The following is a 72,089-nucleotide window of genomic DNA, read 5'->3' as shown; positions in this document are numbered from 1 at the left end:
TGTTAATTTCCTGATGATGCCTAGTTGAAAAGCACTGGCACCGTTTTCTGAAAACATTAATTTATAAAAATAATTGTGTCTACCAATTTTTATCTGATTATCTGTGTCTTGAAACATCATGTTATCTTTAGTGAGGTATTTTATACACTTTGGTGCATGGAAAGCTGTTTTATCGTTATACAGCATGACATATGTATTGTTTTTCTCAACTCCAGCCTAGAATTGTTTTTCTCTTTGTTGCTCTTTCATAAGGCATTTTGGAGAGTGTGATGTAATTCGTCTGTGATGTATTACATGGAATGCTCACATGATGGGATGTTTTTCTTCCCATCTGAGCTTAGACGGGAGAAGCATGACTCAGTTTAACCCAGACACGCTTTTGTCTTATTATCGAGTTTTAGGGAGGTTGTGTGCCAAAGAGGGCATAAACATGCCCTTAGAGAATATTTTCATGTTAGAACCTCTAGCAATTAATTTTGCAGACAAGAAAATAATTTCATTTGAGATGAAATTTGTCTGCCCATTATATTGTCTGGCTTTGGGGTCAAAGTTATCCAATAAGACTTAAAGCCTGTGCAGAAGTCAGAAAAGGGTATATTCAAAGGATTACATGTATGCAGCAAGCTAAAAACTGCGGCAAAGGCAAATGCTATGCCAATGTTAAATGGAAACGTGCTACAGTATCCCATAGCACTCAACAATAAGGCTAACTCATGTTTACCCAATAAGTTAATTGTGAAATAAATTAATATGTGTTACAATCATAATGGTTCACATGGACTTGAATTCATCACTGGGGCTAGACGAATGTTCCATGAGGCCCTGGGGCACATGTATTTTGGAAACCCACTTCCCAATGTCAACATCGGCATTATCTATTTATGTAGAGCAAATAATAAATAGTTAATTTCCTTAATCTGTAAATATGAATCAGGTCTTTATACAGTATGTCTATGGAGAAAATAGACATATTTGACATAGATTTGAAATATTTTCATATTTTCTTCTATATTGTTTTAATAACGCTATTGTTTTTCAAAGCCAGTGATCTTCACAATGAATATTAATGAAGCAGGTGTCAGCACACCTGCTGGAGTCCCCCTCCCCACTGTCAAAGCCACTGAGCATTTGTTCGAAACATTCTTGGCAATAATCATGGAATTACATGGATGAACTGAGCCTATAGCCGACTGTTCAATACAAATGATACTGAAACAGCAACTTCCCAAAAGCCATGTAATGTCACATTCACATGACATTGGACATATCATTATAGCAATGTTGTCACTGTGTCCTAGTGCTTAATCCAGCATTCATCTCAAGTGAGAAAGGAAGGGGGTAAATGATTCCTTCAGTGCACGGTAATTGAATAATGTTTCATCCTATCAGAACACTAAGAAGCTCAAATAATTAGTCTGGAAGCTCATTACAAATGCAAATTATTTGAAGCAAGTTGTTAGGGGGGAATATAATTGTTGGTTAGTGTTTGACATTTCCTGTGTCTTCATGATGAAATGCTGAGAAAACAAATGTCCAACCCCTCCCAGAATAACCAAAACAAACTAAATCAGGATCAGTACAGATCTTCTTTCAGTAATGTGTACATGTTCTGTAGAAGGCTAGCCTATAAATGTAGACGCACCCTAGCGGCAGCAAATTTAATTTGCTGCCCGGGCTAGTAGACGGCCTTAAACAGAACTAAAATGGAGAATTTTTGGCATGAATCTAGTTCATTCATAAATTTAAATACATATTTGTATTGCTATACAAAAAAACTATTCATGTGTATTCATTTGCAAACACAGCACTGCATTGTTGTTGATTGGGCAACACTGACGTTTTGTTTTTGCTTGGTCTAAAATCTAATCCTGACACCAGTTTAACATTTGATTTGAAGATTATTGCATGCTCTTAATCCACAGAAAATTTTAAGACTTCTTAGGTTCCGGTGCTTTTTTGGTTCAAGGTAACAAACTGTCAAAAAAGAGAGAAAAAAAGTATGTTATTAAGGAGTATAGTATATATACTCTTTTGATCCCGTGAGGGAAATTTGGTCTCTGCATTTATCCCAATACGTGAATTAGTGAAACACACTCAGCACACAGTAAACATACAGTGAGGTGAAGCACACACTAATCCCGACGCAGTGAGCTGCCTGCTACAGCGGCGCTCGGGGAGCAGTGAGGGGTTCCTTGCTCAAGGGCACTTCAGCCGTTCCTACTGGTTGGGGTTCGAACCGGCAACCCTCCGGTTACAAGTCCGAAGCGCTAACCAGTATGCCACTGGTTTTTTTTCTCTCTCTTTTTTTACCAGTTTAACATTATTGACATGTCTCAGACATGAATATCATCCTTTTGCAAAGCACACCAGTGTTGAGTACTTGGCCAGTGGATTGTGTGGTAGACCAAAGGGTTATTACCTTGTATGAATAAAAATAACAATGCACTGAATAAGAATGCAGAATGAAAATTGAGAGCATTAATTTTTTACAGAATATCTCAGATCATCCAGACTTCTAGGGGAGATTATGTGAAAAAATGTTACGCTGTGGATAGGAGTATGACTCCAAGAATCTCAAACGGGAAGACCAGCAGATGACATGGCACCCCAAACCATCACTGACTGTGGAAACTTTACACTGGACTTCAAGCAACGTGGATTCTGTGCCTCTCCTCTCTTCCTCCAGACTCTGGGACCTTGATTTCCAAAGGAAATGCAAAATTGACTTTCATCAGAGAACAGAGAACTTTGGACCACTCAGCAGCAGTCCAGTCCTATTTGTCTTTAGCCCAGGTGAGATGCTTCTGACGCTGTCTCTTGTTCAAGAGTGGCCTGACACAAGGAATGTGACAGCTGAAACCCATGTCTTGCATACGTCTGTGCGTGGTGGTTCTTAAAGCACTGACTCCAATCCACTCTCCCCCACATTTTTGAATGGGCTTTGTTTCACAATCCTCTCCAGGGTGCGGTTATCCCTATTACTTGTACACTTTTTTCTACCATATCTTTTCCTTCCCTTCACCTCTCTATTAATGTGCTTACACAGAGCTCTGTGAACAGCCAGCCTCTTTAGCAATGACCTTTTGTGTCTTGCCTTCCTCGTGCAAGGTGTCAATGGTCAAGGTCAAGTCAACAGTCTTCCCCATGATTGTGTAGCCTACAGAACTAGACAGACCATTTAAAGCCCCATTTCTGTTGTAGATAGAGAAAAACTTAGAGTGTATGGGATTTTCACAATTTTGTCTTCTACTCAGTGAAAAAACAGAATCAATGTGTCACCTTTTGTTCAAAAGTTATGATATATTTATTAAACAATTACTTTTTGCATCTGATATCTGAGACCTTGCTGCACAGACTGTGACAGCACCTGTACTGAGTGTTTCCCAGCCCTTCTTTTAAAGATCACAGGACACTGCTGCATGTCTTGAGCCTTAAACGTTGTTGTTTTTGTACACTTTTTCTAAAAGTTAATTTTTAAAATGTCTTCCACTACAAGTTAGCTGTACACAATCCCAGGTAGCCCAAGAAAATTTGGAGCATTTCTATTTTCAAGCTATACTAGAAAAAAACGGTAAACCAGAGCTGTCCAATGTGGGTGCGGGACTGCGTGTCAACCGCTGGGAATTTCTATCCTAACTGCTGCAGTTCATTATCTGCTGTGGATCTCCTGTCAGCAGAAATCAACAGATCCATGACACTAGTGAGTGACAACAGGCCCATGACACCATGGAGCGCTGTCTGAGGCAGTGGCATACTGACAAAAATATGATACATTTCAATTTAATGCAAAGTGACATAACATGAATGCTTATTTTTGGCCCATGGCCCTCCACTAAGATTAATTTTTGGCTCTTTATATGAAAGAATGTGTATATCCCCATATATTTCAAAACAGCAATGTGACCACTGACTGGTTCAGACAGTAACAAATGCACAATTCATAGTTAAAGAAGTTGTTAACAATGCTTGCCATCTGGGAAATCATGAGATCAAGCACCTCATAGAGGATGTGGAGCAAACTGACAAGAAGAACCCATTCACTAGTTTGCCCGTCTGCATGATTGCTATACTGAGTGTATAAGCTAAGCGCGTGTTTGGCATGGTAGCTAGCCGGGATCATGGAATGCCTGAAGCGGAGATCGCGATAGAGCGATGGCCGCTTGCACCCCAAAAGAGCAGAAAGTAAGGCCACTACCGAAATTACATTAGCGCTTGCTTAGCAAGTCATAGATCCACTAGATGGAGTGGACTGATAGGCATCTGTGGACCAACGGCTCAGTATTTGATTGCTGCTCTGATAGGCCAATGCATGCAGCTGTAGTAGCAGCTCCTATCCTGAATGCACAGAGTAGCGGTCTGCGGGAACCAGATTTGACAAGGATATATATTAGAAGAGTCTGGAACCTGTGACGAGTGATGGGTACCCTTCGTCTGAGATGAAGAGCGGGCTAGTAGGCGATGCTTGAGCTGACCGATATGAGATGTAGTGTAATGGGTATGAAAAGCTGAGGATCTGAGGCAGAGTTGGATATGAATATGGAGTGTCCTTTTCGGAACTGATCGGTTTACTCTGTTTGGTAGTAAACGTAATTGTGTCCTGGTCTAACTCTCAAGATCTGCCATCGGGAATGAAATGAGACGAGGGGCATGTAAACTCACTACATCTCAGCAGCCCAAAGGAGGCCGGTAAACATGATGGAGAGGGTGAAATCAGAGTGCTATAACATGAATCCACTTGCGAAGTATAGCGAGGCAAGCGGTAAGTACACAAGAGTGGATCTTCGTTGCACTTGCTCAGCGTAGCGGCGGACATTTGTGTATTGCATAACCGTGGGAATGATGGCTGTCAGGGTTCAGCAGAGCTGTTGCCGCGAGGGTCTCGGGGTTCAGCTGAGACGTTGCTGCATGGTCTTGGGTTCAGCGGAGCCGTCATTAGATGGGTCCTGAACCTTGGCGGAGCTGTTCCTAAATGGTCCTATGGGCTCGGCGGAGCAGTTGTTGCCTGGGTCCTGGGACTCAGTGGAGCTGCTCCTGGGGCTCGGTGGAGCCGTCGTTGCCTGGATCCTGGGGCTCGGTGGAGCGGTTGTTGCATGGGTCTTGGGGCTCAGCGGAGCCGTCATTGCATGGGTCCTGGGACTCAGTGGAGCTGTTGCTGAATGGGGCTTTGGGCTCGGCAGAGCCGTCATTGCACAGATCTTGGGGCTCAGCGTAGCTGCTGCTGTATGGGTCCTGGAGCTTGGCGTAGTTGCTGCATGGTTCTGGGGCTCAGCGAAGCAGTCATTTCATGGGTCTTGGGGCTCAGTGTAGCTGCTGTTGCATGGGTCTTGGGGCTTGGTGGAGCTGACGTTGCATGGGTCCTGGGGCTCGGCGTAGTTGTTGCTGCATGGTTCTCAGGGCTTGGTGGAGCCGACGTTGCATGGGTCCTGGAGCTCGGCGTAGTTGTTGCTGCATGGGTCTTGGGGTTAGGCGTAGCTGCTGTTGCATGGGTCCTGGAGCTCGACGTAGTTGTTGCTGCGTGGTTCTTGGGGCTTCAGCGAAGCAGTCGCTGCATGGGTCTTGGGGCTCGGCGTAGCTGCTGTTGCATGGGTCCTGGAGCTCGACGTAGTTGTTGCTGCGTGGTTCTTGGGGCTTCAGCGAAGCAGTCGCTGCATGGGTCTTGGGGCTCGGCGTAGTTGTTGCTGCATGGTTCTTGGGGCTCAGCAAAGCGTATGGATAAGGAGGCCGGCTTAAATACCCTGCCGGCGGAAGACAGGTGAGTTAATTGCTGTCAATCATCCCTAAGGGCTCCTCCCGAACTTTGTTTGGAAAACATCATTAATGGTAGTGACCCAAAGCAAACAGGAGGAAGATGAGTTATTGAACACTTTTACATACATATTGAAGTTGTGTTTTTTACATGGATCTTGCATTGGTTATGTCATTTGCAATATTTTTGCTGTATAACTGGGACAATGGGGAAGTCATTATCCCATGGACTTTGGTGACCAGTTTTGTCAGTATTATGAGCTTCACAACAGCATGTTCCACATCTATTATTATGACCACCGTGTTAGCGAAGCAGTGGTTATATAGGTTTAGTCAGAGTTTTTTTTTCCTTCTTGATTTATTTATTTTTTCTTCAGTAATTTTGTGTCAACGATTCCCGGGACACTGAAAGACTGGGCTGCACGAAACTTGGTGGGCATGTAGCCCCACAAGGAATCACACAGACACACACACACGCACACACACACACACATGCACACACACACACACACACTCACACACACACACACACACACACACACACACACACACTCACTATGCATACACTCATTTACATACGGAAAAGTAGAGGGTGGAGTAAGAGATAGAGACAAATTGACAAGCGTTATTTATTTTTGGGGAGAGAATGTGCAGGGCTGGGCGGCAGTCATATTTTGTACCACTCTGCAGTACATCTAGTTAATGGGTTATGTTCTGTAAAAAAAAAAAAATGAATTCTTTGCACCAGAATATCTCTTCTCAAGCTAAAATCTTTGGCTTCTTTATTCAGGTAGAGAAGGCAATGAATATTTTAACTTGTTGCACTACTGTTGAGTAGAATGGCTGATTTTCTAGGCATCTATGAATTGCGGGCTGTAAAGATCCCCAGAATATTTTTTATTTACCACAGTGGTGCAAAGGGCTATGCGGCTATATAATGTTTGAGTTATCAGGTAGCCTAGCATTATGCACATCCATTCACGTTTAGCCTTTTGATTACCCTGCATGTTAGCCTGGCGAGCCAGACCCACATTAAAATGTAGGGTCTGGGCACTCACCATACGCAGTGCTCAGTCCGAGGGGCGGGATAATCAGTTGTCTTTCAAATTCCCTCTGCACGCAATAGGACACAATAGGATATTTGTTTTCAAGTAGCAGGGAATTCAAGCCAAACCGTTGCAACTCTGCCATCAATCATTATGTTAAGCCCACCAAACGACTCTATACACGATTTCAATGCCCTGATTAAGTTTCGATTTCTGGAGCTCACAAGCCAACGGAGAGTTGCTAGACTAGCCCTGGCAGCAAATGTTACGCACATCTGGAGAAGGATATTATATTCATGTCGTACAAAATAATTTCATCACCCGCCTATACCATCAGTATGTGACTGTGTAAAGCGCTTTGAGTGCTCAGAGCAGTGGAAACTTGGGAACTCTCCACAAAAGAGCAAGACCCTTAATATATAACATAAAGAGCTTTTATTACACAACAACACATTTTTTCAGTGGAAAACTACTATTGGCCTGTGATGCCTGTTGGTTTATGAGACAGAGCCTGTGGAGCTGAATTGCTCAGGACATACATTATGTATAATGCAGCTTGTTTTCTGAAACTCAGAGAGAGAAGGCCCTGGTCCAGATAAACACCGTGGGATTGCAAGCACCTGGGTGGTGGTGATGAAAGAGCAGCATGCTGACCACCTCACCTCTCATCAGCAGAATGTTTGGGGAATGGAATTAATACACACACACTCTAACTTCAACATATTATGTACACTGGGTTTTAGAGCATTAAAATGTTAATTTCCAATTACAATTACAGTCTGGGATGACTCACTGTTTATCGCTAACTGTTTGTTTTAGTCTGACATCCACGTGTGCCATATGAAATTAGCTATAAGCTGAGAGTGCATCTAATTATTATCTAATAGTATGCTAATATAGGGCAAGCTGAAGTTGGTGGCCTATGGTATGGGCCCTTGTGTACAGCATTGGTTTTCATTATACCTGTAATGACTTCATTGAAAATAATCACTTTATATTCAACATGCAAACAGTGTATCGATTTCATGAAGCATGAAGACGATTTCTAAAAGAAACAGGACTACTTTTTAAAACTCAAATGGAAGTTAAGCAAGCTGTGGCGGAACTGGAGTGGAGATGGAGACATGACCCACAAGTAAGACTGGCTGCAACAAATCCCCGGAGCAGAAACATCTTCCAAGCTTACCAAGATGGTCTAGGTGCCCTACACAACATGACAACATCAACATCAGTTGAGGGCTGCAACTTCACCTTTTAAATGACAATATCCTGGCCAGACTACTGTTTTAAGTGATATAAGTATTTGAAATTAACATTATTTCTTAATGTCTAGTGACCATTTTATGATTAATTGAAATACATTTCTTACATACGGTTCCTTTAACACCTATGAAGGGGGAGGGGAGGGTGGGTCATGGACATCTGAAATCACTCTATCTGCAGTGAGTAAAAATAGCATTAAAAGATTTGAGCAATTATGCTCTTAATCACATGCTGCCAGGATAATGGAGGACCGTTTTTTTTAACTTCTCCACGGATATATTTTAAAAAGCAATTATTCACAAATGATAGTGACGTGCAATGCATGTCTGAACTAGCCTGACGAGCCAGACCCACATTAAAATGTAGGGTCTGGGCACTCACCGTTCGCAGTGCTCAGTCCGAGGGGTGGGATAATCGGTTGTCTTTCAAATTCCCATGCACGCAATAGGACAGCGCTATGAGTCCCATGTGTTTCCCACCAGCGGAGCTAGTTCAAACTTTTGCCAACTTAATAAAAGCTTAACTCGTGTCACACTGTTCGCCAATAGCAACATTATCTTATTTGTTTTCAAGTAGCAGGGAATTCAAGCCAAACCGTTGCAACTCTGCCATCAATCATTATGTTAAGCCCGCCTAACGACTCTATACACGATTTGATTGGCCTGATAGAAGTTTAATTTTTTCGAGCTCACAAGCCAACGGAGAGTTGCTAGACTAGCCCTGGCAGCAAATGTAATTTGCTGCCGCTAGGGTGCGTCTAGATTTCTAGGCTATGTTTGACCTGCAGTATTGGGAACGTAACTTTTAAAAAGTAATTAGTTATAGTTACTCACTACTTGTTCCAAAAAGTAACTGAGTTAGTAACTGAATTACTCTATGATGAGAGTAACTCGTTACCAGGGAAAGTAACTATTTTCGTTACTGTTAAAAAAAAAGTTGCTATATGTCAAAGAATTTGGATTTTTTGAGCAGTTTTGAGCAGCCAGTTGAAATGAGTAGAACAGACAGGTGTTTGTAGGCTACATACCTTTTGATATTTATTAGATAGATAGATAGATAGATAGATAGATAGATACTTTATTGATCCCCAAGGGGAAAGATATTGCACATCGACAGACCTACGGTTGACTTCAGCCTGTGTCATAGGTTTTTGTTGTGAGGCAGAAAGATCTTAACCTGACCCTAGCCAGATGAATGTCGTTCCGCTTAGCTCCGCCTAGCTTCACTCACATCCATCTGGGACCTCTTCCATTGAGAGTGATTTCTCCAACTAACTTTATGGTTTAGCCCATCAGGACGCAGGGCGGGAGTTTCATAGATGTGACATAGCGTAGAAGCGACTGTGAGTCTGTTATAGCGTCACGGGTTGGCTTCGATGTGAGTGGTTGAAGTAGCACGTCAATAGATGACGGACAAGTGGCTTATTCAATCATATGCAAGCATTTTTTGATTAGGCCCAGCCTTCTGAAGCAACACTTCAATGGATCGCTTCCAGATGGATGAGTGGAGCTAGGCGGAGCGAAATTCATCTGGCTATTGCCAGGTTAGAAAGATCTAGCTTTTGCTGCTTGGAGGACTTTGCTCCGAGTCCTTCTTTGCTAGTTGATGGCAAGCTATCATCTGTGGTGGAGGTATCAGTGTTTTTGGCCACTAGCTTTAGATGTGTGTGTGAGATGCTTCATTAAATTAGAGTTGCTTACAACGGATGTCGACAAAGTCTTCGCTTCTGGACATAATGTACACATTACATGCACATTCTTGCCTTTGACCACAATGAATTTGAAGTAGTGTATATTTCCACCTTGAAAATGCCAACATTTCATCGGATTGCTTCAGAGCACTGCTCAGTGGCGCAAAAAGTGGGTATGCGCTATATGCGGCGCATAGGGGCACAGCACCGTGGGGGCGCCAAAGCGATGGTAAAAATAATAATAATAATATATTTGGTATATTCTATATGTAGTTACTGTTGTACGTTTCTAAATCATTTCTGCATTTCCTCAATGTTAAATAACATTTTAGAGGACTAACAGGCTAGAGTAGGCGCCCTAGCCTATCTCATAAGATTCCATCATAGAATTTTGACATAGAAAAGGGAGTGGGGGCGCCGTGAGCACTGAGTGAGCAGGTACGAGTAGTGAGTTTTCGTCTATGAAAGATGGATACAGCAAAAAAAGAAAGAGGGAACATAGAAACATAGAAAAAGAAAGAGGGAAAATGAGATGGCATGTCAAGGGATGCACAGTAGTTAAATAAGTGGATGGTGAAAAGCAACAGGTAAGATTTAAAGTATGACGTCTGTGCTTCATTCATGTTAACAGACTAGCGTTTGCTAAGCATACCGATTGAAACATTAACCTAGTCCATTAAGATAGCTAGGTGGCTACCATGCTCATACTGAACTTTTAATGGCAAACTGCAAACAGAAATGTCACGCTAGCAACAACTCATTACATGTTTCCATTTCCTAACAATCCTAATATTAATAGCTTAATATTGTGCTGATAATGTGGCAAACAAAGGCTAGAGTTGGATCAGCCTTATCCTTTGTGAGCAACAGCTGGCAAAAGGACGTTATGAGAACCGTTTAGACTCTCTTAAAAGTCAAAGTGACAATGCACCATTTGACAATACTTCAAATTGGCAGAATTTCTTAAAAAATAATAATTTACACTAATAAATTATGTAAATTATTGGCCTTTTGTTTTACTTTAGTTGTTTGTGTGTTTTTTTTTTTTTTTTTTGGGGGCAATTTGTTGTTGCATACCCCTCAAAAAACGAGTAGCTGGCCCCTGCCTCTGCTGTTTCGTCAAATCTTTATTTTAGCTGTTGCGTGTGTGGTGAGTGTGCTGGCAAGTGTGTAAAAACACTGGCTCTGATTGGCTACCATGAAACATGACTCTGCCTTAGCCAATCATAATCGCCTAGCCTACGTCGTTATTAACCCACCTCCTCACTAGCTGTGAGCCAGGGGTGCGTTCGGATTACACAGTTTATTCAATCAATGCATAGTAACGCACCACATTTAACGTCCAGTAACGTTAACGGCGTTGTAACGACGGGAAAAGTAATTGTTAGATTACCTTGTTACTGAAAAAATAATGTCGTTACCTAACGCCGTTCTTTTAAACGCCGTTATTCCAAACACTGCTGACCTGTGACAGGTGTACCTTTACCTGTTGTACATTACACAGAGGTGGGTTGTCTCATCCAGGGGTGTTACGGGCATAGGCAGTTAATGTAGGCGGTTGCTTAGGGCGCCACCTTCAGGAGGGTGCCAGAAAGGTCAGAAACACCACTGGTCTCCTAATTCCTTCAGTTTGTATTGGCCAAACCCATATTAGCATACAAGCTGACCCCATGCCTTTGGGATATGGACATTTGAGAATGGTTTGATGGTACTTCAGTTAGACATTGGGTGCACACAGTAATCACATTTTGTAGTGAGATGCACGAACGTGCCCAACTATGTTGGTATGGTTCCGGTGATGACGTAGCTGAGGGGCGACTAGAGAATGAGACAGAGACATATGTGTGCGTTATACTAGCTTGTGTGAATAATAAACTCCACGTTAACAAGAGCATGGTGTGTGTGTAACGTGACATGGTGTCAGAAGTCACGGACTGAACGCCAAAAACGAAGATGGCAAAGTTTGGACCGCCCGAACAGTTTAACATTACCCAGCCAGCGGAATGGCCAGTGTGGAAGCGCCGATTCGACAGGTTTCTAGTGGCTTCCAAGCTCAACAGAGAGAGCGGTGAGGTACAAGTTAACTCCCTTCTGTATTTGATGGGGAAGGACGCGGAGCCGATTTATGAATCTTTTGTGTATGCGGGAGAAGCAGAACATCCAGAATTAGACTACAAGACAGTTGTAGCAAAGTTTGATGAACACTTCGTGCCTAAATGCAACATAATGCATGACCGAGCCTGCTTCCACAAGCATGTCTACAGAAGCCGGGCGAAACTGTAGAATATTTTGTGAGAAGCCTATATGAGTTAGCCCAATATTGTGAATTTGGCATGACAAAAGTTGAGCAGATAAGAGACCGACTCGTCATTGGCATACAAGACGAAGATGTCTCGCAAAAGTTGCAGCTTGAGGCCGACCTTACACTGGAGAAAGCAATCCAGCTAGCTCGACAGAGTGAACAGGTCAAAAAGTAGAGTGTGGACATACGCGGCGAGTGCTTAGTGAATGCTGTGAGGCACAAGGATCCGAAACAGTCAGGCTGGATGCATGATAAGGGCAGGCGACAGGGACAAAGTGGCCCAAAACGAGAGGAGTACAGTAAACAAAATGGATGCTGGCGGTGTGGAAGAACACATGGAAAAGGTGAAACTTGCCCTGCACGCGATAAGCGATGTCGCAGGTGTGATAAGATGGGACATTTTGAAGTTTCATGCAAAACTAATATGCCTAAAGAATTAATGGCTTTGACACAAGAAGAAATATATGATGATGATCAAACTTTCTTCATTGGAGCAGTGACAAATTATGCCCGCACAGTAATTGAGCAGCCAGATCTCAATGATGACTGGCGTGTCACACTACCCGTAAATGGCAGTCTAGTTGAATTTAAGATAGACACGGGGGCGGACATTACTGTTATGACCGAGAGAACATACAATAAAGCTGCCACATAAGCCCCAATTAGCCAAGACTTCAGTCAGCGCCACTAGCCCAGGAGGTGAACTAGAGTGTATTGGCAAATTCTTTGCCTCCAGTCTGCACAGGGGACAAAAGTATGCCCTACGGTCATTAAAGGACAGTTTGCACAGAATCTACTGAGTAGCCAAAAGAATGGGCCTAGTTAAAAGACTAAATGCGGTCTGCACTGGGGGTTAATGACATATTTGGGGAAATAGGGCTCTTAAAGTGTGATCCTGTTCGGATAGAACTGAAGCCCGATGCTGAGCCCTACCGGCCCTAGTTAGCCGGAGCCAAAGTATTTTCCACATGGATCAACTGAGGAGGCACACGACAGACGGTTGAATGCAGTCCTAGAGACCATCAGGCAGTCCGGATTAAAACTAAACAAAGCAAAGTGTTGTTTCAGCAAGCCAGAGATTGGCTACTTCGGACACAATAATCAGTGCGGACGGCATGAAACCAGACAAAAGCAAGGTGAGAGCTATCACAGAGATGCCCAGCCCAAAATGTGGGAGAGCTGCGCCAAGTCTTGGGAATGATCAACTACTTGGGAAGGTTCCTGTCGGCCTCTCAACTGTGCTACACCCAGTTACTGACCTACTCAAGAAGGATAGTCAGTGGGCATGGGGTGACCTCCAAGAGCGAGCGCTACAGAAAGCCAAAGACATGCTCTCATCAGCTCCAGCACTGGTCTACTATGACTCTAACCACCGCAAAGTTGTCAGCGCGGACGCCATTAGTTATGGCCTGGGCGCCACACTACTACAAGGAGCACAGCGTAGAGCTGGAACCAGTTGATTTCTGCTCACGCACTCTAACCGAGTCTGAGAAACATTACTCCCAAATTGAAAAGGAGTGTTTGGCAGCGGTGTGGTCTTGTGAACGGTTTGTGCGCTATGTACAGGGGCTGGACAGTTTTTGCCTCCAAACAGACCACAAGCCGCAAGTCCCATTAATTAATGCATGTGACCTGGACAAAGCACCAGTGCGGTGCCAGAGACTGTTAATGCGCCTGATGCGTTTTAATGCGACTGCTGTACATGTTCCAGGTAAACAGGTGATAGTGGCTGATGCATTGTCCTGGAGTCCTCTGAGCTACGACACAGAGTCAGAGACGGACCGCCATGTCAAGGCATACATTGACCCAGTCATAGCGAACAAGCCCATATCACCAGACAAGCTCAGGGAGATAAGAGAAGCGGCGCTGACAGACTCAGGGGCCGGTCCACACGAGTCGCTTTTAGGTTAAACGCAGAGGTTTTGCTTTCGCCTTGGCGGCGTCCAAGCGAATCCTGTAAACGCACTCGCCCAAACCGACTTTTCTGAAACCCTGGTCCCAGAGTGGAGAAATCTGAAACCGTAGCCCGTTTGAATTAGTTTAGACAGCTTAAACCGCGACATCCTGCTTAGCATTATCGATGATGTCATCGCCACACCTCAGCTGCCCTGGACTTGCACTTAAAGTATTGCCTAACAATACTAGTTTTCATACATGACATTACCTACGATTACACTCCGTAAGATAAATATCACAACTGGTGGCTGGCCGATAGCTTATGACTTGGTGGACTGAACACTGTTTTTTCACGGTGTTTTTTAATGCATTCTAGCTACTGTCAGTGACGCGAGAGAACTTAGAAGTGAAGAGAGAAGTTATTAGGAAAGTGCGGTGTGAGTTTAGGCTACATTAATTTTGCATAGTGCCAGTGTCATTCATTTATTTTACATGTCTTACAACATATATACATGCATTCAGTCGAGTGAAATCAGATATAAGCATACAAAGGCGCTTAGAACTCACGTTAAGCCCGATGGTAGCACACTGAATGCAAATCGCCGGGATTTGATGCAGGCAAACGTATTGACTGTTACTAACGGTTTTATAGCAGTATTATAAATGTGGCGACAGAATAGCCTAGAACTTGGGTAAGCCTTTGCGTTTAGTAGCCTAATTGCGGTGATAGCCAAAACTAATGTGAATCACGGACTATCCTACAACCAAAGAAAGTAAAGGGTGATTAGTAGATTCGTTAGCCAAATAAAGGGCATTGACTGCACCCTTCACAAACCGTAAAATAAAGTTTATTAGTTTTACAGTTGACTACAGTTGACAGTTCACCATCAGTCCACATAAACAATTCTGGTTTCCTTTACACTAGCCATTCGTCATAGCCTATTCTGTCTGTTTGTAAAAAGCACAAACTTTGGTCAATTTCTGTAAAGAAACAGTGCCACCTATAGGCCTGGGGTATGAAGTAGCGTGTTGAGTCGTGTGGAGATGGATCCGTTTGGACATAAAATATTCTTGATGCGGTTTCAGGGAAGACGGAGGAAAAAAAGATCGGCTTCAGTATGTGGACCCAGCCCTCAGACAGACATTGCCTGTGTTCGAAATGGCTGGCGTAAGACTTATGATTTTCCCACTTTGCATTCTACTCTGCCAGGCATTATCTGTCCGAAGCGAAGGGGCTAGTTCTGTATCAGGACAGAATTGTGATTCCCAAGCAATTGAGAGCAGACGTTCTGAAAAGGATACATGCAGGTCACCAGGGTCTGACAAAGTGCAGCGAGAGAGCCAGAATGTCCGTCTGGTGGCCCGGCATTGGTGGCGACATCAAAGCAACAGTGATGCAGTGCAGGTTCTGCATAGAGCATAAACCCAAGCAGAGGCGGGAGCCTCTCATAACAACGGCCTTGCCAGAGGGGCCCTGGCAGAGAATCGCTGCTGATCTATGCGAACTAGAAGGGAAGCAGTATTTGATTGTAGTGGACTACTATTCCCATTACATCGAAGTGGCCCACTTACCTTCTGCATCAAGCCAGCAGGTCATCACTTGCCTCAAAGGTATCTTCAGCAGATGGGGTGTCCCTCTTGAACTAGTCAGCGATAACGGCCTACAGTTCACATCAGCTGAATTCACTGACTTTAGTAGAGAGTATGGGTTCACACTAGGGTGGTCCTTATTTTTCAACTTTTGAAAGTTCATGCTCTCACCCCACCAATATGTTTAAATAAATAAAATAAAAAAATTGGGCAGTGTAGAGGCCTTCGTAGACCAGTTGGGAGACCTGTTTGATATTGCACATCAAGATGCACTCATTCATCTCAGGAATCCAGAAGATAGAGACTTTCTTCTGGCCCAAAGAGAAAAAGGACGTCCCGGGTGTACAACTGTACAATATGATGATACAATTTAAATCTCTCACTTTCTCCTTTGGCCTTGGACACTGACTGGATCTGCTCCTTGTTATTTTAATTCAATGATCAAGATATACATCCTCAACCGCCCACTGCGGTCTTCTGATGAGTGTCTGTTGTGTCGACCAGTCATAAATGCTAGGTCAAATTCAAGACTCTTTTCCTCAGTGGTTCCATGTTGGTGGAATGAGTTGCCCAGTGCTCTCCGTTCCTGTGATAGTTTTGGGTCATTTAAGAAGGGTCTAAATGCATATCTGTTCAACATGCACTTAGTTCTTTAAGCGCTTTTTATAAGTTATGGTTTGTAAAATATTGTTTTATTTTCATTAGGCTGTTGATTAATTTGACACTGTTATTTATTATTGATATTCTCTTTAATGTAGTCTTACCATGTTATAGTTTTTATATTATTGATTGAATGGACATTATTGTTTATTATTGCTTTTTCCTCATTTTCATTGTTTATTTCATTAGGCTATTGATTTAATTGACATTGTTTATTATTGCTATTCTCCTTAGTCTGACCAACAAATAATATTGCATTTTATTTTGTTGTGTGTTCTTAAGTGGTACAATTTCTGCAAAAATTAGCAATTCCGGAAATATTCAAAGGCCTTGAGCTACCTCTAGATACAATTCAAAATTTTGCACAGTGTGTTTTTATGCACTTACAAGGATACAAGGAAGTTTATTGTCACATGCATATAGTTACTGGAAGTAAGAAATGCAGTGAAATTATGTCTGGTGTCAGCCTATTTGTGCATTAATGGGGGTAAAAAGTGCAGTAGAAGAGGGGTTTAGTAGATTAAGTGGCAAGGGCTGCATAAAAAAGGTGGGGGAGGATTGGGATTGGGTGGGGGGCACCTACAAGGAGCACCCAAGAGCAACAGGGGCAAGGAAAAACTCCCTTACCTAGGAAGAAACCTTGGGCAGATCCACGGCTCAAGGGGCTAACCCAACTGCCAGGGGTCTTGGTGTGTGTGTTGGGGGATGACAGGAGATGGGATAGTGGGCTGTGTATGTGGGGAGAGGGCAGTGTGCAATATGTGTGTTGGGGAAGCTTCCTCATGAGACAATGTGCTGTGTATTGGGGGCAGTGTGCTGTAATTATGTTGGGGAAGCTTCCTGATGAAATAATGTGCTGTGTATGGGGGGGGCAGGGACTTACTATTGCAAGCAGAGTACTGTATGTATGATGTATGTGAGTGATGACAGTGAAGATGTGTGTGTGGGCGAATGTTACAAGTAAAGTGGTATATGTGTTTTCTGTAAGCCACACAATGGGGAAAAAAGGGCTTTTGGAAAGTAACTTGTTCTGGATAGATCTAAGTTTTAGTTTCTTCCTAAATAAACTCCATGTTAACACGGTGTGTGTGTAACGTGACACATTTAATTAGGTGAACTGTGATGATGAGGGTGCTGGTGTTCCCATGGCGATGAACACAGGCTCATTTTCCACTATTAGATGTGGGAGGAGGCTTTTGCCTTGACTCAGATAGGACAGTGAAGAGAGTGGAATTAAGTGGGAGAGAGGGAGGGGGTGAGTGGGACTGGAAACTGACTGTTAGTTGGAATTGAACCGAGGTCTCCATGGGCTCGATGGTGTTTTAAGCCCCCAACACTGTCTTCCAGGCAGCGCTGCCACCGTTGACTTAAAGGCACCTAATTCTAACCCTAACCTTAACTGTATGCCCAACCCTAGCACCTTCTAGGCTTTGTTTTGTTCTTACCTTGAGTGGCAGGGTCCCTTTAGTACCTTGTACCCAGAGTACCTTTTTTTAGGAGCTGTTTTGAGTGTGTGTGAGAGTGTGAGACTTTTTATTTATAGCTGACAACCCTCATGCTCATTGAGCTGCACTGTGATATTTTGATGCACAATTGCCTACATAGGTTTCAATTGTTGAAAGAATTTTTATTTGCTCTGGTCTTTTAACTGCATGGCGGTCATTTTTCTGTTCAAACTAGCAAAATAGTGTGATGCTGATGTGTTACAAATAAGGGCATGAGGACATCAGAGACATGAACCCAGACATCAGAGACTATGTACAGTCATTCATTTTATTAGAAATGCCCTGCTAAACTAGCCTGGGTGAGCACAGACAAATCTGGCAAATTTGATTTTGCTCTGTCGGTCCGTCTGGAGACCTTCTCATTGAAGCAGAATTCCAGATAATAAAAAACCCAGGGACCAGTCTTATCCATCAGGGGGCGGCTTTATACAATGACAAACAGTCAGAAGAGTAGCTGTGCTGTTCAACACAACCAATGGCTGCGCTGATGTCATCAGTGTTAAGCTACATGGATGTGAGTGTATTTTATATAGAATTTAGTAAACAACTGCATTAAAATCATTGTTTAAAAGAAAGATGTGTTTGCTGTACCTCTGAATTCAATGTACCATTTTCAGTTTAATTATACTGCTGATTGCACCCCTTGGAAGTTGGAAGTGAATGAAAGGTCACCAGACCCATTCCAAAGATTATAGGCAGAGATTTGAGGAAGTGGTCTAGTGTTTGCCAGGCTACTGCTAAGCAGTTATGACGCAACTTGGACAATAATCAGTCAAGTGTCCAATACTGTGTCCGTGAGTCATACTATTCACTTGTTAGTGGTCACGGCACTCGGAAAATTGCCTTGGAAAAAAAAACATAAATAGAATACTGTACGTATAAAAAAGACTAATCCCTGTCCTTGCATCTTCACTGAATGACATGGCAGTGGACATCCATTAACTTTGACATTAAAGCTTTTAAAGCCATTTGGATCCCAAAGATATCAGCACTGACATGGAAAGTGAATATGCCATGGACTGACCTTGAACCATGTCCATTATCACAAAGCCAGAAGTCAGTGAAGTGCAAAGTGTGGACCTTTACATTGATGTCAAATATCAGAATGACATATGACATGAGCAAGCAAGAGATAGAGTATCAATCTTTTTCGCTCTAAATTGGTGATGGAAACTATTAACGACACTGGTGCAAAGCTATCAGTCGTGCATTTCACACAAATCACAGACAAATATACTCATATCTCATGGGAAATGGTTATAACATTTACTTCCAAATAATCCTCCTACTCTAAAATGCTTCGATTTCTTTGCAAGGCATACAGTCTACTGCAACTATGTAACTTGACATATATAACTTAAAGCTACATTGTGTACTTTTTTGAGTTAATTCTTAGCAAAAACCCATTTGTTCTTTCAAAAATATGTGCTCATTCATGTGTAATTATTTCCACCTACTAATCAAAGTATTCTCGTAAGTGTAGAATCTGCTATTCCAAATCATACACAGTAAAAGAAATGGACGAACAGACTCCGTCGTTCTAAATGGGAGGGCACCGAGTCATTTTTCAGTTGGTCCCCCCAGTACTCACACTGAACTTGTTAGCCATCGAACTGAATCTTGTAACTTCTTAAGCTTCTTATCCAAACAATACGGTTATCTCCCTTCAGTGCGTTAGCTTCCCTTCAACCGGACATGCTAAACATTCTTCTTACGGCAACCTAACGTTACGTACGAGGTAGTCGAGTCTTGTTTTGCCTTTTATTGTTTATGTAGATAACACAGAAGCTAAAATATCGGCACATGATATGTGTTATATGAAGTTATGGGAGTTCAAAAAAATCCTAAATGAATGGGCGTTCTATGGGGTTTCAGAGAGTTGATAACCACCGCTACATCGATGCTTCTACTTCCGGGAATTCGCCTGCCCCCTTGTTCCAAATACATACGCGCGAGTGGCTGAATCAAAGATTGTTAAGTCGGAGCAAGATACTTAGTCGTAGTTCATGTCTATGGGTGCGAAATGGGGATCGAATCCTGTCTGCATAAAGAGGCGTGTCGAGACGTATTGATGAGCGTACGTTGCAACCGGCCAACAGCAACGGCATAAATAACCGGCGTACACCTGATATAAGGTCGATTTTCTCCGGACTGGAATGTTCAAAAATGCTAAAATGTACTTGAAATGTTCAGAAGAGTTTGAGGATTATGAAAACGTGCACGAAATTCACATTCCTAACTCTATAGAACCAAGACCTTAGCACATGTGGTGAAATTCTGAGCTATGCCCATAGACTTCAATGGAGCAGTCGCTGCCTCTGCTCTGCATCCTCGTGCGATCCGGGTTCCCGGAAGTGGCTCCTGATGAAATATCTTTATCCGCCTTAACAATCTTTGGCTGAATCCATGTTGCGCCTCCATCTTTGAAATACATTCGCCAACGAGGGACATTCCTGGAAATTCAGCTCCGCCTTTCGTGCTTGTAGGCAACACCAGAGCCCGTTTACGGAGAGCCGGATCACTCCCTATTAACTCCATTGTACCTGCAATATGTTGCAGTTCCGCTAGGGGCGATCACGAATAAGTGCAAAAACAATGGGGGTCTATGGAGCTAGACGGCTAAATTTGTCTCTTTCACCTGGTTGTCGTTGAGAAATTGAAGATTTGATTGTGGTTTCTGCAAGCTCAATATGGATTATAGGTCAAAAGTTGAGTAGTCACGTCCTTTCGATTTCTTACAGGTTGGGTTGTTGTTGCCCACAACACACTAGCTTTCTGCTATTGAATGACGTCATTGACACATTTGAAAGGCTTTTTAGAACAAATAAGTGACTCAAAAAATATAATACTCAGCGGTTTGTATTTTCTCTGCCCCCTCTTATGACTGCAACATTCGAATTTCTGGGCAAAAAATTATATCCCGAGAAAAGTGGATTTGAGGGGTACAGCTCCATAGGCCCCCATTCATTCTGCACTTATTCGTGAGCGCCCTCATGTGGAACCAGAAAAGGAACTGCACCCAGTTCAGAAACCGGAAGTTTCCCGAGAGTGGCGGTTCTCCCCTTATTAGACATTCTCTGGCAACACTCATTGCATGATTAGTCTACTCGCGACTGCCGGTGTTACATGGCAACTGGCACCTATGTTAACTGGCTGCGTGGGTGACGTTTCACGAGTGATGACGTTTCTTTGACAGATGTGGCCGCTTGCAATTTGTCACTTTCTGATGGAAACTGGAGACGAACAAATACAAATATGCATGACATATTTAAATGTCAAAATTGTCTGTAGTACGCTACATGCACTGGACCATGAATATGCCACCAAAAACATAAATACAAATAGCCTAATAATAACCCGTGGGTATCGAACCTGCTTCCTAAATGAAACCACTTAGGCTGCATGATAACCATTTGTCTACGTACTTGCACCACGAACCAGCTGATAAGTAATAGTGAAATTTATTTGACTTAGTCTATACAATTTGAAGAAGTCAGCTGATGATTGTAAGTTAACATGCATGGCTGATGGTGTTGTCTTGCTACAGTTGCCCAAGCCAGTAGGTCTTCAAAGTATCATGGTTTTCAAACATTTCACTGACTGCTGATCAGGCTCTCTGTGGCCACTAGTATCTGTAGCCTAAATTGAGGAAGCGTTGCTGGTCTAAAAATAAATAAATAATAATAATAAAAAAAACGTGTAATGGGGAGGATTGAACCCATGTCGACTGCGTGAAAAAGCAATAGGCTATATAAGCATTAACCTGTTGCGCCACAGGAGGAGCATGAATATGCGAATTGGGAAATAAAATATCAATAAAATATCAAACCCATGTTTACATGTCAGCAACATTAACGTTAATAGCCTATAAGCCTAAGAGTTTTGACTCTCCCTGTGCGCAAATTTTGTGTAAAATATGGACACGTTATAAGACTTCTCCTGCCCATTGCAGTGTGGGTTTCAATGCCTGTGTTTCATGAACTGAATTCTTAAAAGAATAGGCTGGACAAAAGGATACACAACACAAGGATACACATTTTTATTTGATTTATTTGCTGATTTATTTGCTCTACAGACACTTCAGGTAGGGGCGGCCACAGCCTAACCTCAGTGAAACGTTTGTAAAACGTAACCATGATACTTTGAAGGCCTACTAAATGGCTTGGGCAACGGTAGCATGATAACATGGTAGCCAGATAACATGAACAGCTATATTAACTTGTTACAATTATCATAACGTTAGCTGACTTCTTTTAATCATACAACTGAAGTCACTTTCTGTGAGTGCCGTCAGCTGGCTCGTGGCGCAAGTTGTTAAACGTCTAATTACCAAGCAAACAGGTCAATTTATTTATGGTTCGATACCCACGTGAAGTTAATTTAGGTGTTTGTTTTTTGGGTGGCATATTCATGGTCCACAAACCTTGGCGTGCATACAGAGGGTGTCATAATGATCCTACACTTCCAATTTCGTGCAGTTTTGATTATGTTAGGTCACAGATACCTTCAATTACAACACCTCATTTTTACTTTTTTGTGTTTAACTAGGTGGCGCTATACATGAAATGAGTGGTTATGGAATGGGTTGACATGGCCCCTTGAGATCAACATACAAAAAAAAAAAGTCTTCCTAAACCCTACGGTTTTCGAGTTATTCACAGAAAACTGTGTCTGCCCTACCCTCCTTTCGTGGGGTCCAGTCCAGCGGGCGGGGGGGCTACAGATCAAAACGAAAAACGTTGGTTCCATGCTATCCATGTGGGGTTACATGCCCAACAAGTTTCGTGTACCCCGGTCTTTCAGTGTCCCGGGAATCATTGACGGAAATTTGGGGATGCGAAAAAGAAAAAAAAAAAATCTGACTAAACCTATATGACCGCGGCTTCGCTGCGCGGCGGTCATAATAAATTGCCAGTGAAGAACACTTGTGTACTTATCATCACAAACATGCCTTTGCTCTGATACACCTGCTCACTGAGGTACAGAATAAAACATGTCATATGCTAAATGCGTTTGCCATGACAGTGTAGCCTATACTATAATATCTCACTGTGTCCAGCATGACAGGTACCAATTAGTGGCAAGATACTGGACACTGACTGTCAAAGAAAACAGTGATGAACAGTGTATGACATCTGCCACAGTCTGTTGTTATGCACAGCCTCAAAAGATGTGATGTGATTCCCATAAATTCTTTAATGTTTGTTTTGCCAAAGGCAAAAACAAAGACAATCTTGTAAAATTCCCATCATAACAGTTCTGTATACATTTATATTTTAACAATATACAGAATGAGTATGCATAGCCTATGTTATGGTTATGTTACTGTGATAGCATGATTCAAATATCTGAGTATTCTTTTAAAACAGTATTGCAGGTTTGAATAGCAATGTAAAAACTAAAGTCACATGGTTGACTGGCTCTGAAACTTACATTTACCTTCAGGGAGGTGTTAGGTAAATTGAAAACACATTATTTTTCTCAGATCAAAAGTTCAGGAGAGATGAAAGAAAGATAGAAAAGAATCACATTAAAGTAGGAACTGGGGAGAACATTGCTCCATGGCCCTTGTACCAAGTAACATTGAGCATGTGTAATAACATATAGATTACTGGTAGATCCAGATACAGTAAGAACTCATAGGGTCAGATGGTTATTTCCAGGCTGTTTTGAACATGGGAAATCACACAGGGTTCAAAAACAGGTTAAATATAAGCAATCAGAAATTTAAACATGAACAAATTATGTACATGATGTTTTTTTTTCTTTCCAATTAAATTATGTGATTCGACTCCGAAATGGCTTAAAGCAAAAACAATGGTTGTTTGTCTGCCTACAGAGACTTTACACTGCACTCTTGACCCTTTACAGTCAGGTTTCTGTGCAAATCACAGCAATGAAAACTGTCCTTATCGACATTTTAAATGACATACCTTTCAATACAAATGAGGGCAAAACAGTTTTAGTACTACTGGACCTTAGTGCAGCATTTGATACTGTCGATCACAACATTTTATTGCACAGATTTGATTCTGGCAGCTATAAATTGCCTGAAGTCATACATGCATGAAAGAAACCTCACATGTGCTTCTTCACAACTTACTTTTATGTTATTGACACTGTAAAACACATTAAGTTGCCCTGTATATGAAATGCACTGTTTAAATCAGTGGTCCTCAAAGTGGAGTCCACGACCCATAGCCAAGGCAATTTGAGTTCATTTTAAAGATTCATTCATCTACAAATGACGCTCCTTTTCACCCATAAAACAAGCAAATTGTGTCTATTTGCTCCCACCCATATTAACATATAACTAGAAAAAAAGGTTATGGAGAACCATTCCTACTGCTGCTTTGCTTGGCTTATTTGTCGGCCGGCTAACTGATGAATGTGTAGAAATGTTTGAGTCAGTCCATTTCGTGATACAAAATCCAAAATAGATAAAAGACCAAGTTACACATCTGTCACAAAACACGGAATAGTGGACCTTGCCACAACTTCAGAGACTACAAATGGCATGCTTAATCAGTATGGTTATGAGGAGGTCCTCGAAAAATCTTGTCCCCCAAAAGGGGTCCTTGGTACCAAAACAAATTAAGAATCCCTGGTATTAAAAATATGCCCTGCCTTGCCTCATTAAGATTAAAATTCAGTATATGAAATTATTGTTGATTACTGAACATCACATTGACCAAATCCTAACTCTAACCCCTAACTCTAAACTATACCCTCTAACCAGATAGTTTGTTGATAATCTGGACCATCCAAGTAAAGTGTGGTCAACACAGTCTGGTGAAATATTATCAGATCCAACAGTGTCGCGAGAAACTTTGGCTGCCCATGGAACTAGTTAGATTCATATCTAAGATACTAACAAAACCATCTTTTTTATTGAAAAGATGAAACGCATTGAAAGACTACAAATGTACAGCAACAGCTTCTCAAGGACAGACAATCCTGCCGTACCACCTAACCATTCAATACGCCAATATGGTGTCATGCTGCTGATGCATGTTCCACCCCAGTGAACCTTGTCTTTGTGCGCATAACAGGGCTCTAAAGCTCAATTAAAGTTTAATTATTTGCTTCAAATGGATGAATAGATACATAGATAGTTGGATGCTATGAAAACTTGGCCAAGGACAGAAGTTATACTCAAGATGTTGACTTTATAGTGATGTTAACTGTTTGTTGTGACATAATATGTAAGGGCTGAGCTACACCAGACGCGTAACTGAAGCGTTTCGTTCGCGTTGCGTCTGCTGCAACAATTAGCTTCCATTATAATCAATGGAAGTAGCTACACCAGACATGACAGTGGGGCGTACGTTCGGAAAAAATAGACCATTCATCTAAAATGGATTTTACGCGTCGCGAACGGAACGCTTCAGTTACGCGCCTGGTGTAGCTCGTACCTAAGGGATAACGACACGCTGAGGTGTCCTGTTATAGGCCAACGGAAGTAATGGACGAGGGCGAGAGGCAAAGAACTCCCCGATGCGCAGGGATGTCCATTAATTCCATATAACAGGATACCTCGAAGGCCGTTATTCTGCTTATCACTCGGTTGCCACTATAGACAATAGTCTTGCCTTTATACAGTGACGGACTGGACGGTCTGGCATTTGGGCCCACGAGGGTCGCGGCCTCTCGTGGGCCGGCATGCTTGTCGGGTTCGCGTGGCCCCTTCATCGCAAGGCCGGTTCCACATTATCTCTCAGCCCACTATCAAGTATCAATAGTGTTAAATAGCTTCAACTCAGCCATTTATCTATACTTCTTCCTCCTATGCAATGGGAAACTGATCAGTATTTATACCAGATATGAGTCTCTATACTACAGTCATGGTGACCCTCAATACTTACATCAGTCTACATTCTTTTGTAGCCTTATTCAATGAAATGTTTAAAAAGTGCATTGTTTTTAATTGAAATACACAACCATCTTAGACTTACGATGCTTTCGGGAAACCCGGCCTTGGAACAACTTCTGTATGATGGCCCTGGAACAACATTCATAAGATGGAGTTGGACCAACTTCCGTATGATGGCCATGGACCAACATTCGTAAGATGGCTCTGGACCAACTATATATGATGGCCCTGGAACAACTTCCCTATGATGACCCTGGAACAAACGAAGCAGACAAAATTCTTTTACAGCTGATTGTATAAACCTAGCTTATGTAAGCTTTAACATGTAACATTTATGTAACATTCAGGGGCAAAATTACATTTGGAAAATGTGCACACCTACAGTACTAGCCACTGGCGGATTTTTATTGCCTATTAGAAAGCTAATTCATTAGCCTAAATGTATGGTCCCTTGCCTAGCAGCTAACATTGACACAAATTAACATAGCACCAAGATTACTAAATGAGCTTCAAAGCTACTTCACCTAGGCTACTGGGTCCCCTCAAAATGGATGATTCTAAAAGCATAGTCTATATGCATTGCCTATATTCAATGAATATTAAGAAACTTATTTGTTATCATAATGTTTGGTCCCTAGTCTAGCAGCTAACATTAGCACAGATAAACATGGAATCAAGTCAGTTAAATCTAAAATCTAAGGTGCATATATTTAATAAATCTGAGATTTTACACAGAACTATGCAAGGACTTAATTTGTATTGAGATAAAAGATGTGGTGACCCTTTGATTGTTTCTGGAGGGAAATTTCAATATGGCAGTAGGGGGAGCAGAAGTTGACATCACATGGCAGTGATTGGTTAAAACGTTGTTGTTCCAGGCAGGGTCAGCGGAAGGCATGGGCATCCTGGGCAATTGCCCAGGGCGCCAAACCACCAGGGGCGCTGCAGCGTGGTGAGCTATACAACATTCTCAAATAATGCCATAGACGGTCATGAGTCATGAATGAGACGTTCAAAGCCTAGTGTTGCAGAATACAGAAAGGTACACAGGTTGAAAAGTTTGCAAAGCTGTTCCAAAAACTTTTCTCCCGCATATGATGAGGGTGCTGATCTTTAGCCTGAATCGCCAGGTTGCTAGCAGTAATAAGGTAAATCTGCATCTCATGTCACCGAATCAGGAGGGCCCTGAGCTTGTTTCCCTATGGGGTGATATGAGGCAGCGACACCCAAAGTGCGATCCTAATGTCACGTTTAAATGCACACCTAACAGACGGCATTATATTTAAGAGTGTGTCCATGAGAGGACCAGGCGGGGGTGATACATGGTATGTCACCGATTTTGATGAAACTTGGCCAGTTTGAAGGGTCCACCTAAAAACTCAAAAAGCCAAAATAGTACAAAATTTGAAACAACCCAGGGGGACTTAGGCCCCCGTCCTTGTTTTAGGCCAAAAAAACTAAAAAAAGGCCCAAAATTGCATAAAATGTTGACATCCCTTCTGCTGTCAGATTTAAACACAGTAAAGTAACAATCCATGCCATCAAAGGTCCATCCAAGGTTAGTTTAAAACTGGAGTTACAAGGCGTAAGGTGTCAGTCCAGGACTGCACGTATCCACTATGTCACATGTTTTTTGGCGAATACCCAAAAAATAGCAATATTCAGACCTGAATATCTCCGATGAGTAACCTCCTTTTTTCAAAATTCTTTCTGCACATGAAAGGGCCATCTGTGGACTTCATAAATCAAAAGAAAAATGCTCGGCCTTTTTATTATTTTTTTCGTGGTAACCGCCTAAATAGTGTGATCCAGCCAGTGATTTCAAATACATATCTACTTCAATGATTGGTTGAAAAATAATGCTTAGGTCATTTATGGTGGACAAATGGAGATATATTATCATCAATCATGTCTGCTGATCAAATCCAAGCTACATTTAATGTTCTGAGGTAGCTCAAAATGACATCATCGGGTGACATACACCAGTATACCCGTAGGTCTAATTTTTGCAAATGTGATATCTCCAACATATCTCAGGGCTAGAAACAGTCACTTGGACTCAAATAATAACTTTTTTAAGATTTTGATAGTCAAAGGTCAAGGTCACTGTGACCTTATGTACATCCCATTGTGGTGAATAAACCTCTAAAAATCCCTGACATAATTTCAAATGTGATACAAACATTCACACCATTGACCCTTTCTGAAACCAATCCCTACACATTCCCTTCAGTTACGGTGTGCACTCAGGTGGGAATCACCCTTACAGCTAAATCGAGTTCCCTATGTAAATGGGAAAATGTTGGAGTTCTTTTATCACTTTTGGGTGCTATAGGCTAGTTGGAACTGCTCACCTCAATGAACTATGATAAGCTATGCTAACAGTGGGTGCTTCAGACTGAGGTACTGCACGCACAGAGATGAGAAGGGTATGTATCATCTTATCTAATTCTGGCAGAGACAGTAAGATAATTTCCCAAAATGTTGGCGTGTTCCTTTAACACTTGGTTAGGAGTGCAAGTGGCCAGGGAGAGAGTGTAGCTAGTTTCGGAAAGGGCCTTTCACTCACAGATAACAAATTAATTTGAATTTGATGGTCAAAGGTCATAGGTCAAGGTCATTCTGACCTCACATACTTGTGAGGAATGCCTATAGACACACAGTCACTTACACTCAAAGATGAACTGATTAGATTTGAGTGGTCAATGTTACTGTGACCTCTAAAAAAAACAACAACATGGGCCTACTGTATTTTTACACCTTGAACACAATATCCTGGAAACACCTTGAGGGAGTTATTTCAAATTTAGCACAACTTAGGCCCTGTATAAACATACCCAGATATTTTATGTTTGGGTCTTTCGTCCACACGTAAACAGTGTTTTAGCCCACACAGATATTTTTTTTAAAACCTTCTAAAGAGAATGCTGGTTTACTTGGATCTGTGGACATCCAAAATGGAGATTTTTACAAACAAGTATATAAGTATATATACTCTTTTGATCCCGTGAGGGAAATTCGGTCTCTGCATTTATCCCAATCCGTGAATTAGTGAAACACACACACAGCACACAGTGAGGTGAAGCACACACTAATCCCGACACAGTGAGCTGCCTGCTACAGCGGCACTCGATGGTTACTTTGGGTTTTGAGTGTTCATATATATAACAAATCAGTCAGTACTCTCCTGGGCTTTACTTGTTTTGTAGCCCACTGTACCTCGATGTCCATCCATCGTAAAAACATGTCTGTAGACCCTGCTTATTAGTACAAGTTGTTTTAAAGCAGAGACTCGGGCATCCTATTCGGCAGAAATGCGTGTGCACAAGGCTTCATGACACCAAGCGTCGAGTTCACAACTAGGATTGCCACCTGTCCAGGATTTTCCTGATTGTCCAGGATTTTCATGGTCTGTCCAGGAAAATAAAAATAAAAATCCTGGACACTGAATGTCCCGGAGTTTTGTACATGATGCGCAAAATGTGTATTTCAGTTTAATTGAAGCGTGCCTACGTCTGCACAGCCTTATTGGCTCTACAAAAATGACGTAGCATAACATGGGTGGTGGTGGTGGTGGGGGCACGCACTGTGAAGGTTCATTAGAAATGGTAAGGTGGAGACGGAGAGTGTGTGGGACAAGGAGAGACAGAGAAAGAAAAGTTTATTCCACATAAGCAAAAAAGCAGAACCTAATTATGTTTTCCCCCTTTTTTCTCAATACTGCCCCCAGGTGTCCACAACTAAAAACTGTTGAAAATATAACAAAATAATAAAGGTCTGCTATTAAATAAAGCAATTAACTAAACAAATAATTAGAATTTGTCATTCTTACTAATTTTAGCTATGCAATTGTCGCTTAGAATGACGGTTTTTATCTTGGGTTAGATGTGCGAAAGGCGCCGTTGCTTACAAACAAAAAGGTCGATTGGATTGTCAAAATGTCCAGGATTTTTGTCAGACACAGGTGGCAACCCTATTCACAACACACGATTGACACGATGTCTGCACAACACACCACATGATTGGCTCAATGTATACACATGTTGACGTTTTGGCGAGGAAGGGGAGGGATATGTGTAGACAACGGTGTTACAAACTAACCCCATGCATTTCTATGGAGGATTTTTTGAGTGCTGTGTCTCCATATACACTCTGGTATAACCACCTAGCTTCATGTTAGGGTCCCACAAGAAAATGTGTCTGAAACATTAAAAACATGATAATGTACATTACTTGTGAATCTGTTTCCATTGCATGCCATATGACCAGTGGTTAAAGTGGGATTTGGCAGGTGGGGGTACCCTTAAAATCCAGTGTCGGTGCAACGGGGAGAAATGACTCACCGTTGGACAACATATTGAGTATCGTGGTGTAACAATACTTTTTGGACAAGAATTGATAGCTTCTTGGTCACCTCTGTACACGCGAAAATTAACTCCCCATTTATTTTAACGATATAATCGCAGTGTATCGTTGGTATGAAAGAATATATTTAGTATTATCCAAGGTGGCGGAACTGCGTTCCTCCCACTTTAATTCCTACATATGACTGCTGTCTGCTGTGTTGGGCTAATGGAACAGTGCTAATGGAGTAATGCCAAGCTAGATTAACAGTATATATAAAAATATTTTTTAGTGAATAGTGAAATAGTTTTTTTTTGTGAGGTCAGAGTAATATTGACCTTTCACCACCCAAATATAATCAGCCACAAAACCTCTGTTAGACTTTTTTTGAGGACGGTCACTGAAAGGAGCTGTAACAATTATCGGTGGCTGCTGAAAAGGCAAGCCAATGGCTATGGCACTCTCATGCTATTTGGGGTCATGTTGTAACCTGAATTGACTCTGAGACGCTGCTGCTGTGTTTCTGGAGTTGGTGCCTACATCAAGGGCTTGCGTGTCGGCTGTGTATGTTGTTGATCAGATCATAAGTGGCCACAGTAATGAAGAGGAATGACTGGAGAATTTATGATATTGCTTGGTATGTTGGTATGTTGCTGATCGGATCATAAATGGCCAGAGCAACAAACAGGAATGACTGAAGAATTTGTGACAATGGTTGGTAGTTGGTATCTAAATATTTGTTGGTATTTGTTGGTGTCTGCATCAAAGGCTTGCGGTTTGACTGAGTATGGAAATGATCAGATAATAAACCACCACAGCAATGAAGAGGATTGACTGAAGAATATGTAGGTATTTGTGGGTGCCCACATCAAGGGCTTACAGTTGGTCTGGTTATGTTGCTGATTGGATCAGAAACTGTGGGAGCAAAGAAGAGAAATGACCAAAGACTTTGGTGGTACTTCTTGGTGCCCTCATTAAGGGTTGGTGTTTTGTTTGTTGTATAGTTGCTGATGGGATCATAAATGGCCACAGCAAAAAAGATGATTAAGTATAAGTATATACTCTTTTGATCCTGTGAGGGAAATTTGGTCTCTGCTTTTATCCCAATCCGTGAATTCACTCAGCACACAGTGAACACACAGTGAGGTGAATCACACACTAATCCCGGCGCAGTGAGCTGCCGGCAACAACAGCGCCGCTCAGGGAGCAGTGAGGGGTTAGGTGCCTTGCTCAAGGGCACTTCAGCCATACTGGTCGGGGTTCGAACTGGCAACCCTCCGGTTACAAGTCCGAAGCGCTAACCAGTAGGCCACGGCTGCCCCTAATTAACTGAATTAACTGAAGAATTTGTTGGTATTTGTGGATGCCCGCATCAAGGGATTGCAGTTTGCTTGGCTGTGTTGCTGATCGGATCATAAACGGCCACAGCAAAGAAGACAAATTACCAAAAAATGTGTTGGTATTGGTTGGTAGACAACCTATCATGAGTGTGGAGGGTGCTGGGTCTGAGATGCCAGATACCACTGTTGAGCCTTCTGGAGGTCACCGATGAATGACGAAGACAAAAGTGCAAGTGAATATTTGTACCAAATTTGAAAAAACATCCCTACAGGCATTTATGATATAAAATTTTCTCAAGAATGCAAGGTCCTTGACCTCAACCTCAGCAAAAGGGAGTCAAAGTGAATATTTGTATCACATATGAAATTATGTCAGGGATTTTTTTAGATTTATCCACCACAAAGGGATATACATAAGGTCCCAGTGACCTTGACCTTTGACCTTTTTTGTTATTATTTGAATCCAAGTGACTGTTTCTAGCCCTGAGATATGTTGGAGATATCACATTTGCAAATATTGGACCTACGGGTATACTGGTGTATGTCACCCAATGATGTCATTTTGAGCTACCTTAAGGAATATATTGTACTCAGGACATTAAATCTAGCTTGGGTTTGATTAGTAGACATGATTGATTATAATATATCTCCATTTGTCCACCATAAATGACCTAAACATTATGTTTCAACCAATCATTGAAATAGATATGTACTTGAAATCACTGGCTGGATCACACTATTTAGGCGGTTACAGCGACAAAAATAATAAAAAGACCGAGCATTTCTCTTTTGATTTATAAAGTCCACAGATGGCCCTTTCGTGTGCAGAAAGAATTTTGAAAAAGGAGGTTGCTCATCGGAGATATTCAGGTCTGAATATTGCTATTTTTTGTATATTCGCCAAAAGGCATGTGACATAGTGGATACGTGCAGTCCTGGACTGACACCAGTCACACCTTACGCCTTGTAACTCCAGTTTTAAACTAACCTTGGATGCACCTTTGATGGCATGGATTGTTACTTTGCTGTGTTTAAATCTGAGAGCAGGAGGGATGTCAACATTTTATGCAATTTTGGGTCTTTTTTTGAGGACAGGGGCCTAACTCCCCCTGGGTTGTTTCAAATTGTGTACTATTTTGGCTTTTTGAGTTTTTAGGTGGACCCTTCAAACTGTCCAAGTTTCATCAAAATCGGTGACGTAGCATGTATCGTATTTTCCGGACTATAAGTCGCTCCTGAGTATAAGTCGCATCAGTAAAAAAAATGCGTCATGAACAGGAAAATAACATATATAAGTCGCACCGGACTATAAGTCGCATTTATTTAGAAATGTATTTCACAAAATCCAAAACCAAAAACAGAGACTATGTAACTCTGAAAAAAGGTCCAAAGCGTCCAAAAAGATGAAGATGAAGGAGTGAAGGCAGCCAAGAGGAGGGCAGGAAGGTAGGCTAATTGCAAAACAAAAGATCTACTGAAAGAAAATGCCATGTGGTATAGTATATAGTATATATATATAAGTAAATATACTCTTTAGATCCCGTGAGGGAAATTTGGTGTCTGCATTTATCCCAATCCGTGAACTAGTGAAACACACTCAGCACACAGTGAGGTGAAGCACACACTAATCCCGGCGCAGTGAGCTGCCTGCTACAACAGCGGCGCTCGGGGAGCACTGAGGGGTTAGGTGCCTTGCTCAAGGGCACTTCAGCCACTTCCTACTGGTCGGGGTTCGAACCGGCAACCCTCCGGTTACAAGTCTGAAGCGCTAACCAGTAGGCCACGGCTGCCCCGGTACACCATTTTGGTACACCAAAATGTATCTAAAATGTGGAGAATACAATGCAATCAAGCATTTTGGGCGATGTGGAGTCACAAGCTGGCAGCAGATTAAAAATGATGCAGTTTTAGACGTGACCAAAGCAAGCCAGGTGATAGGCCTATAGGCCTGACGGTAATTGTAAAGTAATTTACAAAAGATTCACTGAACAAAAATGCTGATGTGGTACATGAACATTTAGCTAAAAATGTGGAGAATGCAAAGCAATCAAGCATTTTGGACGATATATTGGCACAAGCTGGCAGCAGAACAAATGCTGAACAGTCTAGTCCCGCATTCAGGGCGCTCCATTATTAGATTAACGTCAGACAGCACTGTAAAATGTGTGGGAATTACTCGCATTATGATGGCTAGAGTTGCGGGACTATTAGTATGCTTAATACTTAGTAATAATTGAACATGTACATGAAGCAATGCAATGACTAGTCGACTTCATGTACATGTTCAATTATTACTAAGTATTAAGCATACTAATAGTCCCGCAACTCTAGCCATCATAATGCGAGAAATTCCCACACATTTTACAGTGCTGTCTGACGTTAATCTAATAATGGAGCGCCCTGAATGCGGGACTAGACTGGACGGACCATGCAACTCTGACTTCAATTAAACCCCGAGACACACACACACGCGCGCCCGCAGGACCACTGGGTGTGCCCTCTCTTTTTGCTCTCTCTCTCTCTCTCTCTCTCTCTCTCAGCAGGATTTGTCACCACTGAAGTCAAATTATAGCCTATATAGGTGCTTGGCAGATGTAGGTTATTGCTTCAGCCTCTAGCTCAGAAAGGGGCTGCGTGCGACTTGTAGCTTGATAGCAAGGTGTTGGAGACTCATGGTGTAGCAATGACTCTTCATTGGCAACAACATTAAACCAACCAACAATATAAATGATTAAGAAGAGCTCTTTTATGAGTTAAATTGAAACAAAATTATACTGGCTTTTATTTGTCCGAATCTGAGGCCCGGCTATAAATAGAATCCCGGCCATAATTTGAGGATTTAAGTATGCACATGAGTTTCAGGCATAGCGCAAGCACTAATCTCTGACTAAAAGTGCACAGGACTTGTGCATTTGAGAGCGCTCTCTCGAGGCTGTAGACGGTAATGTTTCATGTAGGGTTCATGTCAGTTAATACAAAAATTAACATTTAAAAACGTGTTCAATTATATAATTTTTTTCATATATAAGTCACACCTGACTATAAGTCGCAGGACCTGCCAAACTATGAAAAAAAGTGCGACTTATAGTCCGGAAAATACGGTATCACCCCCGCCTGGTCCTCTCATGGACACACTCTTAATTGGTAGTCTGATTTCTGTATAATAGCCTGCAATAATAATATGTTTATGTTACTAGAAAGCCTAATTGCTTACAGTTTTTTTCAAATGCTTACACACTAAATCTTTGCTTGTCACACAATTTTCTAAACATGTCTTCCAAACATCATAACCCCACACCAAATCTGCAAAACCATACACTAATTCTCAGTGTTTGACTCAGTTTTCAATTGACTAAAACACATTTTGCAAAACACCACACACAATTTTCTACTTAACACACAAAAATCGAACAGGAAGTAACTTGATTTCATTTTTCAAACACAACCCATCAAAATGCCACACTAAATAACCAGTGCTTCACTCTCTCTCTTCACTTGTGTAAACACTCATTACTTTACTGAACACCATCCAATCATTGCCTTAGTGTAGGCCTATGAGTAGACATACTGTACTCTCTATGTAGGTATGGATTGAAATCCAATACGGTTGAAATGTTCAGAACCAATGCAGATACTTTGAAAGGAATGTTCTGCAAAAAGTCGACTTCATGTACAGTAAAACTTGTCTTTTTTCCTATATTTTTGTGTCTCCCCAAGTTACAGTACCATTAGCTCAATAATTTTTTCTATAGACCTATGAATACATACCCAACCCACACACACACACACTTTTCTTTGGAAAAAGCAAGTAATTTTATAGTAGTCAGTCATTTCCGTCTTAGGCAAGATCAGCTTTTTCAGAACTCCATGTACATCTGGTGGTCATTGTATTTTGCTTTGCTTTGTTCTTGTTGCTGTAAAATACTGTATTTGCAACAGCAAATTATTTGCGAAAAATCACTATTTTTGGTTTCAATAATTCTGTGTTTTAACTTCTCTCTGTACCGTAACTTTCACTCTTGTATGGAAATACATAAAGCCTAAGAAAGACAGAAGAGCGTTAGGTTTTGAGCAACAGTGTCTATATGATGTATCCAAAATGTCATATTATGACAAAAGTGCTGTGAGGCGAATGTTTGATTTAAACATGTGTTTTTGACATTTTGAATGTAGTGTGTCATTTTGCTGGAGATTTGAGGCATTTTGCATTTTGTGTGAGCAATTGTGGGTTTTGTGTGTGGAGTTTTGAAAAATAGACACAGAGTTTTGAAAACGTGTGTAAACAATTGTAAAAAACTGTAATTGTAAGCAACCGTTTTTTCTGTGAGGCCTGATCGCATTTGCCCCGCAACATTTTATTATTTTTCTGTGCGGTCCAGTAGCGCTGGAAAGTAGCAATATTGAGCTCCCCCACAAAAGCCCAGCCCCGATCTGCCCTTCTGCGAAGATAGCACAAGTCAAAAGTGGCACATAAACATGGGGGCGACATATTCCTATTTCGCCCAGAGTGCAAGATTACCTTCCGCCGGTCCTGGTTCCAGGAACAACATTAGAAAGTTATAGCGCCTTCATGTCACATCGGAAATTCAGAAATTCCAGAGAGAGGAAAAAATACTTGAACACAAAGTTGGGTCAGGTTTTTTGCTCGGATACTCGTGCTATCTTGTCACGTCACTATCATGTCCTCCAACCATCACAACCCCCCTTGCAACAAGAGGAATCTCACTCTCATTACAAATAGACTAGATCATTTTTCACTAAATTAACCCTACAGATAGAAACACTCGACCGAGACATTTTCCTTCTTGCTCAACCATAGTAAGCAGTTCCATTAGCGTATTTATGCATTTCCTGTATTTGCTTTCCGAGCTGATCTCATGAACACACTTTTTTCGGAGGTTGGGATTTTTAAAGTCGGGTCCCTCGAGTTTACTGCCGGTATGAAGGCACTAGTAATCCAGGAATCATTTCATAATTAAGACATTTTATCCAGTGTAACATAGTAAAGATAACCATTAGTTTGTGGAATTACAGTATGTGTGTGGACACATTGAAGGCTGCCATGCACCCTTTGCTTAATTCTTCACTACCACTGTCAAATAAGAGCACTGAGAACAATAGTGTTGCTTTCATTAGGACAGCCTAGCCCTGGCAGCAAATGTAATTCGCTGCCGCTAGGGGCGCGTCTAGATTTCTAGGCTAACAGCCTACATCAAAAGGGCATCTATCCTACTGAGACAATCCATCAAGAAAGTCTTGGGGCACTCACTTTAAACCTTATCCATTCAAAACAAGTTTTGATAGATATTTGAGTCAGCTTGGATGCTTGGATTGCCTCCAGAGACATAGAGAGTGAAGCATGGTGTATTATTTTACCAATAGTTTCTGACTATCTGTGTAACCTGAGCTTGCCTGATGACAGAAAACTACTGGTAACAAAACTACTGCATGGTATATCAAAATCTTTTTTTCTTCAGACATTGTTTTTTTCTCTCTCACACACACTCACTCACTCACTCACCCATACACACACACACACACACACACACACATATTTTAACCATTTATTTATTATTTACATACTCAAACTTTTGAACCAGTGGTATACAGCAGGTCTTCACAATATCACTCAATAAGCATAATACTCAGTTATTATGGTTATAAGTAGCAGCATCTCTGCCATATGTGGCGGCAGCCAAACATAGCGGATTGCACAGTACAGTACCGGCACAGTTGCAGCCCTCTTATGGCCAACCTGTGTGTGTGTCTTAGGCTGCCGAATATGAAAACAAGTAGTCTGCACCTACAGTATAACCTAGCTGTGAGATGGTGTTTAGGAGAGGTTGGTATTTAATGACCTTGGTTTTAATTCCATTGTGTTGTTTCTCTCTCTCTCTTACTCTCTTTCTCTGAGGGAAGCCGAAAGCTAGTGTGAGATGTCTAAAGTGCATTATATAATCGATAATGAAGGTTCTGTATGAAGTAAGTCTGTAGGGAAACTCCAGGGAGTCATGATAGCACCCTCAAGGAATCTATGATTGATGGAAGACATTGATCTTCTCTGATCGATGCGACTCAGTGATGTGTCCAAAAAATCTCCAGGAGTGTGAACCTCTATCACAGTGGAAGACCTTTGTCATGTAGATCAATCAGGCACTGCACAAATGGCCTGTTGTGGCCCGTTACATCACCCTCACTGCATGCGTCTGCCTCCGTGAGGTTAAGCCGGTTGTATGTGGTGGGCGGACTGCTGTAGTGGACCCCATTACTTTGTCAGGCAGCGCATCGCCAATGATTTTTTTACTGTCCCTCTGACAAACTTGTCATCTACATCTCAGCCTCATGTCTTTTATTATATCCCCATGCAATGTGGCTTGTGTCTTTTAGTCAGGTAAATTGGCAAACTGCCAACAGTGCCATTGTTTTTTTCTACCATTTCTTGTTTGAGCACAACAATAATTTGTAGTTGTTTGTCAAAGGGCAAGGCTAAAATGATTTAGTTAAATGAATCAACCATGAATCAACCAAGTGCTGTGAGAGTTACAATGTTAATTGTAACTCTCACAGAGTGAGAATGTAATGGGCTAACCGTTGATGTGCCGTGAGAAAGATTAGGAACAGGCACCCACCAGCCCAGCACTAAACTCCGAGCGTGGTAAACAAATCGAATATTTCAGGCAGTAAAAGTAAGAACCAAACTAGATTTTGTTTAAATCTACACACCTACGGCTACTGAAATATGTAAGGTTCATTTATCAAATGTTATTTTGAAGTATTAAAAAACATTGTTGTTTTAGAATTGAAATGGTTGGTAATTAGTATGTTTACGATAGTTCTGTTCATTTGGCACTTAACAGTGGCGGAACAAGTCAGAGCCGGGCCGGGGGCGGGGCACATGACCGGGCCCTTTATTAAACTCATCATAACATAATTTTACAACAGGCTACACATGCCCGCAACAGCGGGTCTTACAAGCGTCAGCGCCACGGAGAGCAACTATGTAATTTTGAAGTCCATCGAACGTACATGAAGTGTAACCAAGAGAACAACAACAAAAACATTAGGCTACATGACCCCTAATAATAACACACCATTAATACGCAGCACTATTTGAAGGGCATACGACGAGCCTTGCGCTCCGCGAACTCGTCCACGATGCTCTGTGTATGTCCATTTTCTTTGCTCTTTCATTCTCTGTTGTGGTTTTTAATGATCTTTAACTTGGAGAATGAGCGCTCAGAGGTTGCAACGGTGACGGGAAGAGTCAAAAATAAAATTAGGGCGGTGCAAATCTCACTGAATGCAGAAGTTACTGCTGGGTGGTTGCATTGGCGGAGCGAGGGTGTGGTTTCGGGGGCTCAAGCCCCTAATCTCTTTTCAAAAGCCCCGAATATTTTTTTGTATGTGTTTTCTATTTCCAACTATTCTAATTTCTAATTTAACTTCCCCTCGGTTTCTCTATAAATGTTACAAAATGAAGCCTACTATCAGAGAGGGTTCAAGCGGAGCGAGAGGCGCAAACGTTCGACAATTTCCGCGTTCGATTATTGCAAGGGGGAGGGGGGGAAATCCCCCTTTATGCAGACCAGAGTAAGCCCTTGCTGCACTAATGTCAATGGAGACTTGTGGAATTTTACCAATAAATTGGTCATTTTGTCTTTCTGGATTTGTTGAGGGTTTTTTGGAAAATTGTGTCATAATCTGTATGTGTTTGGGATCATTTCAAGCCTAATAGTGTAATTTTTTAGTGTTTGGATTTGTAATAAAATAACTTAATATTAGACCATGCTGCTGCCAGTTACTGTCGGTTGTTATCATGCTAGCTAGCCTCTTAGCTAAGGTAACATTTTAAGCGGAGAAGTGTAATTTCTTTGAAATGACAACTAGCTGAATAACACTACTGACATTAGTTAAAGTGGATAGTTTATACTCAAGCGAATTTGCAACATTGTATATTAAGTTTAAGCGAAGTCCTTCAACTACTAGTCACTTGTTAGCGCATAGCTGTATTGCCATAGCTACTACCATCCACTTGTATAGCATTTTTAAGCTAAGCGTTAGCTAGCTAGCTAGCTTCGGTTCACATGACTAATTAAATTATTCATATCATGTCCTTAAGAATGATTCATTGGTATCATACATGATTATGGACAATAATACTGTGAACACAATTATGTTTATCTGTTGTTATTGCTTATTAAAGAGAAAGTTTATTTAGTGACGTGGGGTGACACTCCCACTTATGCAGACCGGAACTGTCCGTTTTGCTCCCATAGTAACAATTACGTTGCTCTATCTTGCTAGTAATCAAGGATCTTTGCTACTATTACTGAGCAAATATCCCTTACTTTCAACGCCCAATACGAGATGCGGTTTACGTCATAAAGCTGGCAGGAAAGTTCAGAGCGGCGCCAGTCAGTTTAAACAACAAGCCGGTAAGAAAACTATTGTCAAGACATTATGCAATTAGGCTACTGTACCCCGAATACAAAATAAACTTCAGAAAGACAGAAAGTTTGTTGTACTGTATTCTGTAGTCTGTATTCTGTAGTCTCAATGACCGAATCAGTAGATATACCTGTTGTCTGTACCACTGTAACTTGCGTTGTGTTTTACTGGTGACACACTCGGAAACGATGATGGTAGATGAAGCAGGTTTATTGGTCTGCATGGGTCAGGAAATACAACATGAGGGAAGACAGTGAGATCTGGTCCGCCTGCAGCAGTTAACTTCCCTTCTGCTCTCAGACACAATTCTATTAGGCTACTACACTAAGTATCTAAGCATATTTCATTTCAGGTCCAGTATGAGGTGAGGGTGTGTCAATAAAATAATACAAAATAAATTCCAAAAGGGAATAATGTGGCATAAAACATGAGTGGGAATGTGTAAATGTATGTAACTGTATAAGTAAACTACTTATATATCTAATCTGTTGAAATCTGTTATATTTCTAATTAGATCTAATTATACACACACACACACACACACACACATATCTGACTTTCTCCAACTTTTGCACACTTTTTATTTATTATTTTTGATTTCTCCTCCATCTACCCATGTCCTTGATTGCCTAGCCTTTCTGCCCCCCCCCCCCACCCCAACACACACACTTACATCATCACTGTCATCACTTCACATACATACAACACACTGCTTGCTACAGTAAGCCTCCTCTACATACTTGCTGCACACTGCCCCCACATACACAGCACATTGTCTTCAGGATCTTCTCCAACACACATCCTCTACATACTTACAGCACACTGCCCCCACCTACCACACACACACACACACACACACACACACAGTCACTGCTCCACTCCCCTCCTCCCCACACACACATCTTCACTGTCATCACTCACATACATTACATACAGTACTCTGCTTGCAATAGTAAGTCCCTGCCCCCCCCACACACACACACTTACATCATCACTGTCATCACTTCACATACATACAGCACACTGCTTGCTACAGTAAGCCTCATCTACATACTTGCTGCACACTGCTCCCCACATACACAGCACAATGTCTTCAGGATCTTCTCCAACACACATCCTCTACATACTTACAGCACACTGCCCCCACCTACCCACACACACACACACACACACAGTCACTGCTCCACTCCCCTCCCGCCCATACACACATCTTCACTGTCATCACTCACATACATTACATACAGTACTCTGCTTGCAATATTAAGTCCCTGCCCCCTACATACACAGCACATTATTTCATCAGGAAGCTTCTCCAACACACATCCCCAACATACTTACAGCACACTGCCCCCCAATACACAGCACATTGTCTCATGAGGAAGCTTCTCCAACACACATATTGCACACTGCCCTCTCCCCACATACACAGCACACTATCCCATCTCCCCTGTCATCCCCCAACACACACACCAAGACCCTGGCAGTTGGGTTAGCCCCTTGAGCCGTGGATCTGCCCAAGGTTTCTTCCTTGGTAAGGGGAGTTTTTCCTTGCCCTGTTGCTCTTGGGTGCTCCTTGTTGGTGCCCCCACCCAATCCCAATCCTCCCCCACCTTTTTTATGCAGCCCTTGCCACTTAATCTACTAAACCCCTCTTCTACTGCACTTTTACCCCCATTAATGCACAAATAGGCTGACACCAGACATAATTTCACTGCATTTCTTACTTCCAGTAACTATATGTATGTGACAATAAACTTCCTTGTATCCTTGTATCCTTGTCAGTTGAGTTCGTTCAATTTATTGTAGGCTAGTAGCCTAGGCAAATATGAAACGGAGATGTAACGTGGCTACCGGCGGGATTTTGAACTTGCATGTTTCATGCATTTTAGGGCAAAAAATACCATGGGATTGATGTGTTCTCCATTTGAGGAACGTAATCAATTGCGGTCGTGCACAGACAGCTCAGACACAGAGCGCATATAGGTTAGGCTACTTTCACTTTCTAGAGCGCATTTATTAGGCTACGTAAAATATGCTTCATACCAAAATAACTATCAAACATTATCAAATGTATCATGACGTGTTGTCACAAAGACTTACTCCAATTAGAAAATCGAAACCAAAATCATGTAAGTGTTCTCTCATTGACGCCTGTAGGAGACAATATTGTTGATCCAATTTTGTAAATTTGCACGTCGTAAAGTTCAATATGAGAGTTAAAATAAAGCCAGTCATACAGCAGAACATTTTATTCAATATTTTACACCTACTAAATCATCAAAGTAAATTTCAAAACTTTTCAGCAACCATGAGTCATAACTCGTCCTGACTGGGGCAACCTATAAGCCTAATACGTCCCACTCTGATGAAAATGATTGAAAAGAAACCGTTTGCATGATCTTAGCTCCTCCAGCCTTGTGCCGTGGGAGAGGCCCGTCCCACCTTACCCGGAGGTGGGGGAGGGGCGCCCTCGCACCGGGCCCCTACGGGTCCCGGGCCGGGGGCGTGACGCACCCCCCGCACCCCCTCAAGCTCCGCCCCTGACACTTAACATGCTTTTCCTGTCTGCTTCACCTTCACCTGTGTAACCTCAGAGAAAAAAACAGTGAAATAAAATAATCCTGTTTATCATCTTTACTTTACTTTACAAGATACAATCACCATGCACAGAAAAAATAAACGGAATGAAAACAGAATGATTTTCATTTTGGTTCATTCTGAGCAAAAACATTATTTTTTTGTTCCTGTTCCAGTGTTCCAAGGTCTCTCATTTAAATGGTAACTGGTTAGAACGTTATAGAAGAAGGGTTAACTAGATACTGTATACCGCAGAGCGAAATATGAAAAAAAATATATGACCGCTGTCCAGTCCTGCACATTCTCTCCGCAAAAATAAATCATGCTTGTCAATTTGTCTCCATCTCCTACTCCATCCCCTACTTTTGTGTATGTAAATAAGTGTGTGCATAGTGTGTGTTTGTTTTTGTGTATATATGTGCTTCTGTGTGAGTGTGTGTGTGTGTACAGTATATGTGTGTGGGTTCACTTGTGAGTGTGTGTGCGTGTGTGTGTGTGTGTGTGTGTGGGGGGGTAATGGTGTGTGTGTGTGTGTGTGTGTGTTTATCTGTGTGTGTCTGTGCGTGTGCGTGTGCCTGCTTGCCTGCATGTGTGTGTGTTTGTTATGCGTGTGTGTGTGTGTAGCTGATATGGCCCCCCATGAACGGAATTCCACAAAACTTGGCATGCATTCAGTGTTTTTGCCTTTTCATTTTTAACTAGGTGGTGTGTTGACATGACCTCTGGAGACCAACATACAAAAATAATTTGGTCATCCTAATGCGTCTTACATACTCGCCACTCCCGACTGGTAGCGCGACAATGTGACGGAAAAATGATGTAAATCTCTCTGGTGCGCCAGGATTTTGGCCAGTCTGTTTTTTTCAGCTGAGCGCACCAAACCGGAAACCGGAAGATGGACTAGTTCAAGGGCAAGCGAGAGTTGTAGTTCAGAGGACTGTTTTGTTACAGTCTTGAATTTGTAATAGTTTGCTGGATAAGTTAACAAAGTTACCAGCAAGAGTCACAACACATGGAATTAAGAGGAGAGAATAGAAAATATGTATTCTCAACCAAAGGATATCTACTAAGACCTGAACGAAATATCTTTCCACTTTAGGAAATTACACAAACTCAGCCAGCTGCTAGGGGGTCATCCCAATGTTCCCCGGGTCCTATGTTCCCCGCTCGGGGTTAGGGTTAGGGTTATGGTTATGGTTAGGGTTTTAAAACCCTAACCCAGCTAGCCAGCTAACTAAAATGTTAAAATTATTAAAATTTCCCTCGGGATGACTAAAGTATCTATCTATCTATATATCCATCTATCTATCTATCTATCTGCACACACCTTGGAAACATAATGGTAGTTGTGAATAGCAGCAACCGAAGTCTGAAGTACCATCACAAAGGCTAGCTAGTGGTTTTTACTGCCATTGACGCCAATGCTACTGACTGCTTCTTCTACTGTGTAACATAGGTAGCGATAGCCTTTTCACACAGCAACACCTCTGTTTAGGAGAATATTGCAACTAGTGTCGCACGCACACGAGTATAAATGGTTACGCCGCTCCCGTGACGTCACATTGTCACGCTACAGGTCGGGAATGGCGAATATGCAGACGCCTTTAGCCCTACGCTTCTCGAGATATTCACAGAAAATTGTGTCCGGCCATCTACATACCAGTTGGTGTAGTCATTAACCCTAGGAAACAATAAAAACTAGAAAATATGACCGCCGCTCAGTCCTGTTCATCCATTCCGCAAAAATAAATCAGATTAATGAATTTGTCTCCATCTTCTACTCCATCCCCCACTCTTGAAACTTTTGTGTATGCTTGTGTGGAATGTGTGTTTGCGGGCCGCACACAAAGTAGCTTACTGGCGCTGCAAAGGTGAATAGATTTGTAGCACTTGCCAAAAAATTTGTAGCATTGTTATAAAACCTTTAAAATATCTAAACAATCACAAGTAGGGCAGTTCATCAAAGTCCATCCATTGCAACTGGACTGATGAAAGGTACACCTTTAGGCTACATTGTATTTGGGAAAAGCAGAAGGTAGCAGCATAATGAATTTATTTATTTATTATTAAACAAAACAATCCCTGTCAGTTCCATGCAGTTTTCAACAGCTATCAAGAAGAGAGGTCATGTCATGGATTTTTGTGAATGTTTCTTCTTCTACATATGCATAAGTTTAGTCATCTAGTTCATATGATATTCAGCTTTATTGTCAATGCACAAATTAAATACCAGTAGTCTAAAACAAAATGCCGTTTTACCCAGTGGTGCAAATAACTGACATGTCCAAAAGGGCCTTCATGAAATGCGTTGCTAGACTGTTCATACACATTTTAACGGGCAAAGTTGAAGAGCTACTGTCCGTTATTGTTTGTACAAATAATATGCTGATTCATGTTCCCTTGCATTTTGCAACTATGAGGTCCATGGTTAGCTTTCGCCAGACCAAGCTCAATCTTTTAAGAAATCGAAAAGGAATCGCCGGCAGATCAGGCTGAGTTCACCCAGCCTAGTCCATTGTAGGCAGGGATGGATTACTGCACGGGCCTACCGGGCCCAGGCCCAGGGGCCCAAGCGGTCAGGGGACCCTGAAGCCCAAGCCTTTGCATAGAATCATTGCCTCAATATCAACAAATCAGGATGTAGGCTATGAATCTGATTGAATTTAGTATTGGCCATCCCCAAAATGCACCAGAATACAGGAAATCACATCAAACAAATTAAACAAATTCTGGGGGAGGACCCCCAAACCCCCCCTCCTACATATACGACAATTAGTGGGGGGCCCTTAATACATCTGGGCCCAGGGGCCCGAAAGTTCATAATCCGCCCATGATTGTAGGCGCCCGATAGAAATATTGTTTAATTTTGCAATTGAGATATCCATGCACTGGCAACCCCACGGCGTGTTAGCCCCGGTTTCAGAGCTATTCTAAATGCAAAAACTGCGTGACTGTTAACGAACTATAAGCTATATAAGGCAGGCCCTATGCTAGGCCTATTACACAACATAAATTGTCACTAGGCTATGCTGGCGACCCAAATAAAATCTCCTTTGGGAATCAATGGCTTACAGTATCAAGCGGACTTAAGCTGCCACCTCTTGGCGAAAAGTTAATAGTTTTGCATATCAGTAGTAATACATTTCACGCAGCTGTGTGAATCACGGAAAGCAACACTTCTAAATGGAACCCAACCCACTGTACAGTAGCTCAAGGTCTATGGCTAAAGCAGCCATAATGAAAGCGTTATCATTGTTTGGATACTTCACACACACGTGTTTTTTAATCGCATAGACTACTACTACCAAGCTGGAATCAAAGCACATCGACTCCCCTCTCACACCCTAAACACGCACTTCGAACAAACAAAAAACGTCTCAGTCTCACGGTATAGGCAAAACTGTATTGGACCGGTGTAACGTTGGTACTAAATCATCCATCGCAAAGAATGATTTTTGTAGCACGTGCAACAAATATGTGTAGGTACAGCCCTCTCAACGTGCGCTCTAAAACATTTGGTTTAAATTGAGATGTAGATCACGGGTGCGTTAATAAATCTACATTGCAGCTAGTTGACACAAATTATTCACTTTGACGAATTTATGTAGTTTCAGTCCTAGTTACTTTACTTTGAGCCATGCTCTTCCTTACTTGAATCACCTTTGAAAATAGAGGATTGAAGTAGCCTATATGGGTGTTTGGGAATGAACGTAGACTCAGATGCTTTTTGAAACTTTGAGCTAAATGTCCCAGCCCGGTGTTTAGGATGCATCATCAGGTTATCTTTCAGGTAGCCTATATTTTCCATTAGAAAACCATCATGTAGCTCCTGTTAGTAGCCTAGGTTATGGTTATAAGCAAATCAGATGACAGTCGAAAGATGCAATTAGTGCTGTTATCAATGTTCTTGGTAGCCTATAACCGCATTTATGGTTTTCTACAAATACATCAATAATCAAATTGGCCTCTATCACTCAACCAATGCTAACGGTAACATTATTTTACCTACTCTAGGCTATTGATATAACTTAAGATTAACGTAGCCTACCTGCAGTAAAAACCAAGCCTGTCCGATAAACATTCGCAGATTTATTTCGGCTTCAAGAAGAAATGGGAATTACATGTCATGCAGAAATCATCCTACCCTTATTAGACGTTCTCAGTGGTAAACTACAGTCTTGTCCTTGTAGGAAGCGTGTCTTCCTAACCCACTTTAGATTAACTTCCAACAAAATTACGTCTCACTGCAACGATGCGCCATCTGGTGGACAAACGACTATGTGATGCCAATACTAGAAATGCAGCCAAATTATTATTATGACCGCTTTTTTTGTTTTTTTTCGTCATCTACTTCCTGAATTTTTGGTCAACGATACCCGGGACACCGAACCACCGGGGCACATGAAATTTGGTGGGTATGTAGCCCCACTAGACTTTTACGGAAAAATTTTGTTTTCGACCGGGGGGCCCCTCCCCGTGCTGGGCCCCCGAACCGCATAAAAAAAGCAGTTTTTCCTAAATAACTACCTGAACCGTGGCACTGAGGATGAAGAATCTTTTATGGTATGTTGGTCTCAAGGGCCCACATCAATCTGGCCCATAATCACTCATTTGTGATTTGCACCCCCCCGGTAAAAAATGAAAATGCAATATTATTCTGCTTTAATCGCCCCTATCTTCAGTTAAGATGTTCAGAACTGCACCAAATTTTATGTGTATGATTGACCTGGCATTCTCTGGGGGTATGCCAAGTTTCGTAGAATTTCATCCATGGGGGGGTCTAAACAAAAATTAGGTTATGTGTACATACACATATTATGTGTACATATTAGATCCTAATAGAAAGCTGTTAGCTTCCCTAAGCTACAGGTAGGCTTATAAGGTAGGCCTATTTACAACATAAATTGTCAATAGGCTATGCTGGCGACACAAATAAAATCTCCTTTGGAACCCCTATATGACCGCTTCGCTAGCGGCGGTCATAATAAAAAATCCGGAAGAAGAAAACTCTGACTAAACCTATATGACCGCCACTTCGCTGTGCGGTGGTCATAATAATGTTCCTTTACAAATTGATTCATGGCTAGTGGCGGAATAGCCTATAGGTGTTTTTTTGCGCAACAGTCTAAAAGATAAAATCAAAACACATTATATATCGAGGTTAACTGTTAAAAACACTGTGCATGAATTCAGGCATGGGGCGAGATTTGAAAGTAAGTAATCAGACAATTATATAATATTAGATCTTCAAAAATGTCTTATAGTCTTGAAAATAGTGTTACTCCTGATTCCCGAACAAGTTAAATTGATTTAACTTTTTTCCTCGTTATTCGTTACGTTCATCTAAAATTGTGTTTTTGTTTTCGTTCTTTGTTTTTTCTAATCCTTGAAAAAAAGAAAGAAATTTGAACAGAACTGAAAAGCAATGCTAAAACTGTTGGTTTGCTTCACAAGACCACCACTGCTTCAATTTAGCTGTGCAACAAACAGAAGATGAGAATCTGTAACTAATGTGTTAGTCTGCTGGTAGCTCTGCACAACACACATTATATACAAGATGTGAGAAGAACCTATTCATTTCACATTACATAACTCTCAATCTGCATTGTTTGCGGCCAGGGGGCATGTTTCCATGAGATGGGGTGGTTCCCCCATTGGAAATGCACAGTTATTTTAATTCTGTCTTTCTGCCTTTGAAGGGTTTTTTTCTCATCTTTTGTTCCCCAGTGGTGTACTTTTGCCAGAGGATTTGCATGGCTATTGTTATTTCCATTTTGCCGGAGGTTCCTCATGTCCCTGTTAATTTCCAACCACCAGTTGACTGTGCTGCCTGTAGATTTGTTACTGTCAATCAGTTAAATATATTATTCCCCATGTGAATTACCCATTGATCATGTTTTGAACATAATTGGCTAATGAACATAATTGGCTAAACTCTCAAGCATGCTTCACTTGCTATCATCACCCTACTAACTGAGCCCTTCCACTTCCTGGGCACCATAATGTCCAAGGACTTCAAATAGGACCTGAACATCAGCTCCCTATCAAAGAAATGCCCTCTGGACATGTACTTCTTGAAGCAGTTCTCCCAATCTGCTGAAAGCCATAACCGTGGTGAACCTCAACACTACCTGAGTCCACCCTGACAAAACCCCGGACAGAAAAAGTCCCCTCGGGTACTACACCCCATGTGGTGCATGACGGCTCACTTCATGACTCTGTGATTGGATAGAGAACTTAAATACCTGATTGGATAGCCAAACCTGAGCATCACCATTGGCTATTCAATAAGGAAGCGTCAATTCTGTCTCAAAACTACTTCTAGCTCTGTAAAAATGATTTGTACGCGCAGCAGAGATTTTTAACTGCAGAATAGATTTGTAATTTAAAGACATTGTAGCAGTGGAAAGATCGGTACATGGTACTGAAATTTGTTTTATTATTATTATTATTATTATTATTATTATTATTATTTTGTTTTTAATTGTTTTTCATGACATACACATACAATACATGTGAGACACTTTTGAACCCCGAGGTGGCGCAAAAGTCTGTGTACCTGCAGAAAACATTTGTAACTGTAGGACTGCGTTATTTATGTAGAACATTGATTTGGAACTGTACAATATATTTCTAATGGTAAAATATGTATAGTGATTTGCTCCATACCTATAGAATAAAATTTGTAAGTGTAGTTATTTATTTAGTTAGTTAATTACTTCATCACTACTACATCATTTTCACAGTTGCAAATAATTTCTACAGTTTCATCAGTAATAACATCCAGCACACAGACTCCTGTGCCACACCATGAACAGCTGTCTGATGCCTCATATTAACATAATATCAATACAACCTTGCAATGTGTGCATGTGTTTTGTGTAGTGGTAAATTGTTGTCTCCTCGACCTTTGTATTTTGCCACCACACAATCAATATGTCAAACCTACTTATGTCAATAAACCAATGTTGTATTAGCCTGTGATTCTAGCATCCCACGGTGCTAAATACACATCCCCTAGGACCAATACATTCTTTATGATTCTCCCCCTATAAGTTCCGTAGTTGTTACCATGCCTACAGTATGGAGTCCTCTTGTTTTCCCTGTTGTATTCTTCTTTGGATATGTTGTTATGTCCCAGGGTTCTCCAGATTCCAATCAAGGTTCTTCCCTTTTGATGCTGGTTGTTTTGGTCCAATGCAGAGGTGCATCTGTCAAGGTGATCAGTATCCAGCCTAAGAGCTCACATCTTTGTGGTGGGTCTTGATTGTGATGACATCCAATTGTGACTTTAAGCTTCATTCTAACTCTGACTAGCTGTTGCCTATTTGCACATTTCACATTCTTTTCACAAAGCATGAAAGCAGGTGACAGCCGAATGGTGTTCTATGTGCAACCAGCGTAATTGCTTTGATAGCATGTTTCTCGGCTTGTCTTCTTTCATTCTGTTTAAATTATACCTTTAGTGTCTATAATTGTATTCTCAGCTTTTTATGGCATTTGCTGGGAAACATAGTGGCAATTCAGTGCTTTTGTTAATTATGCCTATGCATTTATCATTAAAAGCCACCCCCCTCCCCCACATTGGACTTTCAGACCATATCACTGTTATGCTAATGCCCGCATACAGACAAAGGGTAAAAGCGAACAAACCGGTTCGTAAGCAGGTAAAAGTGTGGCCTGAGGGAGCCTCCGATGCTCTTCAAGACTGCTTTGACACAACAGACTGGGAAATGTTCAAGCAGGCAGCCACTTACAACAACGGACAGACATAGAGGAGTATACAGACACTGTAACCTCTTACATCACCAAGTGCATCGATGATGTGACCCACACAAAAAGACATCATCACTTTCGGGCTAACTGGAAGCCATGGCTGACAGGGGATGTCCTCAGGCTGCTGAGGGCCAGAGACAAAGCCTACAGAGCTGGGGATGAAGCTGGCATGAAAACAGCGAGAGCCAACCTGTCCCGTGGCATCAAGGAAGCAAAAAAGGAATACACTCACAAGATAACCACCCACTTCAAAGACAGCAGGAACTCACAAAGCCTATGGCAGGGCATTCAGGCCCTCACGGACTACAAGCCCGTGCCACAGAGCTGTGAGAGCAACATCCCTCTGCTCAACAACCTGAACCGCTTCTTTGCTCGCTTTGAAGCACAAAACAGCACCTGCCCACAGAAGACCCATCCCCTCTACATGAGCAGCCCTGTGCCTCTCTGCCGACAGCGTGAAGAGGACACTTGCTGCTATCAACACCCGTAAGGCAACAGGTCCAGACAACATCCCAGGTCGTGGCGCTGAAGGACTGCGAGGGGAGCTTAAGGATGTCTTCACAGACATCTTTAACACTTCCTGAAGCAAGCCATCGTCCCATCATGTTTCAAAGCTGCCACCATCATACCTGTACCCGAAGAAAACTGCTCCATCCTGCTTCAATGACTACCGCCCTGTGGCACTGACACCCATCATCATGAAGTGCTTTGGCGGCTTGTCATGTCACATATCAAAGCCATTCTCCCCCACCCTGGACCCCTTCCAGTTTGCATACCGAGCCAAGCGGTCTACAGAGGATGCAATCTGCTCTGCCCTCCACCCAGCCCTCACCCACCTGGAAAAAGAGACTCATATGTGAGATTGCTGTTTATAGACTTCAGTTCTGCATTCAACACCATAATACCACAACAACTCATCTGCAAACTTGACAAACTAGGACTCAGTACCTACCTCTGCAACTGGCTACTGGACTTCCTCTGTCAGAGGCCCCAAGTAGTATGCGTGTTGGCAACAATACCTCAAGCAGCATCACACTGAGCACAGGGGCCCCAAGGCTGCGTGCTCAGTCCGCTGCTCTTCACCCCTGCTGACGATGACTGCTGCAACCTACAGCAACAATCACATAGTGAAATTTGCTGACGACACAACTCTGGTGGGTCTCATCACCAAGGGCGGCGAGACTCAATACAGGTTGGAGGTCGACCATCTGACCACGTGGTGCAGGGACAACAACCTCCTGCTGAACGTCAGCAAGACCAAAGAGATTGTTGTTGACTTCGAGAGGTCACACCCAACACCTGCCACTGACCATCGACGGTGCTGTGGGTGAGAGAGCGAGCAGCACCAAATTCCTGGGGTGCACATCAGTGAAGACCTCTCCTGGACCACCAACACTGCATCACTGGCTTAAGAGGCTCAGCCGCCTGTACTTCCCTGCGAAAACTCAGGCGAGCAAGTGCTCCACCAGCCATCATGACCACATTCTACCGAGGCACCATTGAGAGCATCCTCTCCAGCTGTATCGCTGTGTGGGCGGAAGCTGCACTGAATACAACAGGAAAGCCCTGCAGCGCATAGTGAACACAGCTGGAAGGATCATTGGTGCTTCTCCCCTCCCTGAAGGACATTTACACCACCCACCCTCACCCGCCAAGGCGACCAAAATTGTGAGTGATGCAAGTCACCCGGCTCACAATCTGTTTGATCTACTGCCCTCTGGGAAGAGGTACAGAAGCCTGCGCTCCCGCACTACCAGACTCACTAACAGCTTCATACACCAAGCTGTAAGGATGCTGAACTCTCTCCCTCCTCTCCCCATCCACCCTCAGCTACATAACATCCTGGACATTGGACCCACAATGGCCGCCTGCACTACTCCACCTGCACACTTGAACACTTGCACACTTGTACACTTTACAACTTGGTGTTGTTGTCCTGAAAACACAACACTTCTGCTGCTCTTACATAACTTGCACCACTATGCCACTTTCTTTTATTACTTAGGTCAAACAGTATTTTATAGTATTTTACAGTATTTGCACTAGTATTTTATTGACTGTCTATGCACAATTTCAACAAAATTTTGCTGCTCTTATTTTTCATTATTATTATATGTGCCCTCTTATTTACTTATTTACTTACTTTTTGTTTACTTGAATGTTATGTTTGTCTGTGGACTTAAAATTGGTCAAATATGTCTTGTCTTCACCGTGGGATAGTGAGAAACGTAATTTCGATCTCTTTGTATGTCTGGAACATGTGAAGAAATTGACAATAAAGCTGACTTTGACTTGACTTTGACTTTATGGGAAGGTCAAGAGAAAGGTGGGAGCTTTGGGTGCACATGGGAGGAGAAGTGTTATATAGCATTTGATTAAGTATTCTGGCATGTATGAAAGCAGCACACATGTTTTATGATGAAAATGTTTCGCCCTTTACAGTAGAAGCAGCCCTGCTTCTTTGTACCATATTTAGAGCAACCTTAACTATTGTTTGCCTTTTTAATGTAATTATGTTTTGTAGGTTTGTTTCATATGTTTTGGCAAGTCTGTGTACTTTAATACTTGTTTGTGCATTGAACAATGCCTAGCAGGACCTGAACTTTACAGCCACTGTAACCTCTTTCTTGACCCTTTTGAATACGAGTGCAGCAGAATACTCCAGCCATGTGTTAGGTGACTCATACCACACAAGACCAAAGTCTTATTATCCTGAGCTCTCCCCTCAGGACATTTCCTGTATTGTTTATGCCATCTTACACAACATGTCAGCTCTGCATGTACACTGCACTTCTAATTAGGATGCCAAACTTTCCTCTTTTATGATCTTGGAGATGATGGATCTGAGTCCCAAACCATGTATTGTATATAATTCCATGTGTCCATATACTGTAATTTAGCTGGTAAAGAGATGGTGATTAGGTGACCATGGTCTCTTTAACCATCTCTTTCACCAAAAATTTTACGTGAGCCTTGGGAGAGTATGCTGACAGTGAAAAGATTAAGTTTCCTGTCATCTCCAGAATAATCCACTTATAATGGTCCACACAATGATACCCCTTTTAGTATTTAGTACAAAGGGGGACAGAAGCACAGAGTGTTTCTGCTCCTGAATTACATTTCAAGTACAGTAAATATATTCTTATCAACTTGGTCTTCAGGGCACTTTCAGGCCTACCAGTATTCATGGCAATTATATGACAAATGGCATACCCAGCAGAAAAATAGATTACATTCTAGCAGCAGCATTCATCTGTTCACACTAAGCCTGGGCAGCTACAGTGGAGAGATGGTGTAGACTGCATCTGCTGAGTTCAGTCACCTTCTGCTCAGTCAGATATTCTAAGCTGAGTTGTGACAGAAAAATAAAATATCAGGGCAAATAAAATATCATGACCAGCATTACATATCAGTCACACAACCTCACATACACATATCCACAGAAAAATAAGACTGTCACGATGATTGTGAATCTGAATGTGTCTCTTTATAAGAATTGCAATCAAGAGCATACATTTGTAAATAAAATAACTTAAGATAATATTGATACCATGTAGCTATAAAATGCATAAGCAAGCTGTGAGATGAAGGAACCAAGTTGTGCTACTCTAATCATAATGGATCGCTTGACAGGGCAGATTGATCTGACATTTCACATACAATGTTTTTTTCTTTCAAAATCCATATCGACCCGATCTGGCAAAATGAGCCACAGTAACCCAAAGTTCAAGTTGACATTTGCAATAGAAGGAGGACACATAAGCTTTAAAATGATGGTCAAAATCATATCTTGAATTGTTGTCAAGATACAGAATTTTGAATGATGGCCTCCCACCATCTTTTTCTAATTGAAAAACTGAGAAAATCACATTTGAAGTTACAGGTTACAGGCAGGTAGGATGATCACTTGATGCATCATTTTTGTAACTTTACATTCTTGACTATGAAACTAAAGGACATTTATTTTTAAAGAATACCTCTTCTTTAATATAGCACCAAATCTATATTTTCAATGGTTTTTGAAATAATCAGCCTGTATAACATGCGACTTCCGACTAATTTTGCCAGATCGGGTCATATATGGTGCACATTGTGCTTTATGTGAGACACACAGAAGGGACAGCTTTTCTTATGTTTATATCCCCTTATAGCAGCATTTAATGTATTTAGCATGGCATTATTCGTTTTGGATAAAATACAATTTAATAACTCAAATAAAAAATACTTAAAAGCACAGATCACTTGGAATAAATCAAGTGATTTCACACAGTCAGTAAAGTCACAATGAATGTCATGCATATACTATATACTGTATAGCCTCAAACTTGTTCATTTACAATAATACAATTACATAAATTAGCTCTACAATTTACAGATAACTTTGTTCAGTAACATGCGGCATCAATAATATACTAACATACATCAAAATATATCAAATTTGTGAAACACAAAAATAGACGTGTCAAATCCAAATATATATTATTTCTCATTGTATATGCCTGGAGACTGAAGATGCATCTGATGTCCAGTGTTTTTTTTTTTCAAGCATATCTATCTAAGTGTTGAATAGAATGGACCGAATAGACTGTGAGGGGAGAGAGAGGACAGAGCAAAAAAACAGCAGAGAGATCTTGAGATAAAAAATTTGAGGACATTAAGGACTCTCACTCTATCCCCTCACGTACACCAACAGGTTTTTATCATTTTTTGCAGCCAAGGCTTCCTCGCCACTGGACATCTGTTCTGTGCAACGTCGAGGGAACACAGGAGTGTGGCTACAGTGAATTTGTACGAGGCACAGCTCACAGATAGAGAAATAGCACTAAGACCTTCACCCACACCAAGACTCTGCACTGATAGAGGTTGCCACTTGTAAGAACATCATACTGACAAATGACACATTTTACAACAGCTAACATACCTGAACCTCTGTTTTCACGGTACAGCAATAATATTACAGTTGCCAACAAGATCTCACTGCTCTGAAAATGAGCAATACCTTTCCTGAGATGCCATACACAGAAAAACAAATAAACAAACAATGAAAGATTCATTTTAGAATAGGATCGCACTATTCTCAAAACTGTACCCAAGAAATAACATTAAATACCAAGACATAACATTATATGCTATAATTATATCTGAAAATATGCAGCATTGTTATGCATCCCCACAGGGACTTAAAGTGAGGTAGGCGAATTGCCAGTTAATCTGTTAATCTGTCAATAATGTTAATGTGTCCCTCGAATCCTGAACTCCGGAGATAGGGAGATGAGACGGCAGAAATGTAGTGCTGCCAGTAAACATAAAGGAATTCCTCTATAAATTGTTTGCATTCATTTGCATCACTAATGCACCAAACGTTTGTATCTTGCTTGCATGCTCGCAGCAACAGGAAATATATTCTGATTTGAAGTAGTCAGTGGAGGTGATGGCATTTTATGTGCTATATACGTTGGGGTCACAAAAGTGCAGCTGTTCTTCAGGAGTTAGAGGAAAGATTGATTTTTCCCCTTGTTTTTTTTATTTTACTTGGACTTGTACAAATGTACAAATGAAGTGCTTGACAGGAACTACCGTCTGAGAGTGTGCAAGCTATACTGCTGAAGGTGGACGGAAACTTGAAGTTGAAACTTGGCCCCTGCACATCACGACAGGAAACCCCTTGAAGCCAGGGATGGATTACTGCACGGGCCTACCGGGGCCAGGCCCAGGGGCCCAAGGGGTCACGGGGCCCTGAAGCCCAAGCCATTGCATGGAATCATTGCCTCAATATCAACAAATCAGGATATAGGCTATGAATCTGATTGAATTTAGTATTGGCCATCCCCAAAATGCACCAGAATACAGGAAATCACATCAAACAAATTAAACAATTTCTGGGGGAGGACCCCCAAACCCCCCCTCCCACATATGCGACAATTAGTGGGGGGCTCTTAATACATCTGGGCCCAGGGGCCTGAAAGTTCATAATCCGTCCATGCTTGAAGCATACTGACACTAACGACAACAGTAGCAATGCTTACATTCTCTTTTTTACAAAAAGCAGCCTGATCCATTTTTTGAATAACAATAGTCAATTTGGACAATTTGATCATACTCAGTTTATCCCAGTTATTCCATTTTCCACAGTCTAGGACACAACACTAAATATGTATGAAAATATTCTCGGAGATTGTTTCTCCTCAAACGAAAGGGCCAAGGTCGCATTCATCATATCCCACTCTCTGGACTTCAACAGTTTGGATCTCCTAGGTCTGTGTCTGCAGTGAGACAATTGTTAGGTGGTTCCTGTGTCTTGCACTGTTGACGCTCTATGCTCTGAGGTCGGCTGCCAGTCTGACTGTTCTGAGCGAGCTTCTTCATGCGGAAAGGCGATGGTGAGCACTTAAACGAGCCGGTCATCATTGAGTTGTTATCAGACTCATTCAGCGCCACCGCTTCATGGCAATATCGCTTCAGTCTCTTGCGGAAGTGGATTGTGAACAAGCCGTATGTGATTGGGTCCAAGCAAGCGTTGAATAGGCCGAATATGAAGAGGATGTGAGTCATTGAGTGGGACACGGTCTCCTCCAAGTCGTCAGGGAAGAACCAGTACCATAGGCCCAGTAGATAGTACGGCGTCCAGCAGACGATGAAAGAGGTCACGATGACAATGCTCATCTTTAACGCTCTCATGCGCGCCTTTGGGATGTAGTTGTTGGAACGCCGGAGATTAACCTCTTTGGAGGACACTAAAGAGGAAACAGTGAAATTAAATAATATTTGTTTCATATTTCAGCACTGTAATCACCTCCCAGATATTATATTCTACAATTCACTAAATGAACGTGAAAATTGAAAAGGCACTGAAGCACTGTCACATAAATTAACTGTAGCCCAGTGCATAAAGGGTTAACTTCTAAAAGCCAGCTGGCCAATGAGAGCGCGACCCCTGCGTCTCCACAGCAACCCCAGAACAACTTTTGAATGAAATCAAACGAAAGACACGAACTAACACGAACCAACGAGAATAATCTATCAATAAGAACTCAATAAGAAGAGAAAAGAAACCTGAACGAGAACATAAACCTGACCGGAGGGAAAACGATTGACAGGACTAACGTTAAATCGAATGGATTGAAGGTACATATTTAACTGAAATATCTACAAGATTAGAACAAGACTAAATACATAAATAGTAATGTAGACATAATTATGATCGTAGACATCCAGAAGACAAAACTTCAAACAGAACTGCAACTTTCTGAACTGCCTGTACTGCATCGAATGCTGGCTTCGGTGAGTTCGTTTTTTCCGTTAAAAGTTTATGCTAAGCTAGGTTTGCTACTAGAGCTACTGCTGGTGCAGCACCATAAAAGCCTAGCTTGAACTCCGGTAATGTTTAATAAACCTTTTAACATAGACCAGTTTCATATAATTTATTTATTGATTTAATTTATTTGATGTGACTATTTATTGGATGTTTTGTACTCTGAGACCTGGATACATGATTGTTTCTGGCCTGTATATTTACAGGTCAGGTTTTTTTTATAGTGGATAAAAGATCTGAATTGATGGCGAGCCTCCCAGAATCGAATCTGAACTTCCCTTCACCTTTCATTTCCGCCACACCACTGTGGTAGGACTGTAAGACTGACCCAGACTGACCTTTTGACTATTCCCTGACTTAACCTCCTGATAACTTCTGAATGAACTGAATTAATTGATTGTGACACATTGATCGTTGATATTGATAATACATTTTGTTGAATTGATACACATACATACTATAATACACTGAATATTTATTGTATATATTTTTATTTTCTTGTACCATTGAAAGATCACATTGAATATTTTAGAACTTAGGTAAGATAAGGGTGCACCCGAATATAGAACCGTATATAGAACATCTGATATTGTTATTTATTGCACTGCACTTTGTATTCTATTTATTTCAATCTATTCATTGTACTTATTGTTATTTATACCATTTTATTCATTCACTCCTTTTACTTATTAAATGTCATCATTATTCTAACATAAACTTTAGCTTGTTGCATCCATCTACCTCCAGTAGTCTTATCTAGAAACTTCTGATTCTGGTCCAAGTAACTAGACATAACCTAGAATATAGTAAATTGAGCCGAGTGCTACATAACCACTTAAGCGGTGCTTTTGTATCATTACTGTAAGCATACCATGCTGCAACTAATTGATTCCATTTTTTATTCCACCCTGATGTAGCTTCAACTTACTGTTTCCTTTTGCTATTCGCCATATTTCCCGCAGGATGCGTGTGTAGCAGACAATCATGATGACCAGGGGAAGGAGGAAGAGACACACAAACGTGAACATGTTGTAGAGAGTTTCCTCCCAGTGTTGGAGGAAGCTGCCCCGGGTTGTACACTGTGTGAAGTTTGCCGGGAAGGTGATGGTGACGCTGTGAAAGATGAACATCTGTTGGGAAACACAGCAGTCATGACTATCTTATCACCCACTCATTTCTGAACCACACATTTTAAAAACATGTCTCAATTCCCACAAGTGCATAGACTCCATAAAGTGCATGAAACTACATGAAAGCATTTAGGATGGTAAATACATGTACACCAAGGTCATTTTTGCTCTCCATAAAAACGCAATTGGCAGTAGATGATTATTAATGTGTTTCTACAGATAGAGCACTAGCACACAAGTCATTACTATTTTAAGGTTCTGCTCTCCGAGTATGTGTGAGTACTGTCAGGTCAGCTATGCAGTACTCACTCTTTGTTGATAAGAACAGACATCAGCATGAACATGATTACCAGGGTGGTATTACTGTGACAATTGTGTTTCTGACAAGAGACTGAGAGTGAATCATGGATGTCACAGTTGCCTTTGCATCCCTCTGGGTAAGGAGTCACTGGGTCATCCCATCAGAGAGATAAAAATGACTATGAACAGATCCACTAATTAGAGATGCAATGTTGCAAACCAGAGATGCAAACCATATATGAATACAAATAAGAAAAATAACAGCAATGGCAATAAACAGCAATGGCAATAAAGTCATTTGACAGTTAAAGGTGCAGCCTTTGACTTACTTGTAAATCAGCTGCAAAATAAATCCATGTGAAATGTAACATAAATACAACAATATAAAAACACATATATAGCCTCTGGAAGTCCAATTATTCAGTAGGCCTATTCTATTTTTTTTTTTTCAAAAAGGCTACTTTGAAAGGAATATTGGTAGTCGTAAAAGGAGACTGCTCCTAGTATGATCATAATAAGATGAAAAGATGCCTTCTACACTCCTGTTCTCTATTTACGAACACCTTAAGGCAGATTTCCCGACAGCATTTATGTTAAAAACCAACATGTGTAATGTATAGAAGACAGACTGCCATACACAATACTTCGATTTAATCTACCACAAATCAGAAAAAGTTGGGACGTTGTGTAAATTGTGAATAAAATCAGAATGTAATAATCTGCAAATCTCTTGAACTCATATTTAGTTTCAAAAAGGACATAGACAACATATCAAATGTTTAAAATGACAAATTTGACCATTTCATGGAAAAAATATGTTAATTTTGAATTTGATATCAGCAACAAGTTTCCGAAAAGTGCTAACAAAATGCTGGAAAAGATGTGTAATGATAAAGAAAACAAAAGGAGGAATGTTTCACAACTAATTAGAGCATCCCAGAGAGGCAGGGTCTCTTAAGATGTACAGTAGGGGTATTCATCCCTCTGCGTAAACCTGTGTGCACAAATGATGAAACAATGTAATTTGAATGCTTCTTAACATGAAATTGTGAAGTATTTGGGGAGTTCATCATCTATAGAACATAATATTATTAAAACATTCAGAAAATCCAGAGAAATCTTTGCGAACAAGGGAAAGAGCTAAAAAATAAATTGGATGGCCATTATTTTTATAAAACATGGACTCATCTGGGCTAAAGAGGATAAGACATATCCAAGCATCCAACTCCAACTTGTTTTGGTCCTCAATTCGAAACCCAACATCTATGACGGTGTAGAGGTGCAGTTCCTACAACATGGGCATTTTGCACATCTGGCAGGGCACAATCAATTCGGAATGATGTATACAGGTTTTCAGCAACATATACTGCCATCCAGGCAATGCTTTTTTCCAGGGAAGACCTTGAATATTCAGGAGAACAATGCCAAAATGAATTCTGCACATATTTAAACAGTATTTCTCCATAGAGGAAGAGACCAGGTGCTAAAATGGCCTGTCTGCAGCCCAGACCTGTCAAATTAGGTCCATCATGGAATGGAATATCGGGCAGCAATGGGATAACATTTAATTCTCAAAACTCTAGCAACTGGTCTTCTCAGTTCCTAAACATTTACAGAATTGTGTTAAATGAAGAGGTAAAGCAGCACAGTGGTAAACATTCCCTGTCCCAACTTTTTTTTAAACATGTTGCTAACATGAAATTGAAAATTATCATATATTTTCCATGAAATAGTCAACATTTTCATTTTCAACATTTGACTTGTATATTATCACATTCCGTTTTCATTTGCATTTTACACAACGTCCCAACTTTTTCTGATTTGGTGTTGTACATGCTGTGGAAGAATGCACAAATCTCAGATATAAAAAATAATTGGCTATATGTTTGGGATGTTTCCATGTATATATACTTTTTGACAGTCTCCCATTGCACAATAATGTTTAAAATCCCACCCATTTCATTTTTGTTCCTTATAATGCAATGCTTTCTGTTATGGACGTAATTTAAAACATAACGATCAGACACCATTAGTGACATCCAAAGGTTAATTACAGGATGTCCTCAGTATACAATAACTTGAAGAGAACAAGTGTGCAGGACAAATCACCTGCCAACATTGATTAATAAATCTGAATTGATGGCACATGCCCAGAACTCAACAGATAATTCTAAAATAATATGACCACATGTACTAGAAAATAAAGCAGGCTTCCCTATTTCTGTCCATCCCCTATACACCTTGCACTGTAGATCACAAGTGCTCCATGCTCTCCCTTTGTTAAGCCTTTGTTACTTATTAGTTAATGCTTTGTTCATCATTAGTAATTTCTAATTTATCATCAGTAAAGCATTTGTCCACACAGTTATAAATAGTTTGTTCATAGTACTGTAAATAAGCCTATATCTTAAATATGTTTATTACACGGCTCTTCACAAGGCAAGTAGAACGCTCCATTGGCTTGAATGGGATTTCCCAAATTCTACGGTAAAATATTGTCATGTAATTACCGCTGCAATCATATAATTACTGCTGTCAATGACAACGGGTTTTGTACTTCTGATACGTCTTTCATATCACTACGCAAGGACTGGAACAAAGATCCTTGATTACTAGCAAGATAGAGCAACGTAATTCGTTACTGTGGGAGCAAAACGGGACAGTTCTGGTCTGCATAAGTGGGAGTGTCACCTTACATCACTAAATAAACTTTCTCTCTTAATAAGCAATAAGAACAGATAAACCTTATTGTGTTCACAGTATTATTGTCTATAATCATGTATGATACCAATGAATCATTCTTTAGGACATGATATGAATAATTATGACCGCCCACAGCCTGTGGCGGTCATATATAGGTTTAGTCAGATTTTTTTTTTTTTTTTTTTTTTTTCGATGCCCAAATTTCCGTCAATGATTCCCGGGACACTGAAAGACCGGGGTACACGAAACTTGGTGGACATGTAACCCCACATGGATAGCATGGAACCATCGTTTTCGTTTTGATCTGTAGCCCCTCCGCTGAATTGGACCCCGAAAAGGAGGGTAGGGCAGACAGAGTTTTCTGTGAATATCTCGAAAACCGTAGGGTTTAGGAGGACCATTTTTTTTTTTTTTTTGATCTCAAGGGGCCATGTCAACCCATTCCATAACCACTCATTTCATGTATAGCGCCACCTAGTTAAACACAAAAAGTAAAAATGAGGTGGTGTAATTGAAGGTATCTGTGACCTAACATAGTCAAAACTGCACAAAATTGGAAGTGTAGGATCATTATGACACCCTATGTATGCACGCCAAGTTTTGTGGAATTCCGTTCATGGGGGGCCACACAATAAATTAATTTATGTTACTATACACCAACTGGCCTGTAGGTGGCCGGAGACAGTTTTCTGTGAATATCTCGAGAACCGTAGGGCCTAGGAGGTCCACCTTTTTTTTGTATGTTGGTCTTAAGGGGGCATGTCAACCCATCCCATTACCACTTATTTCATGTATAGCGCCACCTAGTTAAAAATTAAAAAGCAAAAATGAGGTGTTTTCATCTCAATATCTCTGGCTGACAAGGTCAAAACTGCACAAAATTAAAAGAGTAGGATCATTATGACACCCTCTGAATGCATGCCAAGTTTTGTGTACTTTCGTTCATGGGGGGCCTTACAATAAAATAATTTATGTGTACATTTAGTGACGCATTACACCAACAAGGATTCCGGGACACTGAAAGACCGGGGTACACAAAACTTGGTGAGCATGTACCCCCACATGGATAGCATGGAACCGTCATTTTTCGTTTTCATCTGCAGCCCCCGCTGGACTGGACCCCGAAAGGAGGGTAGGGCAGACACAGTTCTCTTTGAATCTTTTATGGTATGTTGGTCTCAAGGGCCCACATCAACCTGGCTCATAATCACTCATTTGTGATTTGCCCCCGGTAAAAAAAATGAAAATCAGTAGGATTAAAAGAAAGCCAAAATAAATATTCATCATCATCATCATGGCTGCATTTTTCAGTATTGGCGAGAAGTAGTCGTTTGTCCACTAGATGGCATCGTTGCAGTAAGGCGTAATTTTGTTGGAAGTTAAAAGTGGGTTGGAAAAACAATGGACGCTTCATACAAGGACTGTAATTTACCGCAGTTTAACATCTAATAAGGATAGGACGATGTTCACATGAAGTGTAATTCCCATTTCTTCTTGAAGCCGAAATAAATCTAAGGATGTTTTCGGACATGCTTGGTTTTACTGCAGGAATGCGTTAATCTTGTAATATCAATAAGGACCTAGGTAATGTTACCGTTAGCGTTGGTTGAGTGATGGAGGCATTTGATTGATTGCATTTGTAGAAAACTATAAATGCGGTTATACCAAACAAATTGATAGCAGCACTGTTTGTATCTTTTCGACTGTCATTTATTGCACGTGCTACAAAATCATTCTGTGCAATGGAAGATTTACCAACGTTACACCCGGTCTGATACAGTTTTGCCTATACATGCGTGAGACTGAGCGCCTGTTTATTTTGTTTTAAGTGCGTGCAGGGTGTGAGAGGGGAATCGATGTGCTTTGATTACAGCTTGGTAGTTGTAGTCTGTGAAATTAAAAAGCACGTGTGTGTGAAGTATCCAAACAATGACACCTTCATTTCATTATGGCTGCTTTAGCAAAACACCTTAAGCTACTGTGTAGTGGGTCCCATTTAGAAGTGGCTACTTCATTCGCTTTCCTTGACTCATGGAGCTGCGTGAATGTTATTACAACTTTTCGCCCGCGATATGACAGTTTAAGTCCGCTTGATACTGTAAGGCGTAAGCCATTGGTTTCAAAGGAGATTTTATTTGTGTAAGCCAGCATAGCCTATTGACAATTTATGTTGTCAATAGGCCTACCTTATAATCCTACCTGTAGCTTAGGGAAGCTAACAACTTTCTATTAGGATCTAGTTTGTTAGTTACCGTTTTTGTCATAACTCCCTGATGCATTTTTGCATTTAGAATAGCCAGAGCGTGTATATCTCAATCGGAAAATTAAACAATATCGGGTGCCTATGGACTAGGCTGGGTGAACCCAGCCTGATCTGCCCGCTATTTATTTTTTTGATTTCTTAAAAGATTGAGCTTGGTCTGATGAAAGCCAGACTAGCCATGGACCTCAGTTAAACAATGCAAGGGAACATGAATCAGCCTATATTTGCACTAACAATAACGGACAAAAGCTTTTCAACTTTGGCCCGTTAAAAATGTGTATGAACAGTCTAGCGGCGCATTTCATCAAGGCCCATTTGGACATGTCAGTTATTTGCACCACTGGTTAGATGTAAAACAGCATTTCGTTTCAGACTAGGCTACTGTTACTTAATTTGTGCATTAACAATAACGTTTCAGACTACTGTTACTTAATTTGTGCATTGACAATAAAGTATTACATGAACTAAAGATGACTAAAATCTTATGTAGAAGAAGAAACATTCACAAAAAATCCATCCATCCAAAATGACCTTTGTTTTTGACCTGTTGTTGGAACTGACAGAGATGTTTTTTTGTTTATAAATACATAAAAATAAATAAATAAATAACATTATGCTGATACCTTTTGCTTTTCCCAAATACAATGTAGCCTACAGGTGTAAGTGACCTTTCATCAATCCAGTTGCAATGGATGAACTGTGATGAACTGCCCTACTTGTGATTGTTTAGAGATTTTAAAGGTTTTATAACAATTCTACATCTTCTTTGGCTATTCTACAATCTATTCACCTTTTCAGCACCAGTAGGGTACTTTCTGTGCAGCCGCACACACACACTCAGGCATGCCAAACAAGCATACACAAAAGTTTCAAGAGTGGGGGATGGAGTAAAATATGGAGACAAATTGAAGTGTGATTTATTTTCGCGGAACGGATGTACAGGACTGAGCGGCGGTCATATTTTGTACCGCTATGCGGTACATCTAGTTTAATTAGTCATGTGAACCGAGCTAGCTAGCTAGCTAACGCTAGCTTAAAATGCTATACAAGTGGATGGGAGTAGCTATGGCAATACAGCTATGCGCTAACAAGTGACTAGTAGTTGAAGGACTTCGCTTAAACTTAATATACTGTTGCAAATTCACTTGAGTATAAACTATTCACTTTAACTAATGTAAGTAATGTTATTCAGCTAGTTGTCATTTCAAAGAAATTACACTTCTCCGTTTAAAATTTTACCTTAGCTAAGAGGATAGCTAGCATGCTAACAACCGGACAGTAACTGGCAGCAGCATGGTCTGATATTAAGTTATTTTATCACAAATTCGAACGCTAAAAAATTGCACTTTTAGGCTTGAAATGATCCCAAACACTTACAGATTATGACAAAAATTTCCAAAAACCCTCAACAAATCCAGAAAGACATAATGACCAATTTATTGGTAAAATTCCACAAGTCTCCATTGACATTAGTGCAGCGAGGGTTTACTCTGGTCTGCATAAAGGGGGATTTTCCCCCCTGCCCCTTGCAATAATCGAACGCGGAAATTGTCGAACGTTTGCGCCTCTCGCTCCGCTTTAACCCTCTCTGACTGGAACTTCATTCAAAAGTGAAAGCAGACGGTTGATCAGCTGTGTTCTAAAGAATGTTTGATTCAAGTTCAGTGTGTGTTGTTGCAAACTATTCGTTTCTCAGCAAATGCCACGATGAATGGTAACAAATAGGCTATGTAGGCTAAAGTCATATTGTGGGGAGTTTATTGTTTCGTTTGGGCAAGTAGCCGTGTAATAAGCGGGATAATGTATAGAACGCCCTTTTAGGAAAATAAGTCCCTTCAGGACACAACTGTGATTGGATCCTGGGTTTTGGGCGTCAATGGGATTCTTTCCAGACGGACTTTCAGAGCCATTTCTAATTTGCTAACAGGTTTGTCTGGGTTCACCTATGCTTGTGCGTCCAAAGACTCTAATTCAGCATGTCAAATTTAAACTTAAAAAATGTATATATCTTTAGTGTAGGCTATTTATTAGATGATATTGGAACAAACAAGAGTGAGATGGTGAAATATGTCAGTTGTAGTGTCCAACAAAGAACAGAATTGGATGTGTGTCTAAATAATGTGCTAGTGATGTAGCAAGTAAAATATAATGAACCTTGTGGAAATTTGTGTGCCACTGGTTTACAACTGACTTACTGGAACTGCTGACCGAAAAATAAAAAGAGAAGGGGAAAAGGACAAAAAACTTTGACAAATCCTATATGACTATGCTGTGCATATCAGCGGCCATGATAAAAAAAACAGTGGTAATGCATAATATCTCCATAAATCTCCATAGCCTGTAACATTCAGATGTGAATATGTGTAATCTCTGCATACATTTCACATCCCTGCTCAATTATCTCCTCAGGAATCTTAAAACACCCTTGAGTACACTATACTTATATCAGACATTTATAATCAATTACAGGAAATATCTGCTATGAATTAAAGAGATTTGAGAGTTGAGATTCAAGCAAAAATGTTAGCAAAGAAGTAAATCATCAGTGCCTGTATCAGGTAGCTGTTTGAGAAGAAAAAATGCCTTTTTTACAAGTGCCTAATACAGTTCTCTCTGGACATAATTAGAGTTTATTCTCTGTGACCCAACTTGAAACAAGGATTGGAGTGTTTTCAATGTGAAATCAAAAGTCCACATGCATGGTAGTGAGGAGAAGAACACGAATCTTTATTCTCCCTTACCTGTGGGATAGACAGAATCACACTCATGGTCCACGCAATGATCAACATGATTTTGTTCTTCCTCTTGGCCTCACTGATAGCCAGTGGGTTCAGGATGGCAGATTGTCGGTCGAGGCTGATGACAACAGTGACAAAGGCGCAGGAGTACATTGCGACAAGTTTCATGAACATGAGGAACCGACAGGCCACGTCCCCAGCCAGCCACTGGACAGTGATGTTCCACACTGCGTCGACAGGCATCACGATGAATGTCACCAGCAGATCCGCCACAGTAAGATTTATAATGAGGATTCGTACATGAGACCTCCGCTTGTTGTTGGTACTAGCCTCCCACAGCACGGCGAGATTACAGACTGCCGACACCGCGCACAAAGTAAAGGTAGTTATCACTCTGATTTTGGCTGCAGTGGAAAAAGTAGGCAACCGGAGAAAGTGATCTGGCACTGCGCTTCTGTTGCACAGCGGGGATTCACAGCTTGTGTTCTGCACAAGCTGGTCAAACATGACTGTGGAGATGTTAGTACAATTGTCATTCATATCTGATGTGAAGGTGACAGAAGTGTTGGAAGATCCGTCTCCATTCGAGCAAAAGCTCGTTTATTCGACTAAAAATGAATGTCACTTTTTGAAGACATATTTTCCGACATCTGTGAGGGGTTATAAACCATCTATAGAAATAAAAAATGAGAATGAGCACAGATATTGAATATTTATATGGAATTTGTATTTGTTTGACTTTTAAGATGAAGCCTTGATAATGTAATCGACGTTCAAAATACTGACTAGGCTAAAATCACACTAGACGCATACTAAATTATCCTCATCATATAATATTTTCGCTGGATATTTTCCGAGAACAACACTCTTTCCTGCCAGTCCGGAAAACATAGACTGTAAATGGGCAATTCAATCGACGATACAGCATGATGGCATGTGAAACTGATTGTTATGCGAGACAAGTCCATCACTACACAAAATCTCAACATGCTATAGATGAATTCATATAAGGCTAAACTGAGATGCTTGTAGGCAACTCATCTCTGAAGTATACTTAGTAAAATAGTTTAGGAAACTACGGAAAACATAAGATACCTAGTTGAAACCTGCCAAATAGACCATAAAATAGACCAAACAGTCTATAGCCTACCATTGTCGTGTGTCCTGTAGAGTGTAGACAATTTCATGTTTATGTGATAATCCGTGTTAAAGTAGGCTATCCAATCGATCAACAAGAACAACAACAAAAGTAAAAGAAACGAAAATCTTCAAAACGCAGTTGCATATTCGATTCGATCACTGAGCCACTACAGGTAAAGCAAGGTGCAGCAAGGATGTAGCCTAACTCTTTCAGCTCAAATATCCGATCCCTCATCTAAGTAGTCTACCCTTGAACGTCAGAGAACGTCACACGCCCCCTACACAACCCACGACTGACTGCTCTGTCTTTCTCATACCTCTTAGCATGATGTGGTCATGATGTGGCCTTAGCCTGTAATGATGAATGAAGGCATAATGACCCCTTGTCAATTGATAATCAGAGTTAATTGCTAAAATGAGTAGCCTAATGTGGAGTGGGCTTCAACATGATAATGTAGGCTAATTGGCTTAGGCAGAGTGTCTGAGAAGACATGCAAAGATGAGTTGCAAGCATCTCAGTTTTAGCCTTATGATTATCTTTCCTTTCTTGTTTGCTCTGTTTCATTTACTGTAACCCACTTTATGTTGGTGTTAGCCAGGCCTCTCTCTCGCTCTTAATAATAATAATAATAATAATAATAATAATACGTTTATTTTATATAGCGCCTTTCTCAAACCCAAGGTCGCTTTACATAGTAGGAAGGCAGGGAAACACAATAACAAACAAACAAAACAATACAACAAAGACAAGTTATCTGTAGGAACTATGTGTTGGGTGTGGAGGAGAAGTGATCATTAAACAGAAAGGTCTTGCGATGTGCTTTGAAGAAAGGAAGAGAAGGACAGACACAAAGAGGTTGGGGGAGGGAGTTCCAGAGTTTGGGGGCCAAAGCACTGAAGGACCTGCCACCCAGGGTGGAGAGTCTGGAGCGGGTGATAGCCAAGAGGTTCCAGAGTTTAGGGGCCAAAGCACTGAAGGACATATTTTAGAATGGAACTGTCTCTGCCAGATCTTTCTCTCTCTAGCCATCAGTCATACTACCTGCTAGTCTAGCTAGCCTGTCAGACTGGCAGTCATACCATCATTTCCTTGTCAGTTACCCACATTGTACCAACATTTGTATCCCTTTCTGTTATCAAAATGTTACTCGTTGACAACCTGTAATTCAGCAAGGTAGGTGTACAGCATGAAGGTCTGTCACAATCACGACGTTATAGTACAGCAGCTAAGGCCAGATTTTTACCTGAATCGTTCAGTTTTTGCAGAAAGCACAAAACTTGGTACAGTTATAGTACTACCCCTAGTGATCAAAAATTGAAATGGACCCCAACACATAGCGCCCCCTAGTGGCCCCTATCTTGACTTCAAATATGGCCACCAAAATATGCCCTTTTTTCTACATTTATAATGCTATGCTGCTTTTAACACATAATATGACGTGTCTATAGCCATCTTTCAGCATTATGAAATACATAAAGTGACAATCATGCATAATTAAAATGGAAGACATGTTGGATTTTAAGGAAGTAGCCATAAATTCTGACATTGAGTCAAAAACTGTGGTGCATTTAGGCCATGTCTGAAGTTTTGACTGTGTGACTAAACCCTGCACTTGCCTGGGCTCAATCCTTCTAATCTAACATATGCTGCCTTTTGGGAAATTAGCTATTTTGTCTTCTATCCTAGACTTAGATAAATTAGTTCATACACCCAGTCAGAGTTAGATAAATTAGTGCATAACCCAGTCCAACACATCCCACTGTTAGCTCCCTTCTGACACATTAGGACTAGTGAACCAGCACTCTGGGGTTTTAGGACACTGGCTAGTGCATTCAGGGCCCAGTCCTTGGGTGCTTCGTGGTGGAAACACCAAAAGCTCAAGACAGGTAAAGTTGAGTATCGTCCGCATAGCAGTGATAATCAAATTCATGGGAGTGAATGGTCTCACCCAAGGAAGTGGTGTAAATAGAGAAAAGTAGGGACCCACAGTCATGTGACTGTGATACCTGTCCCTGCCAAGACATGCTGAAAGAATGCCCTTTAAGGTAGGATTTAAACCAGTCAAGGGCTTTCCTAGAAATCCAAGTTCAGATAGTGTAGAAAAGAGAATGTCATGGTTAACAGTATCGAAGGCTGCACATAAGCCTAGTAGAATGAATACTAATGACTTAGCAACTTAGATGAGGACTTAGCTACTCTCAATGCTTCGGTCACAGACAGAAAAGCAGTTTCAGTAGAATGACTCTTGAAAACAGACTGCATAGGGTCTAGTAGGTTGTTCTGATATAGTAAGTCCAAGACTTGCTTGAAGACCACTTTCTCCAGAAACAAGAAAGGAAGAAGAGAGATAGGTCTGTAAAAACAGGAATGGTTTTAGAGGTGGTGGCAAATGATACATTTTCCATCTTTATCCTTCTTGACTGATTTTTCACTAGTTTCACATTTGGCTAGGGTCAGTGTCCAACTCCTCCAGAATGGCACACCAATACGTTCCATTGCCAGAAGGATTGCTGTGTCTCCCAGGCAGCGCAGTCTCAATATTCTAGGAGACAGTTGCTCTAGGAGAGCTTGGCAGGATGGTAGAGGGTCTTTAACCCAGCAGCAGGACCAGTATCTGCTCCTTTGTGAAACAACAAACAGTAGGAGCCCTACAAAATGACCTCTCCAGGCCGCTGGTGTGAATGTCTCTGACCACACTGTCAGAAACAGACTTCATGAAGGTGGCCTGAGGGCCGATGGCCTCTGGAAGGACCTATGCTCACTGCCCAGCACCGTGCAGCATAATTGGTATTTTCCATAGAATACAAAATTGGTAGGTTCGCCACTGACGCCCTGTGCTTTTCTCAAATGAGACCAGGTTCACCCTGAGCACATCTGACGTCTGAAGATGTCTTGGAGAATGTAATGCTGCCTGCAACATCATTCAGGTTTGGTGTGGGCCAGTGATGGTCTGAGGAGGGATATCCTTGGAAGGACGCACAGACCTCGGCACCCTCACTGCTCTTAGGCATCAGGATGAAAACTTCAGACCAATTGTCTGACTCTATTGGTGCAGTGGGCCCTGGGTTCCTCCTGGTGCACAACAATGGCTGGACACATGTGCAGGCAGTTCCTGGAAGATGAAGGCATTGATACAACAATGGCTGGACACATGTGCAGGCAGTTCCTGGAAGATGAAGGCATTGACTGTTCCCCCACACTCCCCTGACTTAAATCCTATTGAACACCTCTGGGACATTATGTTTTTGTCCATCCAACACCGCCAGGTTGCACCACATGATGGCCATGTCCACATCTGGGAGCAGGACACCATCTGCCGTTTCATTAGGAGCATGCCCCGACGCCATCTATCATGTCAGTGCCGTACGAACTACTGAGTACCATCATGAGTTGCTGCAATGAAATTCAAGCAAAATGGACTAGCTTGCCACATCATTTTTTCACTTAGATTTCCGGGGTCCTCTGATAATTTTCATTCCCAAATAACGAAGTGGCATCCTTTCATTCCTAACATATTACCCAGTCCATATCAGTTTGTATCCTACCTCACAGGACGTATCATGGCTTGGACAGCTGTCTGCACCTCACCCACAGGGGTCTCCCAGGGCTCAGTACTAGGTGCCCTTCTCTTTGCTTGGGACAGATTATCCATTCGCACAGCTTCTCATACCACTGCTATGCAGATGACACACAGCTCTATCTGTTCTTTCCACCTGATGACCCATTGGTCTCGGCACGAATCTCTGATTGCCTCTCAGGCATATCTACATGGATGAAGGCACACCACCTCCAGCTAAACCTACCATAAAACCGAACTGCTGCTCCTCCCAGCTAAACCTACCATACATCATGACATCAACATCAAAATTGACACCCTGTCTGTTGCACCTACCAGGGCTGCAACCAGGGCTGCTCTCGACAACCAACTAACCTTCTCTGATCATGTTGCCTCAGTCGCCTAGTCATGCCGTTTCACACTCACAACATATGGAAAATCACGACTTGTCTCAAGATGCTACCCAACTCACAGTGAAACCCCTTCAGATGATCCAGAATGCGGCGGCGCACCTGGTCTACAACCAACATAAAAGGGCACGTTACCCCACTGCTCATCCAGCTACACTGGCTACCTATGGCCGTCCGTTTCAAATTCATGTCTCTAATGCTTGCCTACAAAGTAGTCTCCAGTTCTGCTCCCACCTACTCGAATGCCCTCATATGGCATATATGCTACCTCCTGACCGTTGCACTCCTCAGATGAACGACGTCTAGCTCTGCCACCGGTACGCTCAGGTCAATCCAAACTTGATGGAAGGCGCTACCAGTTCCTACTAGAGCAGGGGCATCCATCTTAACAACACTCCTAAAGACCCAGCTCTTCAGAGAATATCTCCTCTCGTAGCACTACTTACAACTAGCTAATTCTAGCACTTACCACCTGACTAGA

The 72,089-nt window shown here is 41.4% G+C and overlaps 1 protein-coding gene and 1 long non-coding RNA gene across 2 annotated transcripts; one reads left to right on the top strand and one right to left on the bottom strand.

Annotated features, from left to right (window-relative positions):
* Positions 1-55,976: 55,976 nt before the first annotated feature.
* gnrhr4 (gonadotropin releasing hormone receptor 4) lies at positions 55,977-67,864 on the bottom strand. The gene is made up of 4 exons (XM_048257931.1): positions 67,652-67,864; positions 66,505-67,172; positions 58,296-58,497; positions 55,977-56,789 (listed from the first exon to the last, which is right to left on the bottom strand). Exons 2-4 carry the CDS (start codon positions 67,039-67,041, stop codon positions 56,290-56,292), a joined length of 1,239 nt encoding a protein of 412 aa, XP_048113888.1. The 5' UTR covers positions 67,042-67,172; positions 67,652-67,864; the 3' UTR covers positions 55,977-56,289.
* LOC125303941 lies at positions 57,024-57,624 on the top strand. The gene is made up of 3 exons (XR_007195144.1): positions 57,024-57,180; positions 57,263-57,336; positions 57,574-57,624. It is a non-coding gene; the product is annotated as an uncharacterized LOC125303941 (long non-coding RNA).
* Positions 67,865-72,089: the final 4,225 nt, after the last annotated feature.

Source organism: Alosa alosa, chromosome 11 (genome assembly GCF_017589495.1).
Source record: "Alosa alosa isolate M-15738 ecotype Scorff River chromosome 11, AALO_Geno_1.1, whole genome shotgun sequence".
NCBI classification, from domain to species: domain Eukaryota; kingdom Metazoa; phylum Chordata; class Actinopteri; order Clupeiformes; family Clupeidae; genus Alosa; species Alosa alosa.
This window is presented reverse-complemented; position numbering and strand designations above follow the sequence as displayed.

What these genes read in the sequence shown, in the direction of transcription:
- gnrhr4 (XM_048257931.1), bottom strand. Translation starts at nt 67,041, where the DNA reads ATGAATGACAATTGTACTAACATCTCCACAGTCATGTTTGACCAGCTT. An exon ending in TGATTCTGTCTATCCCACAG is followed by an intron (nt 58,498 to 66,504) that starts GTAAGGGAGAAT and finishes GTTTCCCAACAG; the next exon opens with ATGTTCATCTTTCACAGCGT. An exon ending in GCGAATAGCAAAAGGAAACA is followed by an intron (nt 56,790 to 58,295) that starts GTAAGTTGAAGC and finishes TTTCCTCTTTAG; the next exon opens with TGTCCTCCAAAGAGGTTAAT.